At 38.8% G+C, this 72,089-nt stretch overlaps 2 protein-coding genes across 2 annotated transcripts; one reads left to right on the plus strand and one right to left on the minus strand.

Moving 5' to 3' along the window:
* Positions 1–24,466: 24,466 nt before the first annotated feature.
* Positions 24,467–29,225, plus strand: rag2 (recombination activating gene 2). Its single transcript, XM_020931128.2, has 2 exons — positions 24,467–24,849; positions 26,766–29,225. The coding sequence occupies exon 2, from the start codon at positions 26,780–26,782 to the stop codon at positions 28,394–28,396; it is 1,617 nt and encodes a 538-aa protein (XP_020786787.1). The 5' UTR covers positions 24,467–24,849; positions 26,766–26,779; the 3' UTR covers positions 28,397–29,225.
* Positions 29,226–29,617: 392 nt separating this feature from the next.
* rag1 (recombination activating 1) lies at positions 29,618–42,670 on the minus strand. The gene is given in 5 exon segments (XM_020931148.2): positions 29,618–34,434; positions 34,437–34,976; positions 36,106–37,226; positions 38,712–39,062; positions 42,531–42,670. Coding segments are annotated over 4 exon segments (3,195 nt in total). The 5' UTR covers positions 39,041–39,062; positions 42,531–42,670; the 3' UTR covers positions 29,618–33,229.
* Positions 42,671–72,089: the final 29,419 nt, after the last annotated feature.

The raw sequence follows: 72,089 nt of genomic DNA on the forward strand, positions 1-72,089 counted from the left end.
TTTTTGAGCAATAGAAACACTCATAACGACTAAGGGCCTGTTTACACGAGAATGCTTGGGGGTAAAAACGACAAAATATTTTATTGGACGTGCCTTTCGTTAAAGTGGAAAAGTTGAAGTTCGTTTCCGTCTACACTGCCCAAGACGCAAAACTCTGGCCAGATCTGCTCATGTCGCGTACGTGTTTACATCACATACATACAGTACACAGAAAACAAACATGTCGGATCATTTCCATGCGTCGGACCTTCAAGGTGTTCTGACCGCTCTAATAAACTTAGAGGAGGCATCCCAACAAATGTACAGAATATGCAGAGATACTATTAGTGAACAGAGAAGGATCTGCAATTACCTCTATCAAATTCTGGATGCACCAGTTCGTCGCAAGCGAGTCAGACGGATATGGACGAGGCCTGGGAGAACCAGTCAATGGTGGGACAACTTTGTAGAAGGAGTAACTGATGAAAATGTGTGGCATGAAAACGTTTGTTTGTCCACAGATGCCCTTGTTGCTTTAATTACAAGGAGGATACCCAATCGAATTCCACACACTTTTGCTTCACCGTATGCACGCAGATATCCTCCCGAAAACACTTGTCTAAACGCGGAATAAAAAATGAAGACGCAACGCCACTTTTGCGTCTTCTGTTCAGACCGTCATCATATAAAGGTAGCGTAAATGCTAGAGGGAAATGTTTAAAGTCATACCATGGAACTTTCCAGGCAAAGCAATAACATCTCCATGGAAGCAAGTAGGTAGCGGACCCTCCACCAAAAAAGTTGCACAGTGCATCTTTAAGGGATGCTATTTTCATGGTTACTAGAAGTCTAACTGTGTGTAGGTAAACACATGTATGTAATTACATGGTTATTTCTTCTGGAAATGAAGTACTGTATTGCATGATAGTATGATTGCTCCTCATCAGACAACTTTAAAGGTCATATATTATGCAAATTTGACTCTTGTGATCTTTAAACCTCCTCAAAAACATGCCTGTCTAAATCTCTAAAGCTTAAAATGTTTTGTTCCATGTTGTGATGTCATGAAGCGGTAGTTTTCAAGTTAACAACTAGATTTTACCATCAGTTCAGTAGAGACTGGCAATTCCAGTGCTGAAATCTTTTTTTTTTTTTTGTTTCCAGTAGATGATAAATATAAATATAAATGTAAGGTAGAGCTGGTTAATGACATTCTGTGACACATTTCAGGCAGAGCATTGAGTGCAGGTGACAAACCCCTCAAAAAGTTACATACTTCACCTTTAAAAAACATGTTTCTGAGTCTGTGTGTGTTGAGGAAATAAGTTTTTAGTTTCATTCACACATGTTTAACACACAAACCCTGCATATTAGGCTGAATTCTTCTCTCAAACTGAAAACAATTTGAAGCTTGTGATTCATGTGGTAATACAGAAAGTGCTCCAGTGTGTTTTTAAACTCTATACACCTTCACTAGAATCATTTGGGTGGTTTCAGCCCTGGAAAAGCCAATCTCTGCACATGAAAAGGTAAAAGGAAAACTACAGCTCCATGACATCACAAACTGGAACAGAACATTTTGTGCTTTGGAGATGTAGACCGACTAAAGATGCAGGATTACTCAGACATGTGTGAATGAAACAGATCACAACTCCAGACATGTTTTTGAGGAGGTAACATCATTTTAGCGCGGCTTAAAGGTGCACTGTGCAGCCTACTTGTCTCCATGGACATGTTAATGCTTTGAATGTTCCATGGTATGACTATTTTTGTGAATTGGGGCGACTCTCCACAGATCTGAACTGTAGTGTAGTGTAGTGCTGTAACCTGCTTGTCTCTCTCGTGATAGATTTAGGTTTAATCTATACTGTGGAAAATTCTATTCAAAGCAATAGCATCTCCATGGAGACAAGCAGGTAAACAACCCTCCGCAAGCAAAGTTACACAATGCACCTTTAAAGCTCACTGTAGTGGACCAAACAGAAAGGCAAAGACAAGGGATGAAAAAGCCAAAAAAGTAATTTAACAAAAACATGAACAAAAAAAGCCCGGCCCAACTGGGGTAACTCAAATCAAACTGAACAGAACAAAACTAAAATAATCCAACCAGACAAAGGAACAGGGGTGTTTAAATACTTAAGGACCAACTAAAACTGAACAAACAGGGGGGAATTACACTAAATAATTAACTAAAACTACTAATTTGATCAAAATAACAAGAAGGCAAATAAGTATAATACAGAAGTGATAATAAAATAACCTTAAACAAACTAGACAAGCAAACTTACTGACTAAATAGTGCTCCCCCTTTGTTGATTCATGAATGGTCTCTCCCGAGGGTCCTCCATCTGGCTCAAAACAAAAATGAAGTGTAAGTAAATAATTCAGACTTATATTAACTAAATTGTGTGCACCCAAATTAGAATATGAGTCTAAATAAAGGAATTAAATTATGTGTGATGTAATTAACTTGTAAATGTAAATGAAAATGAAGTAATACTGACACTGTGGAGCGTGGCAGAGGTATTCGCCACACTCACAAGAGTCAGTTTTGGACTTTTAAACACATTTCCTTCGATGTGTGTATTAGAGGAAGCTTCAATTATTCATAGATAAGGGTCCAGCAGCAGCAGCAGCAGCATCTGGTCAGACCTCAGTGGGTGTGAATGAAACCAAACACAACTCCAGGTATATTTTTGATTTGTTTAACATTTTTGGCATGTTTAAGTCAGAGAAGGCTTTTGATTCATAGATAAGGGTCCAGCAGCAGCAGCAGCAGCAGCATCTGGTCAGACCTCAGTGGGTGTGAATGAAACCAAACACAACTCCAGGTATATTTTTGATTTGTTTAACATTTTTGGCATGACTTAAAGCTCACAAGAGTCCATTTTGAGTAATATAGGACCTTCAGACACACTGCCTCTGATCTGTGCGTTGGAGTGATGTCATAGTTAAGGGTCCAGCAGCAGCAGCAGCACCTGGTCAGACCCCAGAGTGTGTGATCCATCCAGGCGGGCCTCCAGATGCTGCGCTGTCATCCATCTTGTGCTGCAGGTAATTACGGGCTGCTCCGTGTCACAGAGACATCACAACTTTCCTCCACATCTCTGTTGTGTCTGATTTACGCTTACCCCAGCACATTCATAATTACACGTGCTAATCAAGGAGCGGGTTCACACTACGCCGTTCCATTATGTCAGCAGCGGCAGCAGCAGCACCGAGGCAGCAGACAAATCACTACAGCGCTGCCTGGCTCTGACACAAAAAAACATCGACTGGATCAAAGAAAGGTAAAAGAAAAAAAAAACAGACATGAAAAATAAAGTTTAAAGGTCCTGGATTACACAATATTAACTCTTATGAGCTTCAAGATGTGTTATAATGCTGTTACTTTATCAAAAACTTACCTGGAGTTGTGTTTTGCTTCATTCACACGTTTGAGTAAGCCTTCACTGGAAAAAAAATATCTCGGTAAGTTAAAATGACTTAGTAGAGTAGAGTAGAGTCAACTTGAGAAGTAAAATTACTAAATTACTAACCCTACCAATGGAATAAGAGTGTTTTTCTTAATTCAAGCAACATTCGATTTTGTTTCTTATTTTAAGTGCAAAAAGTTGTCGTTTTTCTTATTGTTGTTGTTTTTCTTATTATATAGAAAGATGTATTTTCATATTTTAAGTACAAAAAAGTCTTATTCCACTATCAGATCATTTTAGACTGATTCCTCGCAGCATTAAAATCCCCTCAACGGTAGGCGGGTACTTTTTTTATTTAAGCAACCACTGCTATTTGGTCGTGATGTATGTAATGCACCAAATCCCGTAGGAAAAAGGGCAATAACGTCTTTCCCCTTAATAAAATTCACCAAACATTCTCTTTGTTCCGTCTTTAAATCCTCGATCTCTGAAATCGTTGCCAACACAGAATGTATGTCTTCGTCTACATCCATCTCGACCGCTTTGTTTACTGTTGTGCTGTACCACAAAAGGGACCCAGACAGGCGCTTGAGTTTGACGTCATGGCTTTATTTATTTATTTATTTGAGACAGGGACAGCGCACAATTTTTACATTAACCTTATTTACAGGAGATATGCATTGTACATCAGGTTGTAGCATCAGCGCTAATTTCCACCTGTCGTCCCTGGGCAGATTCACTGATTGATTCTATTTAACTGACCTTGACTATCAACTGTTCTTGGAGACCTGTGTAGCACGTTTTGGTTGGCTTCATAGCTTTTCACTGATTGGTCTACAACTTCCGAGGTTCTTGTAAACCGTCTAGTGTATTCCAATTCCTGACTTAGTCGCTGGAGAGAAATGAAATTGAGTGGAGGCACTAGGTAGATAATTTTACTCGTCAAGTGAAATTTACTTAAATCATGATAAAACATTTGTAATTCAGATCATCCTAACTTGACTAAATTTTGTTTTTTTGCAGAGTTGTTATTAGTCCGTCTGCAGCTCCAAAGCTCAAAATGCTCTATTCCACCTTGTGATGTCATGTAGTGGTAGTTTTCTGGACATAGGTCTCCGTGAACAGTTGATAGTCAAGGTCAGTTAAAAATACAATCAATTCAATCATTGTGTCCTTAGGCAAGACACTTCACCCACATTGCCTAGTATGAAAGTCGTGAAAGTCGTGCATCTGTGGCTACAATAGTATCTTACCATCACCAGGGTATAGAGCGAATGAATAATGCTGAATGAATAATGCTCTGTAAAGCATCTTTGGGGACAGAAAATGTCTGTGAAAGCACTATATAAATAAAGACTTACTTACTTACTTACTTACTTACTTCTCAAGTTAACATCTACCATTTACCTTTTGTTCAGTAGAGATTGGCAATTCCAGGTCTGAAATAGTCCAAGTAATTCTAATGAAGGTATATGGAGAACAGAGAGAGTTCAGAGTTCAGAGGAGAACTCAAGCTTAAATATGCTTGAGTTCAGAAGTTAAAGTGCATTGTTCACCTTTGTTCAATATGAAACAAAACACGACTCCAGGTCTGTTTGTGATGAGGAAACAAGATTAAAACAGAGCTCAGAAAATATTGCAATAAAGGGGACTTTCAAGTTCAAGTTCAAGACATGGCTAATTGGCTCGCTGGTTTTGAAAGGTTGACCCGGCAGCATTTACAGGCAGGTGGAAAAAGAACAAATATCTCCACAGGGCCAGTAAAGTCCACTTTAATGAAAAGTTACACAGTGCCCCTTTAACCTTTGAAGTATTAGAAGCAACACATTAAAGGAGGCTTCTCATGTTCAAACCTGCACAGACTTTGGCCTTTACATCTGCCATACAAAAGGACAGTCTGTGTAATGGGACCAGACCGGATAAGGCGGACTACAGTCAATGTTAACAGCAGGGCCACCGCACAATCTACATGTTGATTATACATAAAAATGGTAATGTTACTATTTAAAAGGAAATGACTCTCTTAATTACATGCATAATATTATCTATAGGGCAGTAAATTACTAGTGGACACATAAATGTCTCGCAGTGCCTCCACTTCCTCGGATTACTGAAATGTTTGACTTTTATAGACTTTTCCATTCTATTCTTTTTTGCACAAATTGTTCAAACTGGGTGAACGTAATTTACTGTCAGAGTCTCGATTAAAGGAATCATTCTCCGTGAAATAGCACTGCGGCCAACTCAAAGCCTCCTGTCAATACTGCGTGCAAAATTTCTACCTCTTTAATTTCAGCGTAATCGGGTAAAAATAAGAATAAACGACTATAAATGAAGATCCATATGAGCAATTAGCGGTCTCATTTTGTAATAACAAGAATGCCACTAATTTGTTTTCTGTTTACTGTGAAGCCGACTTTGAAGTAACAAGGTAATGGAGGATGCTGATGGTGAAAGCAGAAAAAAAACAAAAAAACATTACATACAAAGAGCACATGCAGCGTGTAAATACATCTGCATGATCTTATTTTGTATAGAACCATTATGGGCTTTTAAATGTATTATGGCATGACAAAAATAAGAGCCAAACAGAGAGGAGATGTGTTGTGGGCTTGTTGGTGCACATGAACATTGATAGAGATGAACTGATATCAATACTGGTATAAAAATATCAATGTCAGTACAAAAAATTTAGCTGGATCAGGTATCAGTTCCTTAATATTATAAGACAACATCCTGGTTGAACCTTTAATTGAATGTTATAAGACTATTTACAGACTGATTTTGTCCTAGAACGTCTTATAATGTTTGAACTTTTCTTCATATGAAGTTCTTTAGTTGTCATTTGAAGAATAAATAACAGTTGTGTGACACAATTGAAACTCTTGTGTAATAAATCATAAGTATAGGAAAGAGTTTTAAGGAAATAAGTGTAATTTTTCACCTCTTCACTAGTTAATATCGGGTATTGGCAGACACTTCAAGCCAAAGCATCAATATCAGTATCAGATCTGTAAAAGCTGGATCGGTTCATCTCTAAACATTGAACATTTTACACAAATTAACAACTTTTTAATGTAATTTTTCAGTGACACGACTTTTCTTTAGCCACATTCATCAGCCGGTTTCACTTTGTGGAAACAGTCTGACCTTGCAGCATTAGAATTTTTTCGCTCAACAGTAGGCGGGTACTTTTTTTTATTTAACCAATCGCTGCTATTTGGTTGTGTTGTATGTAATGTACCTCTAACGGGGCTAACTGATATATTAAGCTTTTCCCAAATCCCGTAGGAAGAAGGGCAATAATGTCTTTCCTCTTGATAAAATTCACCAAACATTCTCTTTGTTCCAGCTTTAAATCCTCGATCTCGGAAATCGCTGCCAACACAGAATATATGGTGCTTCATTGATTGGCTGGTGCCCGAACTCGCACTTCTGGGGTTCTTGCATATCATCTAGTGTATTCAGATTCTTGACCTAGTCGCTGGAGAGAAAGGAAATTGAGTGGAGGCTCTAGGTGGCACCAGCCTGGCTAACTTTTCTCTACTTTGCTATTGAAATTAAAAGTTTTATTTCCTTTTATATTCATAACCTTGGTTACGAATTTAACAAGTCAACGCCAACACGAAAGGCACCAGCTGTTCACCAAGAAACACCTTCCACTGCAAAGCGACCAAGACGTGATGTTGTTGTAAAGCCACGTGTACAAGAAAGTGCGAGCTCGGCCTGTTTGTCTTCTGTACCTTTCGCTTAACAAATGGTATCCCACTTTGATTTCACTCCACAATACAAAATGTTCGCTGCAAACTCAGAAGGATTTCTTAGGCATCCAAAGGATACCTTTTTTCATCCTTCCTCTGTATCAGTACTGCCCATCACCTTCGCCTTTCACTATTTTTCAATTTTGTAGGGAAAAGAAACAGTTTGAACGGAGGTTTCACATAGATTCACACAGATCTGATTCCCTTTTGCATTTATGGAGTTCGCAAACTTCCGAAGCCCATTTCTCAAGCAGTTTTCCAGTGTTAGGACATCCAACAACCACACAATTATGATGTCCGAATCCCATAACTAAAATCTGACAATATCAGAACCAGAAACAAAAGCGACATGGTTCAAAAGAATAGAAAAGACTGGCTTTGTCAAGAGACGCATCCCACTGGGGAAACAAACATGGCGGTTTGATGCTCACTTTTTCAGAAAATCCTTCCCAGTATGCATTGTGCAATGACCGGAAGTCCAAAATTCGTGATGCATCTATTGACTAGTATTTAATGTAATATAGTACTGAAGTTAGTTTTTCTCACTGTCATTCATTTGTGTTTGTCGCCAGACGTTTGCTCATATCTCAGTTTCCTGACTATATTAAATTATTTCTATTAAATCATCACAACTCAGTCTGTGTGTTCCTTTATAAAAAGCTACTGAAGCACTAAAACCAGCATCAGGTCTGAGAGAAGTGGCACTCTGAGCGGCGCTGAATAAATAAATAGAATATAATAGACGTAATCTCCGAGTGCCTGTCCACATTATATTACTGTGTTATTTGTACAGAATATCAGACCATTTTTAAGTGCTTGCGTATGATATCAAGTGGAGAATAGTAGTTTTGGAGGGTCCACTCATTATTCATTATCAAGGTTTCAACTCCTTTGGACGCATTAAGGCTGGTCTTTTTGTAGTATATAATAATACATTAGTTTTCCATGGCACTTTTCGGACAATCGATATTGATTCACAGTCCCAGGTTTTATTCATTCGCCCCATAGTGAGACGTGCCGAGCTACTTCTGTGGACAAAAGTGCTCTTCGGTTGATTGACAGATGAGGGCCTGACAATTTGCTGCTACGGACCCTATAATCACCAGCAGTCACTCACTCCTACACCGCATTTTACAGAGAAACGCCTTGCTCAAGGGCACAACTACAGGATGCACTGAACTGTGTAAAAAGTAGAGGAAGTTAGAAAATGTGGTGGTCAATGCTCAAGGGTATTCTGTGACTATATTTTGTGTTCCTTGTCTCTATGGAGATGTTATCGCTTTGTCTGAAATGTTCCGTGGTATGACTTTAAACATGTCCATCTAACATTTACTCATTACAGGTGTTTCTATTGCTTAAAAATACAACAATTCCTCCACAGATCTGAATTGTAATGAAGTGTAGTGCAGTAACTTCCCTTGTGATAGATGGGTTTAATTTATACTGTGGAACATTCTAGACAAAGCAATAACATTTCCATGGAGACATCAGGTAGGCCGTCCACAAGAAATATCACACAGTGCACCTATACTTTACCTGTACCTATACTTGATCTGTTTTTGTATGTGTAAGTACAAATATTGCAAATTAACTTAACCAGTGTTAAAGCTGCACTGTGTAACTTTCAAATGAAGGCTCTGCTACCTGCTTGCCATCATAAAAAATCACATAGTTTTGCTTTGGAATATTCCATGGTAGAGCATTAAACTAAACATCTTGCATTTATTCAATTACAGGTGATTTTATTTCTCAAAAAAATACCTGATCAGATCACCAGATCAGATTTTACCTGTAATTTAACTTGCTGGCACCACATGTTTGTCTCTATGGAGATAGATAAGCTAAATGTGGAACATTCCAGGCAAATAACATTTCCATTAAGGCAAGAAAGCGGTGGGCCTTCCACAAACAAAGTGGCACAGTGCACCTTTAAGTTTCAATGGGCTCTATTCACGCTTACGTTACAAACCAGGAAGACGTTTGGAAAGATGTGATTATGATTCCGGCAGGCTTTGTTCAGTAGTAGTAGTAGTAAGTCTGACAAACGTGTATATGTATATAGTATAGTGCTGTGCCCTGCCGTGCAATGCCCAGCCCAGCCCAACCCAGCCTGCATGGGCTTATAAGACACATAAAACAATAAGCAGACAAATCACACATCAAACATAAGAGTGTCCTCTTACAGAGGTCCCAGGCTTTCAACACAAACTGAGCCAGCTTGGAAATATTACATTTAAACAAATACTCCAGTCTCTCCTCATCAGACTTTGCAAACAAACAGTACATTGCTGGCAGTAAACATATATGTATGTATGTATGTATGTATGTATGTATGTATGTATGTATGTATGAAAAAAAAAGTAAGTCTGACAAAATCTAGGAAAACGTAGAAAATGGCCCAGTTTTCTTCACCTACATGTAATTATAGCGTTCCGTTATGTTCGGCTAATCAACAGTTACCCCATACCTCCGTTTTCATCATTCCAAACAGCACATACATATGCAGTCTTCATTTTACTGCTGATGACAAGCTGAAAACTTCTACAACAACAACTACAGGATGCAATAAACAATTACAACGATCAGTTTTATTCTATGAGTATATTGTGTTTGTTTTCATATGTGTAAGTAAAAACATTGCAAATTAACCAATCCAATGTTTAGTTTCAATAGGATAATAAGCACTAAATGTCAAGTATAGGTTTTGACAGCAGATTTTACGCTTTCTATACTACCTAAAGTGCTGAATTCAATCTACAGATACATGTCTTGCCCAAGGACACAACTACACGATGCAGTAAACTGTGTAAAAAGTACACACCTGGGATTCAAGGGTGTTCTATGAGTATATATTGCTTGTTTTTGTATGTGTAAGTATAAATATTGCAAATTAACCAAAACGATGTTAAGTTTCAATAGGGCAAGAACCACTAAATATCAAGTACTGCTGAGAGCATAGATGTCTTGCTCAAGGACACAGATCCAGGATGCACTAAATGAACATGGTCTGTGTTATTCTGTGAGTATATTTTGCTTGTTTTGTGCATGTGTAAGTATAAATATTGCAAATTAACCAAACCAATGTTAAGTTTCAATAGGATAAGAGGCACTAAATATCAAGTAGGTTTTGACTGCAGATGCGACGCTCTCTGTACCTCCTAAAATGCAAAATCAACTCTCCGAAATAGTTCCTTCTCCGAGAACATGTGCTCAGTCAAGTAGCGTCTCATTTTGGAACATAATCAGGGCTGTTGATTAATTAAAAAGTGCGTGCAGCTCCTGTGCGCTCCTGTTTCTTTCACGGGGCACTTCACTGATGTATGGCTTCGATTGCTGCAGAGAGGCCTCTAATCAGAATCATGGTCAAATCAATACCTGGCATCTCCGGTGGTCCAGTTCATGCTCCAGTGTTCACGTCTGAACTCAACTCAACTGTACTGAATGACCACGGCGCTTTCAATATAAAATCAAGCTCCCCCGTGACCCCCCGTGGACCAATCGCAGTCTCCGGGGCTAATGTGAGCAGGCTTATTGTGAGGTGTGATTGAAGCAAATGAAATGAAGGGAGAGTGCGTTGAAGTCAGAGCTGACTCGTTTGGAAAGCGGACAGGTCACATGTCTCGCACACGTTCGAGCAGAGCAGGTGTGATTGTGTGAATACTGGGATTTTTTTTTATGTTGGCTGTCACTAGTGGTGGAAAAAGTACTTGATTTGTTACTTAAAGGTGCATTGTGTAACTTGTCTGGTGCTTTTGTTGTTGTTGTTGTTAGGGAGATGTTATAGCATTAACATTTTATTTGGTCTTTGTTTCATTCGAAGTGATTTTATTGTTCAGAAATACTTTTATGAACATGTATCCTTGTGGGAGCAGGGCCGTCTCTCAACCAAACTGATCTTCCCTCACATACACATCTAAAATTAAAAATACTCATTCATTCATTCATTTTTCAAAATAAAACCATCACTTTTTTTTTCTTTTTTCAGTTTTTTCAGTTTTCAATGTTGTGTTTAAATGAATAATAACTTAAACTGCGATGTCGGACTTTTGCACCACATATGGACTGAACCAGGACTGAACCAGGACTACACCAGGACTGAGTGTTGGGACGGGCCTGCGTAGACCGTTGGGTGATCAGGACTGAGAACAGTACCAGACCGGGACTGAACCAAGACTGATCCCAGGACTAAAAGAGGACTACACAAGGACTAAACCAGGTCTAATCCAGAAATATACCAGGACTAAACTGGTCAGTCCTGATCTCAGTCCCAGTCTCAGTCCTGGTCCGGTCCTGGCCTCAGTCCTGATCATCCGACAGTCTACACAAGCTCACCTCTGGGCCCATCTCAGTCCTGGTTTAGTCCTGGTTCAGTCCATATGCGGTGCAAAAGTCCAGCATCGCAGTTTAACTCACCAGAAACAAGAAATGGCCATTATAAGGTTTTTTTTTTTTTTTTCATTATTCATTTAAACACAAAATCAAAAACTGAAAAAAACTAATCGTTATCCATTTTTTTCATTTTGGTTTTGGAGACAAATAATGAAGAAAATAGTTGCTTTTTTAAATTTTCTTATTTTTGGTTTTATTTTAAAAAACAAATGAACAAATAATACAAGGATTGTTTCAGTCCAGTTCAAAATTGTAGTGTAGTAGAAAGTACAGATGCTCTCAAATGTAGTGAAGCAGAAGTAAAAAGTATCCACTTTAAAATGTACTTAAGTAAAATACAGATACCTACAATGTTCAATTAGGTGCAGCAATGTATTACTTGTACATTCCACAGCACCTGTCATGATAATTACTACATCGACTTATCATTCAATATAAGAAAGCTGGAACTAGATTTTTTGGGGTCAGTATTTATTGTCTGTACTTTTTCTTTGCATTACTTGCATTACATGTTCAAAATTGAGCACCCATTTAGTAATAAAACTTCTTGCTTTGTTCCTAATATCATTCTGTCAATCAAATCCTGTTTTCTTATTACAACCTCTTGCATAGCTGAGAGATTTTTTATTTTTTTTTACTTGTGCATACTGTGTACATTTATATAAATATGCCTTATTTGACACCAGTCTCTTGTTATTGCTACTTATTTTGAATTTATTATTAGAAGCTATGCTTTTGTTTTTTGTTAATAAAATATATTGAGATTTTTGAGCTACCACGTTCAAGAACTTTCCTTCATGGATGAGTAAAGTTTGTCTAAGTTTAAGTAAAAGGTTGAATAAATAACTTCTATGACTCATTACAGATGCAAACTAAGTTATAAATGAGGAGTAATTACCTGGTCCCCGAAGGGTTGACCAGGTTTTGTATTCACCCCGTGTGTGTGTGTCTGTCCACCCACGATAATTCCACCATTTATGGACCGATTGTCACCAAATTTGGTACGTGGTTCAACCCCTGTGCCTGATGCTGCAAAAAAAGGTTTGGTGACGATCCAAGGTCATTTGAGGTCACACAGGTCAATTGAAAAGTCATGCCATTATAAAGGATAGATAATTTCTGCAAATTCTGAACCATCTGCAGGCTAAAATATTCACCCAATCATCACACAAGTTGGCACACACATAATCGGGGTACACTGGATGTTACAGGTTGAAACCGGTCAAGGTCACTTGAAGGTCAAGGTAACCAAGGTCAAATATGCGTTTTTGGTCTTAACTCTGCAAAGGATCAAGCTAGAGCAACAGGATGGTCTCAAAATCTCAGAAAAATTGTGATCTATTTATAATTCTATGCATTTGTATAGTAAAATATTAATAGTTTTTGAGATAATCACTAATTATAACAGTTCCTTCTCTTTCAGTGTAGCCATTAAAATTCTAATTGGAACAAAATCAATTTCCATTTCTTCTTTTTCTGGTGATACACAACACACTGATCTATAGTCACAGAACTAACATATATGGAACTCATGAAAAATTACATTTTCGTTACACACTAGTAAACACAGACATTCTCATGTGTGACCAAAATCACACAAATGTTCATGGGCCTGTACAGACACACACATTGCATTGTGGATATAACGATCATGTAATATGGGCTGGGCTCCTCATAAGCTGCTTCCGTGGTGATGACCTGCCCCCACTGATGCCTCATGGGGACCAGGTTGCTGTCTCTGATTGCAGTTGTTATTTTATTGCAACAGCATTGTACATTTAGAACAGTTTTTGTGTTGTAAATCTACTCTTGGGTTTTTCTATGAGTGACTTAAATTAGTTTCAATATTTTCATTAATTGTCTATATTTTCTTCAGCAATATGTCATGTTTCAAAATATGTGATTGTAACAGGCCCACTCATGAGCACTGTCCTATGGAAGACAAAGGAAAAGCAAGGCAAGTTTATTTGTATAGTATAATTCGTAACCAAAGCAATTCAAAGTGCTTTACAGAATAAGAAATACATTAAAATCACCATGCAAACAAATCAAAACTTAAATATTCATCATTAAATTAACATTAACCTACAGTGCGGTTTGTTTGATGAACACAACTCCACTTTTGATTTTGGGCTTGGGTCTGAGGACTGGCTGTACTTTGGGCCTGGGATAAGGACATACACCAGTTATCTGTTGCCTGGAATAAGACATTTGATAATGGTTCTCACACACTGTCCATCTCACACTGTTCCACTAAAAGTAGCCTCTTGCCAGTTTCTAGTAAGTCCCTCAGCCCCGCCATTGTATCTGCTTGGTCAGTCAAGATTACATGGAGCAGTTAAGCAATTTTCACAATTTTTCATCATTTTTCTCTCTTTTTTTTTTGTTTTTTTTGTTGTTGATTCATACAACTTTCTTCACTAGTGTGACCTCATTTGCAGTTGTGCCCTCTGCTGATGTTTTGCTTGACATATTTCATACTAAGTAAAACTAAAGCCCTTCGCAAACAAGCACGTTCAGATGGACTTCGGCTCAGATTTGAGTGTTAGATTATTTGTACACACCCACACCCACTTTTCCCACACAGAGTTGACTCTCAGCGGGCCCTGTAGTGCTGAGTGCAGGTGGGTCACCAAAACAGGAGCTTCTCTGGCCGTGGCCGTCTCTCGTGTCAATGCTTGCATTTATTTATTTATTTATTTATTTGATTGGGACAGAGCATGTAAATGGACAAACATGACACAACATGAATGTAAAGCTAATTTCCATCTGTTGTCCAAAAGGGCTGGGGTCACAGGCGGCCAAACAATAAAATATTGCACAGTTCCCATTATTGCACACCCCACTCATTGCACAGTTCCCATTACTGCACACCCTACTCCTTGCACAATTCCCATTATTGTGCAGTTCGAATTATTTCACAGTCCCCATTATTGCACATTTCCTACTATTGCACAGTTGCACACTTCCCATTATTGCACACCCTGCTTATTGCACAGTTCCCATTATTGCACACTCCACTTATTGCACAATTCCCATTATTTTGCAGTTAATTTGGCAACACATTCAATCCATTCAATCATGTGTCCATAGAAGATCAATTAAATTCACAATGCAGCTATACATGAGTGCATAAAGCTCTGCCACATGCTTTTGTTTCACTTTGACTTTAATATTTAAGGTGTGTGTTAGATTGAGGACGCGTGATGAAAATACCAGCGTGTTTAGTGCGATGAACTCTGCGTATTTCTCCCTTAGCTTTGAGCTGAGTTGCCATGCCGGTGCGTCATCATCCTCCTCTCCCCCTGCAGCACACAGACACGCTTCTCTTGTGTTCAAATACAAAATACAGAAGTGCTGTGGACTTTATTGACATGTACTGCACCGAGCAAGAGAGGAGCTGGGGACAACATTCTGAGATCACCCAGATGTGCTGTTTGTAAAGGGCTTAAAGGGCCCTTATTACACTGTTTTCTGATGTTATAATGTTGTTTCTTGAACACAAACAGACCTGGAGTGTTTTGTTTCATTCACACATTTTTAACACCCAACCCTGCATATTTGGGCTGAGTTCCTTTCTCCAACAGAAAACACTCTGTTCCACCTTGTGACATGCTGTGATACATTAAGTGCTCCACTGTGTTTTTAAACTCCAAGCAGGTTCACTATTGATAATTTCTCTATTTATAATTTCAAACCTGAAATTGCCTAGCCAGGTTGGCACCACCTAGTGCCTCTGCTCAATTTCATTTCTTTCCAGCGACTAAGTCAGGAATCAGAATACACTAGACGGTTTGCAAGAACCCTGGAAGTTCTCAGTGAAGAGCTGTGAAGTCATGACGTCAAACTTAAGCGCCTGTCTGGGTACCTTTTGTGGTACAGGATTTAAAGCTGGAACAAAGAGAATGTTTGGTTAATTTTATCAAGGGGAAAAACGTTATTGCCCTTCTTCCTGTGGGATTTGGTGCATTACGTACATCATGACCAAATAGCAGCAATTGGTTAAATAAAAAAAGTATCCACCTACCGTCCAGCAAACAAATCCAAATGCTGCAATGTCAGTTTCCCTGAAAGTGAAATTAGCCTAGAAATTGCTGAAATGAATCAGGCTAGAATCTCTATTTAACAAAAGATAAAAGGTAACTGATAACTTGACTACCAATACATGACATCACAAGGTGGAACAGAGCATTTTGGAGATGTAGATGTTTTTGGAGATGATAAAAGATTACTCAAACGTGTGTGAATGAAACAAAACAAAACTCCAGGTATGTTTTTGAGGAGGTAACAACCTTCTAACATGGCTTAAAGCACAAAAGAGTCAGTTTTGCATAATATTGGACCAGTATTTTAGGACCTTTCAGATTATAAACCAGTTTCATCCCGTTGTAGTGCAAACTCTTGATCCTATAACATCCAATCTCACTGGAAACCTGCCTCCACCGCCACACACCCCTATTTGAAAGACAAGGCAGAAAGACTACACGCAGCACTCACTTATTGGCTTACAACCAGTCTTTATATTGACATTACAACATAGCAGTGCATGAACTGTGACATTGACCGAAGCGAAGCGGGGTGACCTAAAATGGCCGCTGTGGAGACTTGCCCGAGGGACTCCGGGGCTTTTACATCTGCCGCAGAGCCAGAATATAAGAGCCAGGTCGCAACTCTGGCTCTGCTCCACTCCACCAAGCCCCCAAATCCTCAACTCACCTCCACAAAGCAATACAAGGATGACAAAGAACCAGCCCTTTAGTAGTGAACAATAGACCAAAGAGGAAGCTGGATTTTAAGCTGTAGCACTGAACATGATCCCTATTCTCCCACTTCTTTCATTCACTTCCAATTGCCTTTGTATTATTTATACTAGCTTCAGTTGGATTACAGTAAAATGTGTTCTGTTTTCTCCAAGTGTAAATTTCCAGCCAGAAGTCACAGGGAGAATACGCGAGGCAAATGAGTCTGGCAACAAAACAAATATTTGGCAACCCGTGTTCTATTTGTTTGGTGTAAGCTTCTGAGAGACCGAGGGCTGGGGAGGTGTGCAAAAGCCGAGGTAATGCACACTAGATTTATTACAACGTTTTAAGTGAAATCAGGAGCCTGCTGTGAGCGCAAATAAGGTTGAGGAGCTGCTTGAATCAGGGAGAAAAAAATACTGATTGTTTTAGTGCTGAGGTGTATTAAAGGGCCCATATTACATGATTTTCTGAGCTGTTGTAATGTTGTTTTCTCATTAAAAACACACAAACCCTGCATATTTAGGCTGAGTTCTTCTCTCAAACTGAAAACATTCTGTTGCACCTTGTGATGTCATGTGGTAATACAGGAAGTGCTCCATCGTGTTTTTAAACGCTAGACACCTTCACTAAAATCACTGGGATCATTTTAACCTTAAAACTGACAATCTCATTTGAACTAAAGGTAAAAGGTAGCTGTTAACTTCAAAACTACCACTACATGACATCACAAGGTGGAACAGAGCATTTTGAGCTCTGGAGATGTGGACAGACTAATAATAAAGGCTTACTCAAACGTGTGAATGAGGCCCCGTTTACACGTACATAGGTATTGTTTAAAAACGGAGACATTTCCCTTCATTTGTTCTGATCTTTTACACACAAATGGCAAATTTGCTTCTGAAAACGAATTTTTCTTAAAAACTCCAGGTACAGTGAAGATTCTGGAAAACTACAGTTTGGCGTTTGCGTGTAAAGTGAGATAAACAAAAATTTAGGCAGTTGACACGCCAAAAGTGCGACCAATGTTTACCTTTTGCTCTGATGATGATGATGGAAGCATTCAGAGCAGCAGTCAGATTTTTTTCCGGTGTGTTCACTTTTTATGTGTTTGCATTTGTACACACAGCTGATGGATCATATCCAGGACCAGAGTGTTTAAAATATCTGTGGAGAGGCAAGTCCGCTCAGTATTGCACGTTTTTCAAGGTATTTTTGAGTAATACTTACAACTGTAATGAAATAAATGCTGCAGGTTTGAATCTAACACAGGTCCCGCCTATAGACTTGATAGTTCTAACAGCGCTCGATTTCGTATTTATGCAGGTTGATGTAACCGAAAACTTTTTTGAAAACGACGCTGTGTGCACGATGTTATTTTGGAAAACGGAGGGAGGGAAATATTTGTTTCTCAACATACCCAGCTATGTGTAAAAGTAGCCTGAAACAAAACACAACTCCAGGTATGTTTTAAATGAGGAAACAACATAACATACATGAGAAAATAGTCTAACATGACTTAAAACTGCAGTATGCCACTTTTTGGTTGGGGGTCTGTCACCTTCTTGTTTCTATGGATATGTTATTGTGCTGCCTGGAATGTCCCACAGTATGACATTAAACAGCTTTACCTTACTTTTATTAAATTACAGATGGTGCTATATCTCAAAAAATAAATAAATAAATAAAAATAAAAAATAGGCATTCTGACTGTGAGCGGGGTTGCTTCTCCACAGATCTGACCTGTAACTTGATCTGACCATACTGTATCATTTGGACGATTTCAGCCATAGCTCACAAGAGTCAGTTTTGTGTCCTATAGTGTAGTTTAACCACTGGCTGATTTTGGTTTCACTTTAGAGTCCCCCAACAGCACAAATGCATTATGCATTTTTAGCATTCGTCTTAGAGTCTGGCATCTGCAGCAAATGTAGTTTATTTCCCAACTCAGAATTTATCGCTCGATATTTATATTTAATGCGCCTACTGTGCAGCCATTATTCATGAGGGCACAAAGCAGTGTTTCAGATCAAGTACAATGAGTCGCCCAGATTATGTGGACTGACTCTAACTCCTGCGGTGGCTGCAGGTGTCCACAGAGTCGACACTCACATTAGAAAAGACTCATCTGGATACAATTAAAACAGACCATAGGGATCTGATCATGAAGGTCTATGCTGTGCATTTTTAATAAGGTTTTAAGCATGGATCTATTAAAATAACTGGATAGGGTGTTGCTGCTTGTAGCTGCCTCCAGTTGGCGTAGTGGTCACTCACTGGTACTTCAGCTGAAAAAATCCCCTGAGCTGAGAACATAGACTGTAGAAAAAGTGGACTAAGAGAGTGTGACGTCACCCATAGCGTTCAGCACCACTCAAATGATGCTCGTGATGTTAACGATTACAGGAGCGACTCTGGAGCCAGGTTCTGTGCTATAAATAGAAATTTTTTGACAGACAAAATAGCAAAAAAAAAATTCAGGATCATGTAAAATGGTTTAATACAAACATTTTAAGACCAAAATGATGAGGCTCACTGCAGAAGTGTTACAGAGAGAGGGATGACAAGATCCTAATGTAAGTCATTTGGAGACAGTCAGAAGAAGCTCATAGATGTAATTAATGTATCACAAACTGCTCATGTAGCTGACAGGGCACCTACAATTTTCAAACATTTTGGATTTTGTGGAGATTTTTACCTATTCTTAGATCATAAACTTTTTCTCAGCTCAAAATCCTTCAGTTGTCTTAAACGCAGCATAATCATTAGCTGCGGACTCCGCTCTGCTCCGCTGTAGCTCCTCTCGCTCTGATTGGTCAAAACGATCACATGCACAAGATCGCATTATGTGCGTGCGCTCGTGCACTACTGCACATACTCAATCGCTCCACAGCCACCGGAAGTACCAAGCCAACTGACTTGAATCGGAGCGCATTTTGAAACCCCGGGGCTTAGTTTTAAGCAATAAAAACATTTGTAATTTAATAACTATAAGATGGATACGTTTAATGACATACTGTGGAACATTTCAGGCAAAACAAATAACATTTCCATGGAGACACAGTAGTACCTCACATCAGAAAAATACAATGAAACTTTTTATTTATATGGTACGCCACCTGTTTGTTTCCATGGAGATACTATTGCTTTGCCTAGAGAGTTCCACAGTCATTAGACACCCCACAAGAAAGTGGCAAAGTGCGACTTTAATTTGCTCACTTGAGTGGAGCTTATTTGGTTGGAATTCTAGTTATAACTTTGACACAATCCTGGCTTTTCTTCACAAAATAAATTGACTTGTGTATTTTCAGCCACTCAAACTCCTCACAGGAATTTCTTCTTGATTACCGCACGACTCGACACCGGCTTACTCCTCACACAATAAGAAGTGCTGCAATATTTAGCAGAAGTGTGTTAGAACTGGCCCACTGGCATTGTGTTACCAATTACCACAAGGGGAGCAATTAGTGCAGCATTAAATAGTGATGAAGTCTACTGCACAGCGATGATCCCCAACATCAGAGCTGTCACACCCTCATCCGTCAAACGCAGGCTTCGGGGCGCCAACAGTCAGGTAGTCATACATTATCGCCCATGGAAACAGGTGCTGCACTACATTCTAATGACTTTGTTCTATCAATTATGTAAAGACTCGGGGTCCACCACATCCCACCCCCACTCGCTGCTTTGCCCCAGCTGTTTCGAACGCCTAAAGCTGCCTCTAAAGGTTTCTAAAGAGGTGTTTTTTATATATTCGGTCCCGGAATTAATGTTATGCAGATTGTAGTGACATATGAAATCATGCGTGTTTTCCTTTGGCTCACAGGTGGTGGGTGGTAGAGGGCGGTGGGGGTAACGGTCTTCCAGGCGCTTGTGGTTTTTTTGCACAGAATCTCGGGCATGCTGAGCGAGACTGTAGACATCTGCTGCCAGTTCACGTGAGTTCTAGTGTTCAGACGAGCTCGTACGATGCAGGGGAAAGTACAAAACGTTGCCTGGTCCTGATTTCTAAAGGTGATTGCGAAGAACGTGAAAGGTGAACGTAAAGAAGCCGACAATTGTTCTAAAGTGTGATCATCATGTGTCTGTGAATGTACAGTATCTTTTCAAAAACTGCATCACAAGAACACAACAACTTGAAAGCAACTCTGCGGTCTCCTGACTATAGAAAACACATTTCAGATTATAAAAGCTTTAGACATTTAAGGTCCTATATTACACAAAACTGACTCTTGAGAGCTTTTAGTCATGTTATAAAGTTTCTACCTCCTCAAAAATACACCTAGAGTTATGTTTTGTTTCATTTACGCATGTATCTACATCTCAAAATCTCAAAATGCTCTGTCATGTAGTGGTAGTTTTCAAGTTAACAATTAGACTTAGACTTAGACTTAGACTTAGACAAACTTTTTTGATCCACAAGGGAAATTATTTGGACACTGTAGCTCACATATCACAATTTAATAAAATAACAAAGAACAAAAATATAAATGGTGATAATAAATTCTAAATAAGTAGCAAAAAGGATGGCAAGAGACAGGTGTCAAATAAGACATAATTATATAAATGTAAATGTTCAAAAATAGAATAATAAGTAAAATAGAAAGATAAGTAATAAAATATAAAATCACAGCTTTATACAAGACGTCATAGGAAGAACAGTGCAACAATGATATGATGACTGACAGGTTATCCATTATGTAAGGGTGAGTTGTTGCACAGTTGTAGGGAGTATTATCTGTTACATAAGGGTGAGTTGTTGTACAGTTGTAGGGAGTATTATTTGTTACATGAGGGTGAGTTGTTGTACAGTTGTAGGGAGTATTATCTGTTACATAAGGGTGAGTTGTTGTACAGTTGTAGGGAGTATTATTTGTTACATGAGGGTGAGTTGTTGTACAGTTGTAGGGAGTATTATCTCTTTTCATAAGGGTGAGTTGTTGTACAGTTGTAGGGAGTATTATCTGTTACATAAGGGTGAGTTGTTGTACAGTTGTAGGGAGTATTATCTGTTACATAAGGGTGAGTTGTTGTACAGTTGTAGGGAGTATTATCTGTTACATAAGGGTGAGTTGTTGTACAGTTGTAGGGAGTATTATCTGTTTCATAAGGGTGAGTTGTTGTACAGTTGTAGGGAGTATTATCTGTTACATAAGGGTGAGTTGTTGTACAGTTGTAGGGAGTATTATCTGTTACATGAGGGTGAGTTGTTGTACAGTTGTAGGGAGTATTATCCCTTTTCATAAGGGTGAGTTGTTGTACAGTTGTAGGGAGTATTATCTGTTACATAAGGGTGAGTTGTTGTACAGTTGTAGGGAGTATTATCCCTTTTCATAAGGGTGAGTTGTTGTACAGTTGTAGGGAGTATTATTTGTTACATGAGGGTGAGTTGTTGTACAGTTGTAGGGAGTATTATCTGTTACATAAGGGTGAGTTGTTGTACAGTTGTAGGGAGTATTATCTGTTACATGAGGGTGAGTTGTTGTACAGTTGTAGGGAGTATTATCCCTTTTCATAAGGGTGAGTTGTTGTACAGTTGTAGGGAGTATTATTTGTTACATGAGGGTGAGTTGTTGTACAGTTGTAGGAGTATTATTTGTTACATGAGGGTGAGTTTGTTGTACAGTTGTAGGGAGTATTATTTGTTACATGAGGGTGAGTTGTTGTACAGTTGTAGGGAGTATTATCTGTTACATAAGGGTGAGTTGTTGTACAGTTGTAGGGAGTATTATCTGTTACATGAGGGTGAGTTGTTGTACAGTTGTAGGGAGTATTATCTTTTACATAAGGGTGAGTTGTTGTACAGTTGTAGGGAGTATTATCTGTTACATGAGGGTGAGTTGTTGTACAGTTGTAGGGAGTATTATCCCTTTTCATAAGGGTGAGTTGTTGTACAGTTGTAGGGAGTATTATTTGTTACATGAGGGTGAGTTGTTGTACAGTTGTAGGGAGTATTATCTGTTACATAAGGGTGAGTTGTTGTACAGTTGTAGGGAGTATTATTTGTTACATGAGGGTGAGTTGTTGTACAGTTGTAGGGAGTATTATTTGTTACATGAGGGTGAGTTGTTGTACAGTTGTAGGGAGTATTATTTGTTACATGAGGGTGAGTTGTTGTACAGTTGTAGGGAGTATTATCTGTTACATAAGGGTGAGTTGTTGTACAGTTGTAGGGAGTATTATTTGTTACATGAGGGTGAGTTGTTGTACAGTTGTAGGGAGTATTATCTGTTACATGAGGGTGAGTTGTTGTACAGTTGTAGGGAGTATTATTTGTTACATGAGGGTGAGTTGTTGTACAGTTGTAGGGAGTATTATCTGTTACATAAGGGTGAGTTGTTGTACAGTTGTAGGGAGTATTATCTGTTACATGAGGGTGAGTTGTTGTACAGTTGTAGGGAGTATTATTTGTTACATGAGGGTGAGTTGTTGTACAGTTGTAGGGAGTATTATTTGTTACATGAGGGTGAGTTGTTGTACAGTTGTAGGGAGTATTATCTGTTACATAAGGGTGAGTTGTTGTACAGTTGTAGGAGTATTATCTGTTACATTGAGTTTTTGTTACATTTGTTACATGAGGGTGAGTTGTTGTACAGTTGTAGGGAGTATTATTTGTTACATGAGGGTGAGTTGTTGTACAGTTGTAGGGAGTATTATCTGTTACATAAGGGTGAGTTGTTGTACAGTTGTAGGAGTATTATTGTTACATGAGGGTGAGTTGTTGTTACAGTTGTAGGAGTATTATCTGTTACATGAGGGTGAGTTGTTGTACAGTTGTAGGGAGTATTATTTGTTACATGAGGGTGAGTATGGTATGAATGTATCCTCTATCTCACGATTTCTCTCACAATTATTTTTTTTTTTTTTTTAAATTATTTATTCAGATACAATGATTCTAGTGAAGGCATATGGAGTTTAAAAATATAGTAGAGCACTTTGCATATTACCACATGGCATCAAAAGTTTTAATAATAATAGTAATAATACATCAGTTTTACATAGAGCTTTTCTGGACACTCAAAGACTCTTTACAGAGTATTATTCAATCACTCCACACTCGGTGATGGTAAGACACTATTGCGTCTATTGCGGCTCCTCCAACCATCGTCATCACTCTCACACACACCACTTTTAGACTCGGCAATGTGGGTGAAGTGCCTTGCCTAAGGACACAACGACTGGTGCCCCACTGTTTTCAGTTTGAGAGAAGAATTTCTAGCCTAAGTGTAAACATGCAGGGTTAGTGTTAAACATGTGTGAATGAAACAAAACACAACTCTATTTATGTTTGTGATGAGGAAACAACATTATAACATAGATCAGAAAGTAGAACAGGGGTCTCCAACCTTTTTTGACCTGTGAGCTACTTTCTGTTAAAAGAAAATGCCAGAGAGCTACTACCCCCCAGACAGGGTATAATTAGAGACCTATAAAAAATAAACAATTTTCCAATTATCAAAGTTACACATCAAAATACAATATGATACAATTACAATGGAAATAGGCATTTAATCAATCAAATTTTTGTTATTCAGCGCAATACATAAACAATTATCCAATTATCAAAGCTAGGCATCAAAATAATACATTTAAATGATACATTCACAATGAAAACAGGCATTTAAGCATTTAATAATCACATTTTTGTTATTAAGCGCAATACATATAATTAAAAATCCCTTGGCAAGCTACTTGGAAGGGGGTGGAAACCTATTGATAATTCCTAAACTACAGATTGGAGACCCCTGAAATAGAATAATATGTGTCTTTTTCTGGTGGAACCTCCATGACTTACTTTTCTCAATGAAGATATTACTGCTTTGCCTGAAATGGCAGAATGTTATTCGACATATTCAATCTGGTGTATTTTATTGTTCAGTACTTAGAAAAAACATTCTTGGTAGTATCACTTGCTCCCTTCACCTACATGCTGCTGTTTTAAGTTTATGTAAGTAAGTGCAGTATCACTAAAACATGAAGGGTGCATCTCTCAACTTCAGCTGTAGATTTTGTGGGAGGGTCTAAGGACTTTCTCTACTTTGTACCCGAGTTGGGACATACCATCATTTGTTACCAGGAGCTAAAAAACAAAACACAGGACTGAAAAACAATGAATTTACTAAAGATGACCAATGAGCTCATTCTTTTTACTGAAATAAACAAACCTGATTGCACTGCTTTATCTTGAGTTTTTCCTTTCAGACACAGGTTAAGAAGTTGTGACCAGACTGCAAATCCTACACAGAGAATTTCAGTTTGTATTAATCAGGCAACAGTTTTATAGAGAAATCCCGCCGTCTTTATGTGTATATGAATAGTTGAACTCTCACTTTGGCCCAGTATCTCCTGTTAGAAACGATTGTGGCTGATCTCATTGATGTGACTCTGAGGCACTGAGGCGGCACCTGCCACTAAGCTGCAGTCACAGACAGTTAACCTCAAAGTCTGGAAGTGTTTGTGGAGCACCCAAGCTTTACAAATTCTCCCACTGTCTCCCTTTGTTAGAGTGAAGCAACATAACAGTCACTGCAAAACCAACCGAGCTCACTCTCTGGCCTGAAGGTAAGCAAACAGAACATTTCAAACATCCATTTTAATGTTTTGTGTAGATGAAACGGTGTCAGTGGCGTCAAATGTAGATTGTATTGGACTCAGAAGCTTATGAGGCTGTAACTGTCAGTGCTATAGTAGTTTTGAACACAGCGGTGGGTAGAATAATAATGATAAAACAAATGTAAAAGGATATGGAATGCAAATACTAATCCAGTCAAATTGCATTAAATCATAGTTTTTGCTTTTTTAATGTTTAGTAGCGAAGAAACTGAGTGACATATATGTTATTTGCCATTTTTTCACTGGTGTAGGTTTGCATTTTTGCCTTCTTATCTATAAAGATGTTACTGCTTTGCCTGTAAAGTTCCACAGTATGGCATTCATCGTTTTTAAATTGCCTCAGTTGTATTATGGATGTTATATCTGCGCAAAAGTACCTTGAAAAACACACACTTTTATTGTGAGTGTGGTTTCCTCTTCTCATCATCAGTTTGACAGGTTTAATGACATATTGTGGAACATTCCCGGCAAAGCAATAATATCTCCCCAGAGACAAAGCAGATGGTGGACCCTCTTTCAGAAAAGCTGCACTCTTTTTAAACAGGTTTTCACTGTACACTGTATTTTAGAGGAGTTTATGGAGTAACATACATGCTAAAGCTGTTAGAAAGTTTTTTTGTTTTTTTTATTTGTCATTACATTCCTGTATATTAAGCAGTCCGAGTTTGTGCACTATTTACTGCCAGCTTGATAAAACTCTACACCAGGTGTCTCCAACCTTCTTCTTTCTTTGAGCTACTTTTTGAAAAATAAAAATGCCAGAGAGCTACTAACTTTAGTGGTCGCCAGAAATGTAGTAAATATAAGAGCCATGGTGCGCCGAAGATGAGGTACATTTAGATTTCTATAAAACATAACCCATTATCCAATTCTCAGAACACAAAATTATACATTTACAAAGGAAATAGGCATTTAATCAAATTTTAGTTATTCAATGCAATATGTATAATCCCAAAATCCCTTGGCATGCTATTTGGAAGGGGGTGGAGAGCTACTGGTTACTCCTGAGACCCCAGCTCTAGACAAATATATTAAAATAAAAGTAAATCAAATATTTATTGGGGTTAATTTAAGTTTTGCTTATATTACTCTATAAACACCATTAACTGTCTGTGCAAAATGAGATATAGTTTATTAGATTATAGACAATGTAATGAGGTATTAGGCAAATTTTAAAAGTAGAAAGAGAGATAGAGAGATGATAAATACATAGTCATACATACATCAGAGCTCCCCACCCTGTAGCTCGGGAGTTACCAGCGGCTCTCCACCCCTTTCCATGTAGCTCACCAAGGGATTTCGGAATTATACTGTACATATTGCATTGAATAACTAAAATTTGATTTATTAAATGCCTATTTTCTTTGTAAATGTATAATTATGATGCCTAATTTTGGGCACTGATAATTGGATAATGGGTTATGTTTTATAGAAATCTAACTGTACCTCATCTTAGGCGCACCGTGCCTCTTATATTTACTAAATTTCTGGCAACTGCTAAAATTAGTAGCTCTCTGGCATTTTCATTTTACAAAAAGTAGCTCACAGGATGAAAACGTTGACCCCTGACATATATACATGCTTACATAGTTACATAGATGCATAGATACGCAGATATTTTATTTGTCACATACAAAGTTAAAAATACAGTACAGTCTAAGTGTCTTGGTCCTCCCTTGGGACCCACCCCCCTTTGTGGTAGATTTTTGCTCTGTTCTGAAACCGCCACGATGCCAAGAGGCAAACTCCAGCTTCACATTATGTCGAATGTTTTTCTTTTGCTGTGATCATAACAGGAAGTCAACATTTTAAAGGTCCTCTTGAAAACAATTGACAGCTGACTGACAAGTGTTGTTTTGTTGCAGGCACCTGGCGTACTATGACTCTGCAACCATTAACTCCAGTCAACTGTGCAGGCTTATTACAACCGGGATGCTCTCTGCTCCAGCTGGATGGAGAAGTGCTTCTGTTTGGCCAAAAAGGCTGGCCCAAACGCTCATGTCCTACGGGAATATTCAGCGTACGGTGTAAAAAAGAACAGATGAAGTTAAGACCAATTGCGTTCTCAAACGATTCTTGCTATCTACCTCCGTTACGCTGCCCAGCTGTCTGCCGCCTTGACCCTTACGACGGTTTACCTGAAAGTTACCTCATCCACGGCGGTCGTACCCCGAACAATGAGATCTCTTCGAGTTTGTACGTGCTGACCATAGATAGTCGTGGGTGCAATCGTAAACTGACGTTGAAATGCAAGGAAAAGGAACTGGTGGGGGAAGTTCCAAGCGCGAGGTACGGACATAGTCTTAATGTAGTTCAAAGTCGGGGAAAAACTGCTTATGTCGTTTTCGGAGGAAGGTCGTATATGTCCGGAGCTGAACGCACCACGGAAAACTGGAACAGCGTTGTCGACTGTCCACCCCAAGTTTTCCTATTTGAGCTGGAATTTGGTTGCGTTACTGCTCACACCGTCCCAGAATTCCACGATGGCCAGTCCTTCCATGTGTCCGTTGCGAGAGAAGACTGCGTTTACTTCATCGGCGGTCACTCCATAACTTCTGATTCGAGACCTGCTAGACTTTTTAAACTGCGTGTCGAGCTCTTGCAAGGAAGTCCGCTGATTACCGGGCAATCATTTGACACGGGAATGTCCATTTCTAGTGCAATCATCACGCGAACAGGCTCAATGCATAAGTACATTATCATCGGCGGGTACAAGTTTGATTCTCAAAAGAGCATGGAATGTACTGAAGTGTGTTTAGATGAGAAAGGAATCCATTTTGAGACTTTAGAAGCACCAAAGTGGACCCCTGATGTTACCCACAGCCGTACTTGGTTCGGTGGTAGCGCTGGGGAGGGTAAAGTTTTACTAGCTGTACCGATCGAAGGAAGAGTTAACCAAAGCGAGTCTCACTGCCTTTATAAAGTTAGTTTCGAATCGCAAGAAGAAGCGGAGGAGGGCGGACAAGACGGGACTCAAGGTTGCAGCCAAGAGTCCACAGATTTCGATGATTCTCCTCCGCTTGAAGATTCCGAGGAGCTTTATTTCGGACGAGAACCGCACGAACTGGAAGACAGCAGCGATGATGACGACGATAAGTACAATGAGGACGACGAAGAGGACGAATCTCAAACAGGATACTGGGTCAAATGCTGTCTGGGTTGTCAGATTGATCTCAACACGTGGGAGCCGTACTACTCCACCGAGCTGCATCGTCCAGCTATGATCTTCTGTTCCAGAGGAGAGGAGGGCCACTGGGTTCACGCTCAGTGTATGGAGCTGTCGGAGAGCTTGCTATTAAAGTTGTCGGAAGGTAGTAAGAAGTATTTTTGCCAGGATCACGGAGGGCTGCCGTACCAGGAAGTGACCCCTCCGCGACCCCAGAACCAGCCGTCCATCAAAAGGACCCCCATGAAAGTGAAGCTGAGGAGAACTCCGCTGACCATAAACATGTCTCCAGCCACAAAGAGCTTCTGCAAAAGACTCTTCCATGATTAATTTGATTTAATTTGAAGTAAAATTTTTAATATCAGAGTGTTTTTATTAATACCACATTTATTACGCATTTGATTGTACATCGATACTTCTACATGTATGTGTATGGTGCAATGTTTATAAGTTACCATGGTGACACAATGAATGAATTAGCAATCACAGCCAAAAAAAGGTTTAAGATTGTCTGAATAAAACATAAAAAGTGGATTTAAACAACATTTTCAAAAGCCTGTGATCAATATGAATATGAATATGGTCCTGTTTTGGTGTTTTTCTTTCAACAAAAAAGATGAGAGTGACAAACTGAAAAGCTGTTGGCTAATGCTTATAAAAAATAATAAATATAAAAAAATAAATAAAATAAAATATGATAAAATATAATAAAATAAATAAATAAATAAATAAATAATAAATATAAATTAAATTAAATTAAATTAAACAAAATTAAACAAAACAACATTTCAGGAGCCTGTGAACAATACCAGTGTTCATGGTCATGTTTTGGTGTTTTACTTTCAACAAAAAAGATGACAAACTGAAAAGTTTTTGACTAATGCTTATAGCTTGTGACTGTAATTTGTGAAATGTTAAGATTGTGACTGTGGTTGAGTTTTACAAATATTAAAAATCAGTAAGTTTTATTGTATATTTTTCACAGTGTGTTTACATATAAATAAAGTTTTCTTGAAGACAGTATTGTGGAGTTTTCATATTTTGGTGCAGGTTTCCAGTAATGCCAATCAAATAAATAAATATGTGTAAAAATAAGCGTTTTACAAAAGAATAAAGCTTTCTTGAAGATAATAACTGCTTTGGATACTGATTTTTGCCATCATACACAGCAAAAACCTCAAAAGTTTAGATGCACATTCTCATTCATAGCTTTTCAGATATTCACAGAAGTTATCAAATATATGATACAAGATGTTTAGAATTATGTAGCAAATGAAAAATAATATAATTCAGCTTTTTTATATGTTTTATATCAAATCCACTTTTTGTTTTGTTGACAGTGCTGCAAAACCTTGACCTTTTGTTTTTGACTTGCCCTGTATGTTGCTGTTACTATTCTTTACACATTTTTATAAAGTTAGAAAGTCTGATCATTTATTCCTTATCTTTTAGTCAAAGATAATAAATACAGACAACATTATCAAAGTGTTTATCCTTTATTTCCTTTATTTGTATTCGATATGATATCACATAAGAACACACACTGCATAATCACATCAGATGAAACACAAATTAAATCAACAGCACTGTTATTTACCGACGAGACATCTCCCGCATCACTTCCACTTTGTCATCTTTAATTCAACAAAAACGCTTTTAATGTAACACGTTTTAGAAATTGCACTTGTACCGTGCGGGGGGAAATAAATGATAGAAAACTGTGAAAAGTCTCGGTCTATCATTGTGAAAATAAAATGTTTTTTCCTCCACAAAACAAAACTGCTATTAAGTGTGATGTGGCAACACAAAATGAAGCAATAGACGATAGAAAGTGAACAAGTGAGTCATCCATCAATATTCAACAGCTAAATACAAAAGTTGCTGCAATACCAAACATGCAGTTATTATGGGGAGGGATTTCACACAAAAAATATACTTCTCTGCTGTCATGTGTGTTAAATTATGACAGTACCATAAAATAAACATTCCATCAAATACTGAATGCAAAATTGCCTGTCACCATTGGAAATAGCGAGGGCAGAAGCAAAGACAATGCAATCAATCAATCAATTCAGTTGAAATCAAGTCTTTGGAGCTTCTGCCCATCCCTTTTCCTGTCAGGCATCCCAAGAAAGAAATCAAACAAGCCAGGTTAGCAGGAGCCATAGTCACTGCGTGCATTTACATGCGCATGAGTATTCCAGTTATGAGTCTTATTCCGGTGATGACAGTCTTTTGAAAATGGCGTTTACACTGAAAAACTCAAATCTAGCCAAGTTAAGATGACTTGAATTAAAGGTCCTATATTACACAACATTGACTAATTGACTCTTGTGAGCTTTAATCCATGTGATAATGTTATCTCATCAAAAACAAACCTGGAGTTGTGTTTAGTTTCATTCACATTTTTGAGTAATCCTGCATTATTAGGGCCTGTTGCGGATAAAAAGGACTAAATATTTTATCGGAAGTGCCTTTCGTTTAGACAAAGTGGGGTGAAACTCAAATTCAAAGAGGCCCAAAATTAAAAACTGGGAGTCATGGGCCAAACTAAATATAGAAATATTTCAACGACTTCTGCAGATTTTCTCTTTTTTCAAGATATGCAATGTTAAACCGTTTCTTAATAAAATAAATGTTTAATAATAGTTTTTCTTAAACACTGAATCCAGAACAAGCAGAATATAATAATAACAAAATTTAGTAACACTTGAGTTTAGGAACCACATATTAATAGCTAACTAAGTGGTAATCAGTTTGCAAATTAGCTCTTACTTAGTTAATATTAATCAAACACTTATGAATGTTTATTAAGATTTCAGTGTATGCACAAAAACATCTACTGTAATCTCCACTACTTTAATGGGAAGAAAATAGTAAATGGGTTAGTATTCGCAAAATACAGCCTTAGTAAAAAATGCATTAAAAGTACTTTGTAAATACTAACAAAGATGTAATTAAGCACTTATTATGCATTTTACTGTTAACTAGCTATTAATATGTGGTCCCTAATCTAAAGTGTTACCCAAAATTTTAAATATTATTTCTATATTTCAGTAGTCCAACATTTAAAAAGCTCTCTTCCGCTTTGTGATGTCTTGTCGTGTAGTTTTCAAGTTAACAGCTACCTCTTATTGGCAATTCCTGGTCTGAAATGATCCAATTATTATTGTAGTGAAGGTGTTTGGAGTTTAAAAACACAGTGGAGCACTTCCTGTATTACCACATGGCATCACAAGGTGGAACAGAGTGTTTTCCGCTTGAGAGAAGAACTAAATATGCAGGGTTTGTGTGTTAAACTTGTGTGAATGAAACAAAACACAACTCCAGGTACGATTGCGATGAGGGGGAAACATTAAAACATAGATCAGACAGTAGCGTTATATGTGCCCTTTAAAAAGTCTTGGTAGTATTTTGTTTGCACGTGCTCACTAAGGCACCAGTGTTGAGAAATCAGGATGCTGCATTTACATGGACATTCACAAAACCTGATCATAGCCCAGAAACTCAAGCGCATAAGCACTGTAGCTATAAACTCACTCACTTTAGTTTATCACATCAACAAAAAGGTCAGTAGATGTATTGTCATTATAGAGAATAGAAATAATCCATCTTCCACAGTGCAGAACCCAAAATGAGATAAAAATTGGTTCAAAGTTACCTAACATCGCCCCTCAGGGATTCTCCGATAAAGCACTAAAGTAATCTTCTTTTGAGGGCACTCCCAAAACAAAGAACATCCAAGTCTCCGTGATTGCATTTCGTCTTGGGCTAAAATGATATATTAATACAGTGGCCGCAAATGTGCTGTGTTAAATGCAATTTCCCCTCTATGACTTACAGCGCTTTCATAAATATCCTCCTCCCATATAAATTCATAAATGTGTCAAATTGTTGCAATACAATAACCCGTGTCATATTTCACCAAAAACTCTTTTCTGCAGCTGAGAGGCGAGGAGGGAAGGATCTGAGCTGCTGAGGTCACATTATCTCAGCGAAGGACTGAGTAAAAGTGATGTATATGAGGTATGGAAATGTGTAGAGTTTATTCAATATCAATTAAGAAACTGTAAAATGCAGAGAGTTCATTTGCAAAAACAGACGAGTGGCCAACTGAAGAAAAAAAAAAAGTAAAAAGTAAGTAAGTAAAAGTAAAAAAGTAAGTAAAAGTTCAATATTTTTGTCTAGCAGTGTTTTCAAAAGTCAATAAAAATATGATTCCATTCCCTTTTGAGAAAATCCTCACACATACTGTTGTTGTTATTAATAATTTGTGTAAAACAAGGGTCTCCAACCTGTAGCTCTGGAACTATCAGTAGCTCTGCACTCCAGTCCAAGTCCAAAAGTTAAACATTGAATAATTAAAATTGGATCAATCACATCTGTTATCATAGTAAATGTCTAATATTGTGCACTAATATATTGATTTATGGTTTATGTTTTATAGTAGGGATGTAACAATAACCAAAATTTTGTATATATCGTATCATCTAAGGTCCCACAATAGTATCGTGGACCATCACAATATATCGAATTACAAGACTCTTAAATGCTTAAATTAATAGTTTTGGTGCAGCAGGTCCTTTGCTCCATTTCAGTGCAGACTACATGAAGAAATAACTTTTATAAGCCCTTTTTAAATCTTAGTGCTTTGGATTAAGTCTTGTCAAAGCATTTTAAGAGGAAAAAGTAACATATTAACAGTTTTGTTTTTGCCTCCACAAAATATCACAATAAATATCGTATCGTGAGATGCATATCGTGAAGATATTGTACCAAGAGATTACATCGTTACATCCCTAGTTTGTAGGCATCGAAATACTCTCCATCTAAAGGTAGTTATATCAGCTCTATTTCATGCAACACATAAAAGAAAAGTGAAAGGTTGGAGACCCCTGATGTAAAAGATAAAATAAAAACTGCATTTTTGTGATTTTTTTTTTTTTTTTAAACACAGATATTTGTTTTTGGAAATGAACTCTTCTAGTAACACTACTTATTTTACAGATAGCTACAATATGCTATAAAAACTTGACCTTCAAATAAAAGAAAAGTACTGTTAGTTTCGATAACAGTAAAAAAAAATGTGTTCACCTTCACATTTATTGATCTTGACATATTTAAATGTTCAAAATAAAGTAACTTTAACTAACTAACAATTAATTAAAAGTCTGTAAAATCCAGAGTCAGCTCTTCATCATCTCTAACCTCTTCTGGGTCAAAAACTGCCTGCAGAGCTTTCGCTGAGTCCTTATGTGCTTCCATGAACTTCTGTAAATACTTGGATGTGTAGAGCCAATGATGCTTCAACACATCCTCTAACTCAAACACTTTGGACTGACGCGCGTTCATTTTCCTAAACCTCCTGAACAGTTTGTTTGCAGACTCATTCCCCTCGCTGGCCCAGGCCCCTATGGACCCATCTCTCTCGATGATCTCCGGGACGTGGGCCAGGGTCTTGTGCAGGTAATTGGTTATTTTGCCGTTGTACCTATATTTGAAGGTGGAGGAGAGGAGGTCGGCGAATCTCTGGGAGTTGAAGCTGTATCGGCACAGCTGGTCGGGGCACTCCTTTGCGGGGCAGGTGGCTCTCCAGACGGGCTTCATCTGGAGATACAGCCTCATGAGCTCCCTCAAGGCCTCCCTCCGCTCCTCTGTGGGCACCAGCTCGCACACCGCCTCCACCGCTTCCTGGGTCATAAGCTTGCGGGCATAGTTCCCATTCATCCTCATTACTGGTTTGAGCCTGAGCTTCTTCCTCAGCTGTTTATCCAGGGCCGTTCTCCAGCTGCGCCGCTCCTCCCTGCTGGGGTTAACCTTCGTGTACACCTCCCCGATCTCATCCTGGAAGATTTTGTAGAACTCCGTTGCGTTTCCGATGTCACAATGCAAAGCGTCGAGAGTCGGTTGGGTCTCCATGAACGGCTTAGCGGAAACTCCTTTGACCCTGTCTCGAAGCTCATCTACAGACTCAGAGTAAGGATTTTTGCGCCACATTTCGTAGCGCTCCAGGTTTTCATCATGGCTCCGTGTGACGGAGTGCAGAACCATGTTGTGAGAAGCTTCAGATCGGGTGGAGTCACAAAGCGTGCAGACGTAAGTAGACCCAGACGCCTCCAGCCCCTCCATCTCTCTGACCATCTTCTCGTCGTAACCGGTCCCTCTGAAGTGAAAGCGGAATGACCGAGCCAGCCCGCCGATGGATAAGATGAGCCTGCTTTCTTTCATGGCGTTGCGTTCAGCCACTATAGGCCCCAAGACCGCCGTGAGAGTCTCGTGGTCAGATTCATCTACAAACATGAGGCAGAGCGGCTTGCAGGAGAGCTCAGAGTTCGGTTTGGGTTCAGTGAAGATGGTCACCTCCCCCCCTTGTCAGCTTTCACCAAAGTCACTGACATAATAGTGAAGGAGAACCGAACTGCTTTCTCCGGAACGGCAGGCCCTCCTCCGTGCTTTTCGCTGACATCGCCCATCCCGTCACACGACTCCTTGATCATAACACTGAAGCCCGAGGTGCACACGCTGTCATCCAGTCCACTGTCTCTCAACCCCTCCATAATGTCCTCCTCGAGATCTTTGAGCGCGGACACCAACGCCACATCATACCGAAAACGCCGTGTGATGGTGTCAGCCGGGGCATCATCCAGAGAAGACATCCACCCGGAGAGACCGTTAATAATCCCGACGTTGCAGCTCGGGGAGACGTTTTTGAGAGCTGGCTGCCACTCAAAGTCGTGGAAGCCGGGCAGGAGCTCTTTCTCTGCCGCTCGGAGGGAGTGCAGGGGCTGGAAGATCTGGCGCCCGCTTGTGGCTTTGACGGTGCGGTACATTTTGTGGTACTGGCTGCAGCTGAGGAAAGTGTTCACGCGGATGGCCAAGCACACGGCGGGATGCAGACTGAAGCCTCGGCCTGTGAAGAAAGAAATGAAAAAGTTAGACATGAATATATTAAAGCTGCACTGTGTAGCTTTTCTGGTGGACGGGTCTGCCAGCTGCTTGTCTCCATGGAGATGATATTGCATTGTCTGGAAAGTGCCAGCATGACATTAAACTTATCTATCTTCCATTTACTAAATAACATGGGTTTTTAATCGACCTAAAACCTGTGAGTGGGCTTGCTTCTCCACAAATCTGACATGTAACTTGTCCCTGTGGCGTCACCTGCTGTCTCCATAGAGATAAATAAGTGTAATGTCATACTGTGTAACATTCCAGGCAACATATCCGCGGAAAGAAGCAGCTGACAGACCCTCCACCGGAAAAGTTATACAGTGCACCTTTAAGAATCTAAATTAAATACCAAAAGAAATCGTTGAAGAGACATTTGGAGAATTATTCAACACACTTGTGCTTTGAAAAAATTCAAGGCATCCTCAATTTCTTTTTTTTAAATCACACATCTGGAGTCATTTACTTTTGAGGAAGAGGAATTTTCAGATTTTTGCCCCCTGGTGTGAATATATTATCGGAATTCTCTGATTACAAAATCCAATATTTCCTAATTTCACAATGTTATAAGGGGATAGGGGGGTGAAACGGTGATGCTGGCAAAAGTGATGTATTGGCTAGAGATGAAAACAGACAGCAGCTGGCTTCTATTCCCCAGAGAGGGCCATGCCGCTGTCTGTGTAATTTGCAGATACAAGCACGGCTGATGTTGTTTTGATTCTAACAGGCCCTTCACTAGAGTTGTTATTGTGCATTAAAGGGAGTGTGAGAAAGGGAGAGTGACAGACAGGCAGCAAGACAGCCACACTGGGTAGAAAGAGGAGGGAGGGAGGAGACGGGAGGCAGAGGGAGGGAGGAGGGGGAAGCCAGTGGCACTTCAAAAGACAAGCATGGACAACAATGAAACTCTTTTCAATCCAAAATCTTAGAAAACTTTCTCATCCCCTTGAAGAACTTTTTCAGCTCTTTGTTATTTATGAGTCAAGCAGATTCCATTTAAAATAACTAGCAAATAATATTCATGTTTTCTTGTGAATGTGTCAGACATCTTGGCAGAGTCATTAAACAAAGGGCTGGTAATATCGCCTTACCTTGCATCAAGGCCTCCAGCTCGTCAGCCTGTCTGTGCTCATTTCCAGAACGCAGAGCCAGCAGGAACAGAGTCAGACACACAGCCTTCACATCTCCTCCTTCCTCTTTCTCCGCGAATGCCTTTACTTGGTTCTTCAGCTCCTTCAGCCGGTGCTTCTGTGCGCGTCGTGTTAGTGATAGCAGGTGTTGACGAGGTCTTCCCCCCTTATTGATTAGCAGGTAGTCCACTTCTGAGAGCTTCTCCTTCTGCTCTCCCAGATCGTGACCCAGACAATGTGTTTTAAATGAGTCCAGCCTCACATGCTCGCTGCAGCCTCGCGGGCACAGCAGAGGAAGAGAATGTAGAGCTGATAAGAAGTAGTTGGCAGGCGGGGAGAGGTCATCTGAGGTACAGGATGAGTTGCAGGCCGGGCAGCGGGATCCCAGCGCGTGAGTGTATTTGGTGATACAGCTGCGACAGAAGAGGTGCCCGCAGGGAGACTGGACCGGGTCAGAGAGCAGGTGGTCACACACAGAGCAGGTGAAAGCAAAAAGGAAGTCGACTGGAAGGCCCCCAGAGACCAGCTGGGCGCTCAGGTGCTCCTTCTGACATTGGGTGATATTCTGCACCCACTGCTCCCTCTGGACACTGGCTTTTTTACAGTCCCGAGGCGCTGAGCTGTGGTTACTTTGGCCAAACGGTTTCAGAAGTCGCCTCTCACCAATTACAATGCTGTCACTGTACTCCCACCTGGTCCGTTTGGGCAAGCTGTGAGCCCGGGGGAGCGCTGTCCTCCTCTTCCTTCCAGTCCGTTGGAACGAAGGCTTCCTAGGGGAACAGAGGCTGCAGTGGGAGGAGTGAGGCTTCCACTCTGGGACTCTGGTCCGGGAAAAGCTGCAAAAACCTCCTCCTCGCATCACTACCATCCAGCAGCGGTGGCAGAAAGACAGAGGATGCACCGATTCAATGTCCTCTGTCACGTCCACTTTAAAGACTTTGTGAATGACCTCTGGCCAGGTGGTGAACCGGCAGCCCATTTTACGGAGCGTAGTTTTGCTCACATTATCCAGATCACCGTGAACATCATGTTCTGGCCCTTTGACTTTCCTCAGACCTGTCCCACAAAGACGACACAGGCATCTACAAAATAAAAAATAAACAAAAAACACTAACGTAAGATTTAATATTACTATCATCCGCCACAATTCCACTTAACGTTTCTTGATTTTGTTAACCACACTTTATCTTTGCAAAATCCAATTTAAAGTCTATTCATAAATGCATTGAAACTTATTGGTATTTTGACAGCAGTTAAAATCTTGAAATTGTTATATTTATGGGAGGAAAATACACTCGAGGCCAATTACCCATTACCCAACTATAACATTACAGCTAATAAGTGTTAATTATGGAAATCACATATTTGACTTGCTAAATTATTGCTCCTCCTTTCCACTTCTCGAATTGACACTGGGGAATGTATTTAATAGACTTTAATACTTATTCCAACAAAACAAATGAATTGCCATGCTTAAAATCTCATTCAGTTTCATTTCATTTGTGTGATTTAAGTCACTTTATAATTGGCACTGTGTAACTGTTTGGTTGGGGGTCGCTCACCTTCTGTTGTTTCTATGGATATGTCATTTCTCTTCTTAAAATTTTTATTCTTTCCAAGCTCCTAAAGATTTCTGACCGTAAAATATTATACACTGGTCGTTTTATTTAGAACATTCAACAATTTACTACCAAGTAATCTACAAAGTTGTTCAAAATGATAGAGAGAACTTATAATTTTAGAAGATATGGAAATTTCAAATTGCCCAATGTTCGAAGTACCCGTATAAGTTTCTGTGTGTCTATATGTGGTGTAAAACTTTGGAACAGCCTGGATACACATCTCAAGCAATGCCAAAATATCCATAAATTCAAGTTGTTATAGAAACATATGGTCTGGTGGAGAGTGGGTCTTAATATTAGAATAATACTGCCTTCTGTAGCGCTAGTTTTACGCTTGAAGTTTCCTTAACATTGCTGGTATGTGCTGTCCGTTACCATTGTTGGTGTCTTTAATTTACCTAAGCATTGTTAGTATCCTTATGTATTATTGCAATACAGTTATGTTACCAAACTATAACAGTGACTTTTTGTCTGCACTTGGAAATAGTTCATATTGCTTAATGTGAAATGTCAGAAAAATGCGAAAGAAAGCTCTTTGTGTTTGATTAGAAGAAGGGGGTGGTATTAAACATGTTTTCTTCTTCCCACTCCTTTTTGAGCCTTTTTTTAAATTATTTTTTGTTGTTGTTATTTCTGCTATGATTTCATTAATGTTATATATTCTATTGTAAAAGAATGTACATTTCTTACTTACCCAAAATAAATACATACATACATTAAAAATGTTCTGGCCTTAAACAGCTTTACTTTACACTTATGAAATTACAGATGGTTTTATTGGTTAAAAATACCAGTACTCCAGTAAAGCCATACTATGAAATTCCACAAAAAGCAATAATATCTCCGTGAAGATAAGCATTTGATGGACCCTCAGTCAGCAAAGTTACACAATGCACCTTTAAATTGTCCCTGATAACAGTGTTTTGCATTGAGCACTATGATTACCTGAGGTGGTCCATGTGGATGTCCATCTCCTGCAGTTTCCGATCCACCCTCTGGCCAGGCCCCTCCACATTCTCCTTACTCTTCCCCCCGAGGCACAGTCTCATAACACTCCCCGGGCTCAAACCATTGTCTAAATTTGGAGTTACACTCAAAGAGCCCCCTGATGCCTCCTCTTTATCAGTCTGCGTCTCCACGGGCAGCGGGGCTTTCTCCATGGACCTCACCCTAAACAGTTTGAGCTTCCACTGAGAATACTTGGACTGGGGATGGGACAGCTCATCCGGCACGGAGGATCTGGGACCACCTGTCTCGTATTCCCAGTCCGCCATCTTGGAGACCGAGTATTTGCTCCTGTAATAGAGAGAAAGAGAAGATTTAAGGCAAAAATAATCTCCGCTCCCTCAAGGCTATTTGAGATTTCAACTCTTTAGTGCGTCCCCTGTGCGTTCTTACAGCTAAGCCCATGATACTGTTTGATTTCCAATGACTTTACACACGCTTCGAGGATGAGAGTGATTCAGGAGGAAAAGAAGCTTTCAGTTGGATGGCTGGTGGTTCGATGCCAGATACAATTAGGGCAGACATGTGTTATTGGGCAAAACAATTCATCCATGTTTATCTATGTGGACTAGAACTAGCAATCAAAGTAATGTGGGGAGTGAACTGAGGTGGATAGTATTTAGTTACAGTTTCTTGAGCAACTTTTTAAATAAATTTGCACTTCTCGTAGTAGTTTCCTATTGTGTTTAAAGTCAAGTAAAAGTTTTGGTTACTCTCCTCTGTGTGCACTGTGTAACTTTTCTGGTAGAGGGTCCACCACCTGCTTAACTTCATGTAGATGTTATTGGTTTTTTCATCAAAGTAAGGCCCGCGGGCTGACTCCGGCCCTCCAAGCCCCTTTGACCGACCCCCCAGCCCCTCTGCCCCCCACCACTGGAACTGGCCCCATGAGGCAATCCTCAAAAGTTGTCATGGCCTACTTTTTTAAGTTAGTTTTTGGCAAATAATAACACGTCTGCATCTTATATTTTGTTGATTTTTTTCAATTAAAAATGATATTTATGTGAAGTATTTATATTTAAATAATTATATGACGCATTTACATTTGCCACCGAATTTTCAGCACCTGACAAGCTCAAGGTCAAACAGTGACAGTCAATGCACGCACAGAGTACTATAGTGCAGTTAAGCACAGCAAAATGGTGAATGTTAAAGTACAAAAAGTTGACAGAGAGTGTAGAGTTTTCAAAGAACAGTGGAAGACCGATTATTTTTTTGTTCAGTTTCAGGACCGTGTCTGATATGTAAAGAAAGTGCGGCGGTTTTCAAAAAATATAATCTGCTTCGTTACAATTCTGTTTTACGGCCGACCTGACCCTGGCCTCCATCATGGTCAGGAGCGATAATGTGGCCACCAGAGAAAAAAGTTTGGTAACCTCTGCTCTACAGTATGGCATTTAGTTTAACTATCTCCATTGAGACAAGCAGACACGTCACCAGGCCAAGTTACAGCTCAGATCTGTGGAGAAGTGTGCATGCTCGTAGTAATATAATGCATGTTTTTCTAGTTGTTTTTTGGAGAAATAAACGCCTCTAATTGAATAAATATAGATATATATTTGTAATGCCATACACCAAAAAAGTTACACAATGCATTATTGAGTACAGTTTTTGGCTCCTCTACCCACACCTGTTAGTGAATGTATATATAGTGATGTAAACCACTTTGAGTATCCTGAAAGGTTTACAAATCTGAATGCATTAGTGTTCTTTTCTCAAAAATCAAACAGGCATTGCACAAAAATCTCCAGTTTTCTCATCACTCAGAGAACCACTGAGACTTTCGTGCTGCTCTGGGTTTGCTAAATAAGACCCCTATCCCTGTAAAGCTGTCAGTCATTTATATTAGTCATTTTCTTGGCGCCGGTGAGAATTGGAGCCCAGAGAATGAAGACATACAAGAATTTCATAATGCCTCTGTATTGACCCAAAGAAAACATCGCAGCGAGTAAGAGTCACTGTGAATTATTTTAAACTCCAACCGATTTTTATTTAGGAGTCATTTTTCAACCAACAAGTACCCTGACGTGGAGGGCTGAGATCAATGATAGCGTCAAGGCAGAACTTTTTCATCTCCTCCATCTAACTTCCATTATCTGCTCAGACAGTAAAGCACGGTACATTATAACAAAGATCGCTGTTATATCTTTTGTCAAGGATTTTTATTGTAAACCAGCAGAGAAAAATGTGAAATCCTACACTGTACATGAAGTCGGTTCAATGAGTACAACAATTAATGGTGTTAAGAAAGCTGCCAAGTTTTTCACAAAGGTACATCACTTAATATTATAGAGGAGAACCACAAATATATTAGTTTAATTCTCATGTCAGTCCTTGAAAATTACTTTAAAGGGTCCATAATAGGCTAAATTTTGATGTTGTAATGTCGTTTCCTCATCACAAACATACCTGGAGTTGTGTTTTGTTTCATCCACATATTTAACACATAAATCCCACATCTTTTTTCGTCTCCGAAACTGAAAACACTTTGTCCCACCTTGTGATGATAATACAGGAAGTGCTCTTTACACCTTCACTAGAATAATTTTGGTACTTTTAGCCCCGGAATTGCCAATTTCTACTTAACAAAAAGTAAAAGGTAGCCATTAACTTGAAACTGCTTCATGACATGACAAGGTGGAGATATAGACAGACTAAAAAATAAAAGATGACTCAAACATGTGTGAATGAAACAAAACACAACTCCAGGTTTGTTTGTGCGAAGGTAACAACATTCTAACATGGCTTCAAGCACACAAGAGTCAATTTTGGATCATATAGGACCTTTTAAGATGCACCGTGTAACTTTTCTCACAGAGAATCGACAACCACGGTTATTTAGTCTACGTTTATATAATAATGGTTTAAAAAGAAGAGGCATAAGTGGCATAGCGTCTTCACTTTTTATTCCACGTTTAGACGAGTGTTTTCAGGAGGAAATCTGCATGCATACGGTGCCGCAAAAGTGTGTGGAATTGCCAGGTTTCTGTGTACTGTATGTATGTGAGGTAAACCTTTACGTGACGTGAGCAGATCTGACCATAGTTTTGCGTCACGGGCAGTATAGACAGAAACACTACGGCGGAGAGTATTCAGCTTTTCCACTCTGGAGGGTGGTTTCAGATTTTTGCGTTTTTAAGCCCCAAAACTCTGTTACCGTCTAAACGAAAGGCACTTCTGATAAAATATTTTGTCATTTTAACTGTACTATCACCATGAAGACAAGCATGTGACACCACCAGCCCAAGTTACAGGTTAGATCTATGGAGAGGCAGGCCCACTCACACTTAAAAAAAAGTCAGTCAATCACATCATAGGTTTCAAGGTATTTTTAGCAACAAATACTGATGATTTAATACTTGAATTTGTTATGTGTGGATAAATGCACATAGACAACCTAGAGGAAGTGTTTTGCCGATGGACACAATGGCAGTATTGCTGATAAGAGTGATGCGACCACCAAAATTTTCATTAGTTAACATCTGTTTCAACCACTGAACCACTCCTGCTTTCTTTGTATGTATTTATCTTTCACTAAATTAGACAACGAAGCACATACATAAATTATAAGTATAATTCTTGTCAAATCTTACCAAGGCACAAACACTCCCACCGAAGCTCCCGTCTCTCCATCTTTCTTACTCTAAAACGTCAAAAATCCGAGTCGTCTACATTTCCTCGCAGCGTCTTTACCCCTGAAGTTCCCTTTAAAACTAACAGCTGAGCCAGAATGCGTGCGTGTCATCTGTTTTTTCTTACCTTGTTTTTGTATCTCAGCTGGCTTCACCTCCCCCGGGGACCTCTCTCTGCATGGGAGCACAAGGGAAGCCCAAGAGCCAGAAAGGGCCCCACATGCACCGGCATAGAAGCTAGACAAACGGGAGCAGGCACAGTTGCGGTGTTGGCTGTGGAGATGTTGATCCATAACTGTAGGATCGTCTGTATTTATACCCTACCGCCAATGGGATCAACAGTCAACCCCAGCCACCTGATGGAGGCAGCTGATTTGCAGGGAAAACAAGGTCAAACCATAACAGTTGTAGACACTTGTGTATGTATCCAAGCCATTACATAGAAAAAAACAAAACAAAACAGTGAACAACAGAACTCCTCAGCTGGAGACTCTTTTATCTCTCCTCTCTCAGATCCATCTGCAGGCCGACCTCATCCAGGTGGCTCACCCGGCTCAAGTGCAGTTAGAAATACTGACGAGACTGCAATACAAACTCTGCTCAAAGTACTGTTTCTAATGCAATGCTGCAAAACTAAACATTCAGGGTAATTTTTTTGAGTATCAGAAGAGGATAATATGAATTACACTTATTTTTTATTATGTTAGTTTGGTCCTCTAATCTTCCTGAACATGTTAGATAGGCCTCTGCTTTGACTCTGTTTAGCTGCATATGACTGAAAGGTTTTTTTATTTTTCATTCTGCACTCTTCTCTCAAATTTAATGTCTCTCTCTCTCTCTTTACTCTCTTTAATTTTATGATGATTATTTATTTTTTATTCATTTTTATTGTGATTTTAATGTTTTTTTTAATTCTGTAAAGCACTTTGAATTACTTTGTACATGAATTATGCTATACAAATAAACTTGCCTTGCCTTTTTTTTTTTTTTTGTTATTTATAGTATTTTTATTTATTTATTTTTAATTTTATTTTTTTATTATTTATGTATTTAATTTATTATTTTATTTTATTAATTTTTTTCACTGGTTTTAGTGTTTTGGGACTGGCAAAATTAAAACTGAGCATTTATACTTTTTCTGTTTTGTTTTGGTTTGTTTATTTGTTTGTTTGTTTTTCAGCACTTTGGCTACTGCCTTGTTCATGAAATGCACTGTATAAATAAAGTGGATTTAGATTTTCTGATGAACTTGCCAGCACTTTGGTCTTTTGTACCTGATGAATATTATTTTGGAGTAACAGTAGTTTTTGAAACACTCTATACCCTTTAGGAGCAACTCATAAAACATTTAAATTAATTAAATTTGTATTTATATTAATACACTATCTGTCTCGTAATTATATTTTTTGTCACTTTGTTATTTTTTTAACTATTGATACTTGGCAGCTGATTTCATAAACATTCTCTGGAGGTGTGACGCTAATTAGAGGCTCTGCTCTGTCTAAGACTTTGATTTGAGCTTTATTTCAGTGCAATCTAACAAGAAAGCACCAATCTGTAGCTGGAAGTACATCAGGTGAGATGATATGTGCTCTTCAAAAAAGTCTCTCATGCATAAAATTACAGTCACAAGCTATTTCAGTTTTTCAGTTGGTCCCTTTCTCCTTTTTATTGAAAATTAAACACCTAAACATGTCCATGAACACTCGTACTGATCACAAGCTCTTAAAACATCTTAAAACATTTTTGACTGTGTTTGCTAATGTATGCATTTTGTCTCTATGGTAACTTCTGAACATCCCACCATAGAGATACACGTACAACACCCCCAGCATGACGTCCACTCCACATGCAGCTATATGGTGCACGCTCCATATGATCCCATGTGTGTCTATTTCTGTGTCAGACAATCAGACAGTTGCTCCATTAATTGTTAGATAATTACACTGGATTTATTTTGAGTCATGCCGTGGCTTTTTCTAGTCTGATATGTGTCATGTGATCAGTGTTAACAGTGACATGTATCCCTCGGTGACATGTTTTACTCATGCACTAAGACTAAGTAAATATTACTGCTAACTAACCAGTCTAAACAACCTGTATCACCAGTTAGTGAGCACAATACACAATATTTATAGGTATTATATGACGCAGAATTGAGCTTTTAGCCACTGTATAATGTTGTTACCTCATCAGAAACAGAGCACTGCGTTTGTCTCTGCATCAACAAAGCTCAAAATGCTCTGTTCCACCTTGTGATGTTATGAAGACATCAAAGACTTCACGTTTACAGCTCCCGTTTACTTTTCGTTCAGTAGAGACTGGCAATTGACTGGACTGAAACTATCCAGCTGATTTTAATGAAGGTGAATGATGTGTAATCTCTCTCTCTTTTTTAATTGTTTTATGATGATTATTTATGTTTTGATTTGTTAGTATTGTGATTTTAATGTATTTATTTTTTCTGCAAAGCACTTTGAATTACTTTGTGTACGAATCGTGCTATACAAATAAACTTTCAAGGGACAGTCCAACATTTTGGACACAGGACCTTATTTCCTAGTGAGCCAGAGTGTTGGAGACGTGTGGAGACACTTTTTAAAATATTCCATCCAGTTCTTGTATTTGCAGAGGTCGCTGGTGCTAAGCTAGTGCATGTCAATGGCCATAGTTAGCCTGCCACTAAAAACAGTCTTACCCACTCCACAAAACACCTGAAGCAAATCTATTATTATGTCAGATTATCGATGTGAATGTCTCTATTGACAGAATAATGTTTGAAATAAAACTGACCTTGCATCGCATGAATCGTCACATGTTGAGGGACTATTTTCTCATATATCAGTCCGCCACTGCCAAGCTTTCTATCAGGAAGTACAACTCGCTGCTGCTCTGACATAAATCTTTCAAATGTAAGGTAGGTTGAACTTCTAAAATTATTCTATCAACACAGACATTCACATCAACAGTTTGGCGTAATAATAGATTTGCTTTGAGTGTTTTGTGGAGTGGGTAAGTCTGTTTTTAGTGGCAGGAAAACTATGGCCATTGACATGCACTAGCCTAGCACCAGCGACCTCTGCAAATACAAGGACTGGATGGAATATTTTAAAAAGTGTCTCCACACGTCTCCAACACTCTCACTAGGAAATGAGGTCCTATGTCCAAAACTCCGAACTGTCCCTTTAAGTTTTAAGCATTAAGCAAGCCTAAATAGATAGATCAGAAAATAGTATAATATGGATCCTTTAGCACTGCTTATTTTCTGTTAAGACCCAAACAAACCTGTAATTAAAATTGTATCTCAAATTATTTACCATCCGTCATGAAGAGAAGTAATGCTTTGTGTCACCATTGTTGACATTTCAGACCTGTTGCACTGGATACAAAGCTACATGTTTCTCTACAGCTTCAGAGCGACTTTTAATTAGACTCTGGTATTTCGCTGTGAATTCTCAGTAGGTATGCCGAATATTTGCCCAAGCGCCTTCTTGTTTGTAATTATCCAAGGGAATAATCTTGTGTATTCACCACAGGAAACTGCGAGCTGTTGTGCTGGATTCGCCACCCAAGTCATTATGCACACAGACAGCAGCACCACACAACAGCAGGGACCTCCCACTCATTTCGATACACACAGAAAGCACAGGAAAAGGTTCAGAAGTTTATATTTGGTTTGTGTTATGTGTTTTTGTGCTGGTAGGTGTGTGGGTGTGAGAACTTACTTTGCAGTTTCAGTCGAGTGCATATTGTTCTCGAGGAAAACAGAATCAGCCATATGTTTTTGTCGTCTTTTAGGATCAGCTGTGAGATTTGGGGCATTGCTTAAAGGAGATACGTATGCGAAATCAACTTAAATGAGCTTTTAATCATGTTCTGACAGTGTTCCTTCATCATTTTATTTTCACTTGTACATAAACATGCCAGTCTTTGCTACTTATGTTGAATTTATTGTTACCGCTTATATCCTTGCTCTTTGTTATTACTGTATTTTTCGGACTATAAGCTGCACCGAATTATAAGGAGCATTAAGCAAATAAAATGGACGACACTTGAGACTGATCCCTTAGCCCAGGCCTCCACGATCCATTGGCAGATCGTGGCGTAATTCACCCGGCGTTGTCTCACTGTCTTTATGAATGTGAACATTGGTGGATAATTTAAGTTTGTGTTTTTATTTTCTACGAGGAGGATTCAAATATACATTGAGTAATAATGTGTTTAATGCAGCTTTATGCACATTTGTTTATGTTTTACAGAAACAAAACTTAAAACCATGTGGCTAATTTGCATAAACTATAAGCGCTGAAAAAACAGCATACTTCTTGTGCGTTGATGCGGTCAGCTTCTGTCGGATTAAAGGACACAGCTCAGTGGAATATGTGTGTGGCAACGGTGGCAGTGTGCGTTGAATCAGTGCAGAACCATACTTCAGCCTTTACTCCACGAGGTTCCTGACTAAAGTAAGCCATAATGCTCCGACAATCATCGCTTACCAAAGTCGTACGAAAACATTTTGACAGATTTTTGAGCGGCGTGTACCACATAAAATCGGTCCGAGGTCACTAAGCACAACCCGAATTAATACATAAGGCGCACTGGATTATAAGGCACACTGTCGCTTTTTGAGAAAATTAAAGGATTTTAAGTGCGCCTTATAGTCCAAAAAATACGGTATATTATATTGTGACGTGTGAGCTACTGTGTCCAAATCTTTCCTCTGTGAAACAATAAAGTTTGCCTATGTATCATTAGTTTTCTCAATGTTGTGTAAAGTTGTGTTTGATGAATGCATGTTTCATGATCATTTCCTGTTGTCACATACCCCCTATCCCGGCCCACAACTGTGTACTTGGTTGTAAAGTATAATTGTGTTATAATGTTAGTTATTGGCATTATTGTGATGGAAAAACTAAACTATGACCACTGAAAGTTGAGAAAAGCACTAATAAACTCAACATTGTGAATAATTAGAATGAGATAAATGTGTCAGGAAAGTGTGAAATAATTTTGGACAGCTGCACTGCAAAAAAATAAATCTAGCCAAGTTAAGTTCACTTGAATTAAGAAAGTTTTATCATGATTTGAGTACATTTCATTTGACAAGTAAAATTATCTGCCAATGGAACAGGACTTTTTGCATTTAAAATATGAAAATACATCTTGCTACACTTAAAATAAGAAATGAAATAGAATGTTGCTTGTTACTTATTCCACAGTTAGAATCTACTCAAATAAAATCAAATGTTCTTAATTTAAGTCATTTTAACAAACCTAGATATTACTTTTTGCAGAGTGCAAACCATTTAAAATGAACAAGTTCTGCGTTTTACATTTTTAAGACATATATTCATATTGTTGTTGGCGCAGCCATCGAGGTAAGAGAAAGAGTATAGCCGGATAAATTCGGAGGGAAAAACGAGGCAATGACATGGAGTTAGTTTGGCCTGCACGCACTCACTCAATGGAAGTGAGCTGCTGCCATTTATTGAGATTGCACACCGGTGCGTAACCACACCCACACCCCAAAAGTGAGTCACAGAGTCAGTTAAGGACACCCAAGTATTTAACACATATCCTATTTTCTGATGTATGTTATAATGTTGTTTCCTCATCAAAAACACACCTGAATTTGTGTTTTGTTTCATTCACATGTTTAACACACAAACCCTGCATATACAGGTCGTGTTCTTCCACCTTGTGATGTCACATGGTAATACAGGAAGTGCTCCACTGTATTTTTAAACTCCATAACGTTCACTCAAATCATTTGTAAGACTTCAGCTCTGGAATTGCCAATCACTCCTGAACTAAAGGTCACTAAAGGTAACTGTTAACTTGAAAACTACCACTTCATGACATTACAAGATCATCACAGAACAGAGTATTTTGAGCTTTGGAGATGTAGAAAGGCTTATAATAAAAGGTTACTCAAACATGTGTGAGAAACAAAACACAACCCCAGGTCTGATTTTGAGGAGGTAACAACATTATAACATGACTCACAAGAATTTTGAGTAATATGGGACCTTTAATGATATCCATACAGTTCTTGGCAACAAACATCGACTCTCCCAAACCAGGTAGCATCAGACAGGGACTTAACGTACACCAGACTCTCCCATACGGCCCCAGCCTGCACTGTATCCGTCCCAGTCTAATGATGCACACAACTCACTCTGGAGCTAACTGAAGCAGGGACGCCACAGATGTCTGCATGACAAACAAGCACTGACCCCCAGAGACCGGCAGCTCTCCACGCCTGCTAATTGACTTGTTATTGATCAACTCAAAGACAGTGTGATTTATGGGAGAGGCGAGCGGCGCAGACAGCCACCTGGCACAGAGCGGTGTGTTATGAATGAGAGGAGAGGGTCTCGGGGGACAGAGCTGCAGTTTAGGAGGAGGAGGACGAGGAGTTTGGGATGCAGTAGTGGACAGATAGAAGTCGGAAGTACAGGAGAGAGAGAGTGTCCGGACAGAAACAGAGAGGTGAATGGGCGACAGGAGAAGAAGCTGATAGAAGGATACAAGTGTGTACAGGGATCGTGGCTTTAAAGGTGCACTGTGTAACTTTTCCGCCATCTGCTTGTCTCCTTGGATATGCTGTTGCTTTGTCTGGAATGTCCCGGTATGGCATTAGCAGTGTTGGGGAGTAACAGATTACATGTACCGGCGTTACGTAATCAGAGTACAAATTATGAGTAATTGTATTCGGTTACAGTTACTGTTTCAGTGAGTGGTAGTTGGATTACAGTTACTTTGTTGAAATAAATGGATTACATGGCGGTATTTTCCTGTTTTCACATTTTGGGCTAAACCGGGACTAAACCAGGTCTAAACCAGGTCTAAACCAGGACTAAACCAGGACTAAACCAGGTCCAAACCAGGTCTAAACCAGGATTAAACCAGGACTAAACCAGGTCAGAACCAGGTCTAAACCAGGACTAAACCAGATCTAAACCAGGACTAAACCAGGATTAAACCAGGTCTAAACCTGGTCTAAACCTGGTCTAAACCAGGTCTAAACCAGGACTAAACCAAGACTAAACCAGGTCTAAACCAGGACTAAACCACGACTAAACCAGGTCTAAACCCAGTCTAAACCAGGTCTAAACCAGGACTAAACCAGGTCTAAACCCGGTCTAAACCAGGACTAAACCCGGTCTAAACCAGGTCAAAACCAGGACTAAACCAGATCTAAACCAGGACTAAACCAGGATTAAACCAGGACTAAACCAGGACTAAACCAGGTCTAAACCAGGACTAAACCAAGACTAAACCAGGTCTAAACCAGGACTAAACCAGGACTAAACCAGATCTAAACCAGGACTAAACCAGGATTAAACCAGGACTAAACCAGGACTAAACCAGGTCTAAACCAGGACTAAACCAAGACTAAACCAGGTCTTAACCAGGACTAAACCAGGACTAAACCAGGTCTAAACCAGGACTAAACCACGACTAAACCAGGTCTAAACCCAGTCTAAACCAGGTCTAAACCAGGACTAAACCAAGTCTAAACCCGGTCTAAACCAGGACTAAACCCGGTCTAAACCAGGTCAAAACCAGGACTAAACCAGATCTAAACCAGGACTAAACCAGGATTAAACCAGGTCTAAACCAGGACTAAACCAGGTCTAAACCAGGACTAAACCAAGACTAAACCAGGTCTTAACCAGGACTAAACCAGGACTAAACCAGGACTAAACCAGGTCTAAACCCGGTCTAAACCAGGTCTAAACCAGGATTTAGCAGGACTAAACCATGTTGTGCGGACCTTGTCTCCTCCTCTTATATCAATAATATTTTTAATTTGGTTGAGTAAAGTCTGGGCTTTTTATTTTCTTTTATCATCTTATGTTACAATATCCGCGTCTTTGCTTCTTTACAGCAAATCAAGTAATCCAAAGTATTCAGATTACATTATTCACTTTAATAAATTTAATGGATTACATTACAAACTACATTTTGGGGTAAGTAATCTGTAATCTGTAGGGGAATACATTTTAAAAGTAACCTTCCCAACACTGGGCATTAAACGTATCCATCTTGCATTAACACAGTAGCGTGTGCTTTTATTGACTTGCATTCTTACTGTGAGTGGGCTCTCATCTCCACAGATTTGACATGTAACTTGGCTCTATGCTGTCGCCTGCTGTCTCCGTAGAGATAAATAACTGTAAAGCCATAGTGTGGAACATTCAAAGCAACATCTTCATGTAGAGAAGCTGGTGACGGACCCACTACCAAAAGTTACACAGCTTTAAAACTCAACTCAACTCAATTTATTTTTGTAAAGCAAAAAAACACAGCAGCAGTCGCCTCTTAAAGTTTAAAAAGATGATTGATTTAACCAACAGAAAGTTAGAAAATACAACAGTGAAACAGACACTGGTCAATAACAGACAGACAGATTTATCAACATTCATAGAAAACAAGAAAATGGAGAAGAGTCTGCAGATGTGTCCAGGACTAACATGCATCTATTTGTAGATAAAGTTCAAATATGTATTGGCATAATTCACCATCTGGTCTCCCTAAAATATCAGAGTGATGACTTGCTTAATTTCGTAACAGGAGACGCTGCACCTTAGACATTCACCTGACAACAACAAGGTCTTGGGTTTGACTCCTGTGAATCTTACACATTTTTTAGGCTCTGGGTGTTCCAACAGAATGATAATGCATTTTTTATGTATAATGACAAATAAAGTTTTCTACGTTTTACACTATTTTCTGCTCTATGTTATAATGTTGCTTCTTTGTCAAGCACTACCTGGAGTTATGTTTTGTTTGTTTCATTCACACATGGTTAACACACAAATCTTTCATATTTAGACTTTAGACTTTAGAGTCTCACAAAGAAAACACTCCACCTTGTGATGTCATGTGGTAATACAGAAAGTGCCCCACTGTATTTTTAAACTCCATACACCTTCACTGGAATCATTCGGATGATTTCAGCCCTGGAATTGCCAATCTCTATCGAAGTAAAGGTAAAAGGTAACTTGAAAACTACCTCTTCGTGACATCACAAGGGGGAACAGAGCATTTTGAGATTTGGAGATGCAGACAGACTGATAATAAAGGATTTCTCAAACATGTGTGAATGAAACAAAACACAACTCCAAGTATGTATTTCATGAGGTACAAAAATATAACTTGGCTTAAAAGCTCACAAGAGTCAGTTTTGCCGTATATATATAACCTTTAAGTAGTTTTGTAATTAAGACCGCACTAATCGAGACCAAGACCTGTCAGAGACCACAGGGTCCCGAGAACAGGACAAGACCAAGACCTCTGAGGGTCAGGACTGAGAAAAGAACGAGACTTTTAAAGGCCTAGACCGAGACAAGACCAAGACCACGGCCCATCAAGACCAAATCGAGACAATTTTTCAAATTTTCAACATTTATTTGTAATTTACAGTTATGTTGGCACATATATATCAATGTTTTTATAAATCTATCTCCATTTTATCACTCGTCAACTGTCAGACATCAAGACCGAGACAAGACCAAGTCCAAGTGACTTCAAGACCTAGACAAGACTGAGTCCAAGTGACTTCAAGACTGAGGCAAGACCGAGTCCAAGCGCCTTCAAGACCAAGACAAGACCAAATCCAAGCGCCTTCAAGACCAAGACAAGACCAAATCCAAGCGCCTTCAAGACCGAGACAAAGCTGAGTCCAAGCGCCTTCAAAACCTAGTCAAGACCGAGTCCAAGTGACTTCAAGACCAAGACGAGACCGAGTCCAAGCGCCTTCAAGACCGAGACTAGACCGAGTCCAAGCACCTTCAAGACCGAGACTAGACTGAGTCCAAGCACCTTCAAGACCGAGACTAGACTGAGTCCAAGCACCTTCAAGACCGAGACCAGACCGAGTCCAAGTGACTTCAAGACCGAGACTAGACCAAGTCCAAGCACCTTCAAGACCGAGACTAGACCGAGTCCAAGCACCTTCAAGACCGAGACTAGACTGAGTCCAAGCACCTTCAAGACCGAGACTAGACCAAGTCCAAGTGACTTCAAGACCAAGACAAGACCAAGTCCAAATACAGTCGAGGCCGAGACGTGACCAAGACTGCAACACTACATTTAAGCACAAAAGAACAAAATGTAAAGTGTCTCTGGAAGCGCTTTTTAAAAGAAGTACGTTATTATTGAGAAGAGGAGCGCTCGGTGGATGTGGGTTAGGTTAAGTGCGCTACCACGTCCTCTTCAGCACCGCGACCAAAATAGCGATTAATGAAAAGAGAGCTATCCGTAACAGGTCAAGTCTTAGCTTTAGATTTACTACAAAAACAGCACCTTATTGTTTGTAAAGTTGAGTTGATTTTTGGGTTTGAGCTGAGAGAAGCGGAGAGAGTGTGGAGGTGCAGAGGTGGAGATGGGGCTCTCCTGTGTACGGTAGTGTCTCTGGATAACAGGCTTAACGCGCACCGAGAAACACAAAAGGGCTTAGGGCTGATGGCAAACTGTGACAAGGAAAGAAGGAAAGAGATCAACGCTGCCAGCCACAACTATGTAAGCAAAAGGTCTAGGCTAACACAGAGCAGCTACTGTTCAATACTCATAAGAGCTTAAAGGTGTATTGTGTAACTTTTTTGGTGGAAAGTCCATGAAATGCTTTTCTCGATGGAGATGTTATTGCTTTGTCTGGAAAGTTTCAAAGTATGGTATTAACGTGATACGGCTCAATGGAATGGCAAGGCTTGTTTTGTTTTTTCATTATTGATGTGTTATTTTTGCATGTTTTCATTTGCTGTGGAGATTTTATTAAATGTTTTTAAGCCTTACGTGAGCGCTAGCCTATAATCCCCAATGCAGGTGACACTTTACGAGGGGACAGAGCAACAACAGGGGCCGATCAACTAAAGCAGGGGTCACCAACATTGTGCCCGCAGGCCGGTTCTAAAAATAGTGCAACTCATTAATCTACAATTTAATTTTATTCTGTTTGCAGTTCTTTTTTTAATCATCCCTACATTTATATAGATTTAAAAATGACAATATCTTATAAATATGTTCATTATACATACATATTATACATTGTAAGTTTAGATAAGCGATTTAGAAGAGCGATCAGCGCAGTTTATGCAAATTATCCATGTGGTTTTAAGTTTATTTTCTGTAAAACGTTAAAAAAAAATGTGGCAAAGCTGCATTAAACACATTAGAATCTCAAACAGGCTGATGTGGCTCTATAGTTATGGTTCATATGTTGTAAAGTTGAGTTTATTTATGCAGAAGATTTGAATTAAGAATTTGCTGCAGTGTAGAACTTGTACAATAGTGTTTGGAAACGTGGATCTGTGCAGTGGTTAGGAACCTCCTGAGCGTCCTATGCTAAAGGAGCTCATGGCAGGACAAGTTACAGGTCAGATCTGTGGAGAGGTGATCCCACTCACAGTCAGAATGCATGTTTTTCTTGGAATTTTTGAGCTATAAAACTATAAATATAAGGTCAAGTTATTTAATGTCATACTGTGGAACATTCTAAGCAGAGCAATGACATGTCTATAGAAACAAGCAGGTGATGGACCTCACCAGAAAAGTTACACAATGCACCTTTGAGGAGAGTGTTATAGGCCAAGAAAAATGGACAATAAAAGAATTCACTACATCAAATGATGAACGTTATACAAGCAAAATGTCAGCAATGTCTGCGTTTGAATAAAGCAGCCAGACAAGAATGAAAAGACTGAGGAATGGTATTTTATTGAATCTACGTAGAGATTATCAGCAAGTTAAAAGAAGCTGTGTAGAAAACAGTTGTCATTGTTACATGATGAAGAGGAATAATGCACAGACAGTGTCACGGCTGTAGGATCTATCTTGAAATTATATTTCCCTTTAAAGTTGCAGTATGTAACTTTTTTGGTGGTGCCTGTTGTCTCCATGGAGATGTTATCATTTTGCCTGGAATGTTCCACAGTATGGCACCATCAGCAAAATCACAGGTCAGATCGACAGAGAGGAGACCCAGCTCATAACATCGCTGCATGTTTATGAAGATGTTTTTCAGTAATAAAATACTAGTTGCAAAACACAACATTCCAGGCAAAGCATTTCCATGGAGATAAGAAAGGCAAGGCAAGTTTATTTGTATTGGACAACTCTTACAAAGTAAATCGAAGTAAGTTTACAGAGTAAAAAAGACTAAAATCACAATAATAATCCACAATAACAAACAGTGGATTCTCCAAAAAGTAAACTCTTACTGAGCTAAAAATATCAATGCTTGATGTTGATGACACAACAGCACATATTAACACTGTGTTCCTCATGCCACGAAAGTGAATCACTGCAGACATTGGACTCTAAACTATTTTAAAATGTCTGACTGCACCAATAGCCCTAGAGACGAGACATACTGTTCTGTATTGTACAGAACATTAGAAATGGTGGAGTGAGACGTCCAGGACTCTGTCAGAGCAGGAACTCAGTCTTATTTTGGACATTAGTTTGTCTGACAAATATTGTTAAAATAACCATAATTATAATTATGCAATAATAATAATAATAATAATAATAATAATAATAATAATATATTATTATTATTATTATTATTATTATTATTATTATTAATTATTATCAAGAGAAACACTGCTCTTTATCTGAAACTCTGTATCTGTAGCCTGTTGTTTGCAGTCTGTATTATTCTCTGTTTGAAATACCTGTTTCTGAGTTTATCCTCCGTTAGCCCATTTCCTAATTAGAGAATTTTCCAGTTTTGGGGGATATTTTAGTTCACATAATAAATCATATATTCCTTTGTTGTTTGTCAGCCTGATTTGTCACATTAAGCTTTACCTTTTTATTGAAGGACATTTTCTGTTTTTCTGAACTAAACTTTGCATTTGGCTGTGTCCTTTGTGTTGCATTTGAGTCCAAGTTGCCTGCGTGAAAACTTCACAGTTAAGTAAAGAAAGAGAGGTCTTAATATTAGAACAATACTTTCTTCTGTAGAGCTTTTTAATGCTTGTTGTTTCCTTAAAGTTGCTGATATGTGCCATCCATTACCATTGGTATTTTAAATTTTCCTTATCATTGTCTGCACTTGTAAATAGTTCATATAGTTTAATGTAAAATGTCTGAAAAAAAAATTGAAAGAAAGCTCATTGTGTTAGATTAGAAGAGAGGGGTGGGATTAAATACATTTTCTTCTTCCCACTCCTTTTTGGGTCTTTTATTTATTTATTTTTATTTTTTTTGTTATTTCTGCTATGATTTAATTAATGTTATATGTTCTATTGTAAAAGAATGTAAATTTCTTACTTGCCCAAAATAAAAAACATAAATCAATCAATCAACTTCTTCATCAAAACAGAGTTGTGTTTTTCTTCACACATGTTTAACACACAAACCCTGCATATTTAGACTGAGATCTTCTCTCAAAAAGAAAACACTCTGTTCCTTCTTGTGATTTGGTAATACAGGAAGTCCTCCAAAACACCTTCACTAGAATCATTTGGATAATTTCAGACCTGGAATTGTCAAACTCTATTGAACTAAAGGTAAAATGTACTGTAGCTGTTATCTTCAAAACTACTGCTTTGTGACATCACAAGGTGGAACAGAGCATTTTGAGCTTTAGAGATGTAGACACACTAATAATAAACTGCATGTTTTGGAGAAAATAACAAGATTATGACTGTCTTAAAGCTCAGAAGAGTCAGTTTTGCATTTACCATTGTGTTACAGGTTAATTGCCACGGGAAAGGTCTGGATTGTCCTGTTTTATTTTTATTCATGAGTAACTCCAATTTTACCGTGTCTAAGTCTCCAAAAGTGTCATTAGAGTTATTGTATTCCATCAGTGTTTACCCAAAGGCATGTTCCGTTATCCAACCCTGTTTCTGTGCACTTTTTCGCTGTCACCTCTTCCATCCCTCATCTTGGATTTGCCAGATTAATACTCAAGTCTCATTTCGGGGCTATTTGTCAAACCCAGCTGCCAGTGCACAAGCTTTCCCCCACTTTTCATACGGCGCACATTTGTCTCTGCCCGCCTGTCACCCTAAAACTCCTGTCCCCCTGCCCCTGTCTCTCGCAGCTCGGCTTGGGCTAATAATCAATTATGTGATTATTCCGATGAGTTGATTAATTACTGCTCCCTCTGGCTGTCGTGGTGCAGGTTAACGTGTTTATAATGGCGGCGGTGAGTGTGCAGCGGTGAGTGTGCGGCGGTGAGTGTGCGGCGGTGAGTGTGCGGCGGTGGCGGTGGCCTGCTTTGACCTGAGTTTGTTGTCATCTGGTTCTGACTGATGGGGACTTAACGGAGGTTTTATTATTATGTCTGTGGCACAATCTGCAGACAGGCTCAGACTAAGAGAAGTGCCATGTACAGAGCTGTGGCAGTGGAGCGCCTGTCATGGTAATTTTAAAAAACTTTCAGTGAAGTGACGCAGATGTATATGTTGTATGGATATATTTATTACATTTATAAAAGGTAAAAAAAAAAAAAAAGTAGGTTATTAACAGTGTTACTAATAATGTATAAATAAGTGGACTAAGTGAGTGCGACGTCACCCATAGCGTTCTGCCCCAGTCAAATGAAGCTCATTGATGCCTGCAGTGATTAGGGTGAATTTGGAGCTAGTTCCATATAAGGAAAAGGAATTGATTTACGGCAAATAGAAAAATAAAATTATCAGGATCATGTAGAATGGGTTAATACTAGTGTTGCAGTCAAGATCGCACTAATTAAGACCAAGACCAGTCTGAGACCACAGAGTCCCGAGACCAGAACAAGACCAAGACCTCTGATGTAAACGTTTGCGCGAGATAGACTTTTCAGTCCTGCTCCCGTCCGTGCCCACAAAGAATTGTAAGTTTCATTCCCGCCTCCTCCCACATCTTTTTCTATTTTGTCCTGTTCCTGCCCACAAATCCTGCAAGATGGGGATGTTCGCTCTATCAAACACAGAGATGCGGAAAGGAATTGTCAAAAATGTTCACGAGATTAGACCAGATGCGCAAGTTTAGGCTGCTTTAAATGTTTTTTATTAAAGCCAAATAAAATATCCAGCACAAATTATGTATGATAGGCATATATTAATCATTTTAATATTTTACTTTGCACTCATATTTAGTTTGCGGGACTACAGTTTATCATCCCACCCACCTGCTCTCACATTGTACAGTCCTGCTCCTGCGCCCACAATGAGCTTTCAAAATGTGTCCTGCACTGCACTGTTTTGCATCGGAGCCCGCAGGTCCCAACAGAGTGTAGAGTAGTGCAGGGCTCTACTCTGACTCCAAATGTTAAAGGCCAAGACAAGACTGAGACCACGTCCCATCGAGACCAAATCAATACCATATTTGTAATTTTCTACATTTATTTGTATTTTACAGCTATTTTTATTTTGTTTTTATAAATTTATCTCCATTTGATCTGATTAATGTTCCATTTAGGCTTAAAATAAGCCAAGCAAACTGTACTGCACTGAAACACTCTGCACCCCTCTTTTGGACCCTGAACCACAGTTTGAGAACCCTTTCTTTAATCACACTTTCACAGGCACTTCATGGAAAACAACTTCAAAGTGAATCAAGTTGTTGTTTTTTTTCCCCAAGTTCATAACATTTATAGTTTCATTATCTTTTTTGCGATGATTTTTAGCAGCCTCTGCACATTTACCGGCCATAATGAAATATGATCGCACTCGTCGAGTGTCAGACCTAAAGTCAGAGACAAGACCGAGACCAAGTGCCTTCAAGACCGAGACAAGACCGAGACCAAGCACCTTCAAGACCGAGACAAGACCAAGACCATACACCATCAACACCAAGACAAGAATGAGACCAAAAGCTTTCAAAACTGAGACATGACCGAGACCAATCGCCTTCTAGACTGAGAAAAGTCTGAGACCAAGCTCCATCAAGACCAAGACAAGCTTGAGACCAAGCACCATTAAGACTGAGACAAGACCGAGACCAAACTCCATCGAGACCGAGACGAGTCTGAAACCAAGCACCATCAAGACCAAGACAAGATTGACACCAATCTCCTTCGAGACCGAGACAAGACTGAGACCGTGCGCCTTCAAGATCGAGAAAAGACCGAGACCAAGCGACATCAAGACCAAGACAAGACCGATTCCAAATGCACTCAAGTCTGAGACGACATCAAGACCATAAAAAGGTGGTCTTAAAACTGGTCTCGAGTACTACGACACTAGTTAATATGAATATTTTAAGACCAAAATGAGGAGTCTGACAGCAGCAGTTACAGAGAGAGGGGCAACGTTTTTTCAATACAAAGTGCCAAAGTCAATGGAGTTGGAAGTACGTCCATGCTCACTTCCTACTTGGAACATAACGGCTCGCAGGTTTTTATTTTTATATTCAGTCTATGGTTGTATTCCATCAGCCACGCTCACGCTGTAAAACACAGGCAGAGGGTAATTAATTAGCAAGTCTTGGCTGGCAAAATGGATAACTTTGGACTAATACAAATTGTAAAACTTATCGATGGTGACGGGCGGCTTGGAGCAGTGTGGCAGGCGTCTTCCGGGTCGTGTCTGCTAGTGATGCGACTTACTTTTGAATGGTTCCTAAAAAATGAATGGTCGGATCCGGATCTCATTTCTCAAAAGAACCAAATCTTTTTCTTCCCAATTTGTCTGCATTTGTACACTGATTAATGCTGAATCAACACAAGAATCAGCAGAAGCAAAGCAGCCAACATGAATATAATAATACATGAATATAATAAGTGAATATTTATTACTGTAGAGAAGTTTTGTTTTTGTTTCTTTTTTTTTTTTTTTTTCATAATTTCAATACACACTCCCACTCTCAGTTTGAACCATTTTAAACAAAGCCTTGGGCATTTCTTTCTGAGATTAGTTTGTAGTTAAATGAGTTGTCACATTGGCTTTTGTCAAATAATTCAATATAAAAATAGTCAGTCTTTTGAACGGCTTTTTGACATGAACTGATCTAAAAATTTTGAATCCCAAAAAGGAGCCAAAAGTTCCATCACTTGTGTCTGCCAAAAATGCTCAGACAGACTTCACTCTGTTTATGTTGGTTTCGAGTGGAAAATTTGAGAGTGGAAGTTTCTTGGGAGTTTACAAAAATCGATATGCTGTGGAAAATGGCAGGTTGGATGTTTGTGTTTTTATGGATAATTATGTGTACATATGAATATTTAATCTAATGTCAGGTAATGTCAGGTTTTTGTCATATTGTAGGAGGAGGACTAATTGGTTGCCTGAGTAATCGGTAGTGGCCAATGGGATGTTGTGTTTTGTCCAGTGAAGTGGTTTGTTCAAAGTGTTGGAATAAAGCTGTCATGTAAAGAAATCATTCTGATCTGTGTTTTTTTACACTGATGCCCCCAAGACCTCGACCACCCACACACACCACAGAGTATGGACGAGTAAAGTCTTTGTTGTGTTTTGATTGGGAATTGGAAATGCTGAGCTACAGCAGTCACTTGAAATGCACTATTCATTTCATTTCAAGTTTTTTTTTTTTATTTATTACTTTTTTATTATAACACCTAATTTTATGCATACCTTTTTATTATCATAGTTTATATTTACTCTTATTATGTTTATGTCACACAATAATGAAAGAAAAAAACTTTGAGAAGTTTGTGAATTTTGTTCACTGAATACAAATTTTGACTAATTCTGATTTCTTGTCACACTAACATTTAATAGTATTGGTAATTTTACTTTTAGCACCTTGCTGAATATAACCCATCACTTTCAGAGGAACTGAACAAAGACACTGTAATCAGGGACTGAAGTTTGATTCTGTGTTAGAACAGTTGTCTCGACTCGCTCCTCCTGCTCTGCACACAGTGCATATATTGCATATAAATTACATATAATATAAATACGTCTTATGTAATAATCTGTGTGAATATGTGTGCACAGTGCACGTTTCAGTGGGTTTCTCAGTTATGCAGAACTTGACTGTTGAAACATTTTAATGAGCAAAACTTTTATACACTACATTAAAGGTGCACTATGTAACTTTGTGGTGGAGAGAGTTCTCTACCTGCTTGTATCCATGGAGATGTTACCACTTTGCCTGAATGTTTCACAGAATAGCATTAAATTTGTGTTGATTTATTCAGTCGCAGGTATGAAAATGTACCTTGAAAAAGGCATGAAATGCATGTTTCTCCACAGATCTGACCTGTAACTTGTCTAGTTGAGACATCTGTTTGTGTTATCTCATAATGTGGAATATTCCAGGCTAAAGAATTACATCTCCATGGAAACAAGCTAGTGGCGAACCCTCCACTAGAAAAGTGACATAATGCGGTTTTAAACTGGAACCACAGATTTTAGGTTCATATTTAAGTATGACTCATCTTGTTATTCACATAAAGTTTTCAGCTTATCTCTGTGCGGTCTCTGTAGATATACTTACAAGTTATTTCAATAAAATATCTTATAGAAATGCATTTTGAATGTCCTTGTGCAAAGTCTTGATTTTGTGAGTAATCGAAACTGGAAGACTTGTAAAATCTTTAGTGCACTTGAGGCATGAGCAGCCCTCTAAAAATCAAACCCCAGTTCTGTGCAGACAGACAGCCAGATGGATGTGGATCCACTTGTGCTGAAGCTAATGAAATGAAGGCCTAATCCGGATCCAGGGGCACTAGAGTGAAGTGGAGACTCACCACAGTGTCTTTAATCACAACAACAATGCTTGTTAATGCTGCCATAATTAAATGTAGACTTCCCTGATTGAGGGGCAGTCCCTTGCCATAAGAACTCCCGTCACGTAAACATCCTCCTAATGTGTTTAACTGCATATGTGCACAACGACCAGTCTCGCCCATGCTCTTAAAATAGATTATCCTGCTTCTACATTCTATACTCTACAGCACGGGTCTCCAACCTTTTCCCCTGGAGAGTTTTAGCTTTACAAAACAAAAATGCTGAAGAGCTACTGATTTTAGCATTCGCAAGAATTTTTGTACATAACAGCCATGGCAAGAATAAACCATTATCTATTTATTACTGCATAAAGTTAGGCATCAAAATTATGTTTTTACAATGGTAACTTATCAATTTTTGTTATTCAGAACAATGCAGGACCCCCATGAAAAAGAGATGATGCATCTCAAGGGGCAAGCCTTAATAAAATATTAAATATGTACAATTCAGAAATCCCTTGGCGAGTTACTTGGAGCGGGGTGGAGAGTGACTGGCAGATCCTGAGCTACAGGTTGGAGACCCCTGCTCTAGTGAGCAATGTAAAATCAATGCTTCTCTGTATAACCTCAGTTATTTACAGTGCGTTGCTCTAGCTGTATGTTTCTGTGCATGTTTTGACTTCAGCATCAGATATCTGACCAAAAAGGAGCCATGCGCAAACATTGCTCTATGTAGAAAACATATACCTCCAGTATCTGTGGTACTAACTGTATATAGTATTTCTCTATACAGAAAACAGGTCTTATCCCACTGTCAGGTGGATGTTAGGATTTTTTGTCAGTGGTTTAAAAAAAATATGGATATTTTAGCCTAGAAGAAGAATCATTTGTATTCTGAAAGCCAGTCCATCAAAGTCAATTCCATCAAAGTAATTCAGAAACATAAAAACATCAAAAACACTCATGGTCAATTTGACAACAGAATAAAGCTAAAAACTGTGGGGACAGCTCAGCTTGTATTTAAAACCAGTATAAAAATGTATGAATTAAGAGTGTGCGCCTGAGCGATGACAAGAGGCAAGTTGTCCCACGGTGTGAGGGCAGCAGCAGAAAAAGTGCTGTCTCTTCTAATTTCTAACTGTGTCCTGGCCGATCTAGGAGGAGTAGGTCGGTGGATTGCTCTGGAGGGGACATGCACTGACAACAAAAGAGAGATTTTATTGATCTCAAAGGGAAATTCAAGTTTTGCTGCAGCAACATTTCCACTGCCCCTCTCAGTTGCTTTTGTGTCTCAGTCAAAGGTCTCAGTGCAGTTTAACAGGAGGAGGTCAGGTCAGGGAGGGTCAGCAGATCTGTGTCAGGGCAGTTGGAGGAGAGGAAGAGTCAAAAGTGCCTCCTCTGTGTCCTGCAGCATCACAGCAGAGTCCAGGGGGAACAGGTGAACACAACATAAAGGTTTCATTCTTACTCCACCCTTTTGTTGGAGTCAGTGGTGAAATGAAACATTTCCTCAAAGTATTTACTTTGGAATTTCTTGACACATTTGCTGCCACATATGGTGTGAAAAGCCTGTAGAATCTCAAATGTGCATATGTCTATTGCACAATGGACACAGGAAAAAAACAAACAGCCAATTTAACTTCATCTTAGATTAAATACATTGGGGCAAATCCACGAAGCCTAATAACATACAAACAGTGGCTTTAAGTTAAGAATGTTTTACTTTATTTACTTTATTTGAGTTGATTCAACTCGAAAAGTAAAATTATCTACCAATGGACTGTGTGTGTTTTTCTTAATTCAAGCAACATTAGATTTTGATTCTTATCTTAAGTGCAAAAAGTGGTTGTTTTTATTATTTTAAGTATAGTGAGATGTATCTTCATATTTTAAGTACAAAAAGTCTTGTTCCATTTTACTTGTCAAGTGAAAATGACTCAAATCATGATAAAACTTTCTTAATTTAAGTCATTTCAACTTGGATAGACTTTGTTTTTTGGGGAACCTTTTGTTTTCCCCCTGTTTTTAATTGTCTATATTTTTGTTGTCTTTTTTCCCTAGTTTTGTTTTTGTAAGTAAGTTATAAAATAAAAAATAAAATAAAAAAAACATCTCTAATCCTTAACTTGGTTTTCGTGTCCTTCTTAAGTATGTTGGGACTCATTTCTTTGGGTCGTAACATATTTATGGGGGCTCGTCAAAACTGGTAAAACCCTTTTAACTGAGTCATTTTTTGTGCTCTTAGTTTCCTTTTCTGTGTTGTAGTTTCAGTAACTTTAGGTTGTGCCACTTTGTGTTTCATGACATAATTGGGCAATTTGTTATGACTTTAGTTTTTTTTTGTTTGGACATGTTTTGTGCAGGTGGAGCAGCTTTTAGAGTAGGTGGATATTTTGTGCGTGGGTTATTTGCGCTTTGTAGGCTGCAGGATTTTAGGTATGGAGTTCTTAAGTATGTTGGGACCACTGTTGGGCAAGTTACTTTAAAACTGTAATACGTTATTTATGACTTGTTACTGTCATTTCAACCTAATTCGTTACATTACAATAATACTGTGTTTAAAATGTAAGGCATTATGTTACTATTGCAGCACTTTTAAGTTACTCTCACCAAAATAACTGTGAAGATGCTGAACTTTTGAGCCATATATGGACTGAACCAGGACTAAACCAGGTCTAAACCAGAACTGACCCAGGTCTAAACCAAGGAACTAAACCAGGACTAAACCAGGAACTACCAGGACTAAACCAGGTCTAAACAGGAACTAAACCAGGAGGACTAAACCAGGACTAAACCAGGTCTAAAAACTAAAAGGCTTAAACCAGGACTAAACCAGGACTAAACCAGGTCTAAACAAGGACTAAACCAGGACTAAACCAGGTCTAAACAAGGACTAAACCAGGACTAAACCAGGACTAAACCAGGTCTAAACAAGGCTTAAACCAGGACTAAACCAGGACTAAACCAGGTCTAAACTAAACCAGGACTTAAACCAGGACTAAACCAGGACTAAACCAGGTCTATACCACGAATAAACCAGGACCAAACCAGGACTAATCTTGGACTAGAACTTGGAATCTAGGACCGCGCTAGAGAGAACCCCGAGCCCATGGAACAGGGTGACTGCAAGGTGCGATCGGGCATCAGCTGCGGTTCGCCCCCGTGTAGCGTGGAGTTCTCCTTTCGCTATCGGTCACCCGACGGTCTACGTGGGCATATCTCCGACGTTTCACCACTGCTGATATCACGGTAATTTGTAGAAGTATGTATGTATGTATGTATGTATGTATGTATGTATGTATGTATTTGTATGAAGAAAAGCCCACCACTTCATCCAGGCTAAAAGAGCATTATAACACGCATTACTGACATTTGTACCGAGTAAAATATATATTTGTTTTTCCCCTGTAATGCCTTATATTCCTGCGTTACAGCATAAAAAAAATGCATTACAGTAATTTGTTACTTTCATAATGCGCTACACTTTTATAACACTGGTTGGGACTCATTTTTTTGGGTCGTAACAGTACAGGAGAAAAGTGTTATAGTTTAAAATATTACAAAGCGCTCAATCTGTCACAATTCCTCACGTGAGACAATATTCGGGAAGCAACTTTTGCGAAGTTGTTAAACACTTTTCACTGTAGAGCTCCATCAAAAATCCTCTGAAAAGAATGCCTACCTCCTCGCACTATTTATCTGCTAAACGGTCACTTTTCCTCTCTCCTATCCTCTCATCCCTTTTTCCCCAGTCACCCTCCATCAATGTAATGAGCAAATCACGGCCACCAGGGAGAGATGTAGGGAGAAATTGGTCCTATTATGTGTCAGCCCGTGTGAAAAGAGCAGCAGTGTTGTCTGTCAACTCTTAACCGCCAACTGTCCCTGGCTTTAACCTCCCGCCAAACACAAAGGGGACCCTAGATCTGCTTATTATTTCGCTGTCTTTTAACTAAAAAGTCCATTATAGGAAATGCCAGGACAGCCGTGGCCTTTTCCGCAGCCAGCCAAAACTCAGACACGAGAACAATGGACCAAGTCAAATGCTGATTTCCTCTAACTGCATTCAAAGGGGGCTTATCAAGTACAGTAATTATAGGAGGTGACTGGTACCATCGGCAGGGGGGATACGGCGGACGGGTGTTTGTTGTGTGGAGTTTGGCAGCTGGCCGGTCTGCGCAGAGAGAAAGAGAAAGAGAGAGAGGGTGAGCAAAGTAAGTGCTGGCATGGAAGAGGTGTATTTATCAACTATCATCGCAGTGATTCACAGTGTCCAACAGGGGGCCGTTAGCGCAGCACTACGCGGGTTGTTCAAAGTGAAAAGAGAACAGTGGGAGGAAGTGATAAGTGGAGTTTTACAGTCACAGAAATAGATATTTAAAGTAACATGAGGGAGGATTGATGGTAACTGTTTTTCTCACGGGCCACTGTGGGTAATCCTTCGCAAATGTTAAAGCGAATCCAACAAAACGGTGCGTGGTTGACGTGTTTTGGTTGGTCTTTAGCAGAGAAGTCGTGAATTGGACTCGAGTCATACTTGAGTCATTATTTTTAGGACTTGCACTGGAAAAGAACAGTATCTAGTTAAGTTAAAATGAATTAAATTTTACTTTATTTGAGTAGATTCAACTTGACAAGTAAAATTATCTACCAATAGAATAAGTGTTTTTTTCCTTAAATTCAAGCATTTTTAGATTTTGTTTCTTATTTTAAGTACAAAAAGTTGTTGTTTTTCTTATTTTAAGTGTAGCAAGATCTATTTTCATATTTTAAATCAAGTGAAATTTTGTCAAATCATGACAAAACCTTTTTAATTCAAGACATCTTAACTTGGCTAGATTTTGTTTTGTTTTGCAGTGTGAGACTTGATTTGATAAAATGGACAAAGACTTGGAACTTGAGCCCTGTGACTTGAGAAGACTTGATGCTTCTCCTAAAAATAAATACCTGTCAAAAGTTTTAGAACACCATACTTTTTCAATTTTTTTAACTTTACTGTTGACCAAAATGTATTCTTAACTTTTGATTCATGAAAGTGTCCACCTTTGGCAGATATGACAACTGAACACACTTGTGGCTCGTTCTTTTCACAATAAAAATCAAATATTCTTCAGAATGTTCTTCCTGAGTCTGTTGCAGAAGTTCCCATAAATGTGTGGCACTTGTAAGTTGGTTGGCTTTCACTCTTCTGTCCAGTTCATCCCAAACCAGCTCGATGGGGTTTAAGTCTGGAGACTGTGCTGGACACTTTTTCATATTTTCAAGCTTTACCATCTTGTTCTTTTTTTCCTGAAGTAGTTTTGGCAGAGCTTGGATTTTTATTTACCTCTGGCTGTTCAGTTCTTACCTTTGTACCACTTCAAGCTCTTCATTGGACTTACACAACTTGAACTGCAATAAATAACTGTAAAAATGAAGGTGTTCTAAAACTTTTGACAGGTAGTGTATGTTTTTAGAAAATATTTTTTCTCTTTACAGTTGATACAAGCAGTGATGAATTTTACAGGAACAAACTGGAACATGTCCGTTCCATTTCTGTTTGTTACTTTGGATGTAAATGAAGTACTGTGATGTGGTATCCTCAAATGTACTACAGTAATATACAGTACAATACAGTAAGACAGAGGGAACAACATAGAACACGATCTTCCCATTTCAGTGCAGACTACATGACAACATAACTGCTGTTAATCACTTTTAAATCTGAATTATTTCTATTCTGACCATAATGATTTGCACTTCTAAAATTTGCATTTCTACAGCTCATATAAATACACCGTGACTTTTTAAGTACAATTAAGTTTAAAATTCATATAAGTATCAAAAATCAAAGGTATATTTGATACTTTTTTAAGACTTGAAATGACTTGAAGCTCAAAACAGATGACTTGGACTTGGCTTGGACTTATGGGTCAGTGACTCAAAACTCGATTTGGACTTCCCTGTCTTTGATTTGGGACTTACTTGAGTCTTGCAAACAACGACTTGGTCCCACCTCTGGTCTTTTAGTTGATGGCCTGGCTTGTACAGTTGTCAAAAGTATCAATACCCAAATACTAATTGATAAGATTGGGACAACATTTCATGCCACAATATTGTGCATACATAGAAAAATGATCTTGTAAAAAAATATATATTATTTTTATTTTTATTTTACAAAATGTTTAATATTTATTATTATTATTATTATTATTATTATTATTATTATTATTATTATTATTATTATTATTATTATTATTAGTATATATTTTTGTATGCGTGTTAGTTTTATATTTAGTTATGTCTGTCTTGTTGTTGATGTGCTGGGTATCCAATCCCTCAAACTTGACAAATTATAAATAAAAAAATAAATGATCTTGTGAGATTTTTTCCCTTGTGTTTTTATGGTTGGACTGAAAAAATAAGTACTGATGAGTTACATTTTTTGAGAATGCATAGTCCCAAAAAACAGAGCTACAATGACAGCAGAACTATTAAGTAAATAAAAAATTATGAGACTAAAACTGGGAATTGAAATGCGCAAAGCATTTATTATAGCTTAAATAATGTCAAAATCTCGCCTTGTCTCATTCTCGTGTCTCGTCTCTTCTTTAGGAAATTGTATCTTGTCCCACCCCTACTAAATGACACTAAAATGTATTTAAAAAAATGAAAAAAAAAATGTGTTCACTGATCTGAAGGTTTGTGGTTCGAATCCTGCTCTCGACATAAAACATAATTGTTAGAGCGTTCAGACTGACTGACTAACAGACTGACAAGTGGTGTGATTTGAGCTCCCATAGATGAATACTGTCGTTGTGTCCTTAGGCAAGACACCACCTTGCCCCCAGTGTCTGTGTACACTGGTGGATGAATGAGCAAGTGGTTCCTTGACGTAAAGCGCTTTGAGTGCCTTGAAGGTGTAAAGTGCCAATATAAAAATGTTTTGATGAGAAAACAACATTACATTAGATCAGAAAATAGTGTCGTGCGGGCTGTTTAAATTATGCCAATTGGACAAATTAGTGCAAATCAAAGTGAAATCTGAAATAATCTAGAAGGTTTTGTGTAGCTGATATGAAACACTGGGCATTAACTATAAACTAAATGAGTGTAATACTTAAAAAGAATGCTGTTGGCAGTGGTTAGAGGCCTCGTAGTTGTTATCCAATACAGAAAGTTAACTGGTGCAGATTTTAGGAACATTTTCTAAATTACAGCTGGAAAATGTTACTGGAAAAACTCTCTAGAGGTGAGTTAGCTTACACAGCGAAACATAAACAACAGTCGTTAAAAAGACAGTAAAGAGAAAAGAATTTACAGCTTTATAGCAAATCAGATCCACTGTTATGAGTCTATTTATTCTGTATCATTGCTCCCCGTTTCAGCTTCACTTAACGTCATGATAATCTTCATACAGTTGATACTTTGCAGCTGATCATCGACATTCTCTGGGGGTGTGACGCTAACTGTAGGCACTGCTCTGTCTGAGGCTTGTTAGACTCCAACGTATTGATCAAACGCTCTTAAAAATGTCTTGTTTAAACCCATTTTGTATTTTGTCTTGAGTTTTCAGACTATTTTTAAAACATTTTTGACAGTGTGTGTTAATGTGTGCATTGCAACATTCCTTTAAATACAGATAGATGTAACTGCAAAGTATCAATACATTTATCGTATTTTATGGGCTATTAGGCGCTCTGGATTATAAGACGCACTGTCATTAAATGGTCTATTTTCGAACTTTTTCACAAATAAACCGTATCGGACTTTAAACGAAACAGAAGAGTTCGATGGCTCTGTCGGACTTTGTTTGTCGCGTTCACAGTGACTCTGGGCTTGGTTCAGTTGTGGCGTGTAGGGAGGGTGCTGTCTGGGACCGCTGGATTGTCGGCGTGTTCGCAGTGACTCGGTTGTTCAGTTGTGGCTCAGAAAGGCACATCGCACTCGCTTTTTCGGTTCGTTCCTCCGTTCCATTCCTCGTCCGCGTGGAGTGATGAGTGTGTCTGCGGGTGTTTGTTGCTGCGCGGTCGCTGTCTGCTCCATGTGTGTTTGCGTGCGCTATCTGGTGGTGCGGCTTTGTAGTTTACTGAAGTCGTGCTGGGACACCCAAGTGGATTCATGTATAGGGCGCTCTGGATTGCGGGGCGTGCAGACGTTTTTTGATGGGGTTAGAGGCTTAAGAGCGCATCTAATAGCCCGGAAAATACAGTACTTTTTTGTATATTATAGTATGTTCCAGTCTATAAGTTGTTCTGGAGTATAAGTTGCACCTGCCAAAAAATGCACAAAAAACATGTAAGTCTTAGTTTGGGGGGAAATTTATTTTATAAAATCACAGACCAGGAACTAACATTTCATCTTGACAGGTAAATTATAGTAAAAACAATAGAACAGAGAACAACAGACTGTTAACGTCACATATGAATTCAAATAACTATAGCATAAACAACACAAGTTTATTAAACTCTCCATCTCACTCCAAATCACTAAATCCATTCAATTCTTCATCCTCGTTGTCACTTCTGAGCAACTCCATGACCTCCAGAGGTAAACGAAGCTCTTCTTCCTCTTCTGTGTAGCTGTCGTCAGACTCAGCATCAATTCCAGTTAGAATTATTCTGGCCTTTCTGAATCCTGACAGGATGGTTTCAGTTGTCGTTGAAGTTCAGGCTTTATCGATCCTTCCAATGACTTCCAGGAAAGTTGCATATTGCACCCTCCTGGTTGTCACAAGTTTCTCGTTCACTCCAAACTTTCTTTCTGCTGCTCAATTACCGTTTTAAGATGCATATTTCGCTACTTGCAGCTTGTAATCTGCAAAATATGGTTTCTTTTTGGGGGCATTTGTGTTCAGTCTTCTCAGTTGTCTTTATAAGTTTGCTTAAATTGGTACAGAAGTAATGGTGTGATTGACTGACATGATACAGACTGGACAGCTGCTCTTTCTGCAGGAGACATGCACAGTAGATCAAACAGAGTGGTTACGGGTGATAGGAGTAGCAGATACTGACACACAAGCCTAGACCACCCTCTCTCTGTCAGTGTGAAAATTTTAATAATATATAAGTCGCACCGGAGTATAAGTCGCAGGACCACCCAAACCATGAAAAAAATGTCTGAAAAATACAGTATTCGTCTGCTTTCTTGTAAGTTTATAATAATTTGTATGTATATGCAATAAATTAACTGGAAAAAAAGTGAGAAAAAAAAAATATATATATATATATCTGTTCAAGCTGTTGCTAAGATTCCAGTGCTTCAGCAGCTGTGTTGTGCTTACTTTTGGTAATAGCTGAGAAAATGTATTTACGATGCGTCCTTTGCTGGAAATGGAAATAGAAATAGATTGAGTTTTAACCTGTTTACAATATACAAGCTTAGAAAAAGTACTACCAAAACATCATTACTTCAACATTCGGAGAGCTCAGCGTAGCTTCAAGTAAGAAATCATTCAAGGCCTAAAACCCATGTTGTGAGTTGTAGAGTGTCCCAAATATCAACAAATTCTCCAGTCCACATGTTGTTATATTGGTAGCCCCTGCAGGTATACAGGGAGTATGAATACACGCCGACCACTAAGCACCTGCTCACATCTGCCTCTGTGGAGACCCAAAAACATTGAGAGGATTTCACTTTGACTGGCCTGTCTGAGTAAATAAACTCTCCAGAAGCAACCGGAATATGGGAAAAGTCCAGGGAGGTCCACGATTCAGTTCATGTGCTTGTGATTAACTTTTTCACTTGCAAAGCACGTCATTTTCAAAGGTGCACTGTGAAACTTTTTTGGTGAAGGGTCCGCTACCTACTCGTCTCCATAGATTTTATTGCTTTGCTCGGCACCGGGGAAGTCAAATGAAAATGGAAATCGCACGTCAAAGTTCTTGTAGAGGTGCAAATGCATGGAACAGTCAAATAAAAGTGAAAAAAATACATAGCACACTTAGATGACTGATGCTTTTTTTTAATTCTTAAATAACATTTTGGCAAAAAAGCCTTCTTTTTTTTTGCTTTGGACCACAGGGACAGGGGAAGTAACAAAAGAACCAAGATGTAAAATGGTACAACTAAAGTTACAATTTATTTAAAAGAAATGTTGAGGTAAAACTAACAAAAAGAGGAGACCATTTACAAGAGAGGTAAGAAAAGAGGCTCTAAACAGTGTAGTTAAACATATAACCAAAAGTAAGCTGACAAAACTAAAGTATATAAATTAGAATAACTGAAAAACAAACTAGTGTCAGAACTAATTCACACAGAACTTGTTTCAAAGTGTAATGATTCAGGCTTAGTAACTACTTAATTACTACCTGAATTAGCACTTAACTTGCACTTAATTCACCTGTGCTGTAAATAGTAACTCAGTACTTCTTATTTACTCATGAACTAACCATTTGCATGTTTACAAATGCATATTTAAGTACACATTTGAGCATTTATTAATGATTAGTAAGCTATGAGAGAATGATTTACTAATAATGCAATGCAATGATAATTCAGGCAGAATCAGAATCATTATTAATTAAGTCTGTTTTCATGTTTTATTAAGGCTAAATAAGGTGTAGTTATTATAAAGTGTTACCATATACAACATTGTACATACAACATATACAAAACTATACATGAGACAATGCAAATGTGGCATATTATCCCATGCGTTCGATTTTCTTCTGACTCTCACTTGGACCTCGGATTTGACGTCACCTTCGAGCTTGAAGTGTATCATTATGTTTCATGTGTCTCCTTAGCAACCTTAGGGACGTTAATGCTGTTAAATCAAGCATTTGTTCAATATTGGCTTCACCACAACAATGACTACCAAACCCATACGCATTGATACAGACATGGTAAGGTATCGCAGTAATATGAGTGACTGAAATTGTCATTTAAACCACCAAAGCGTCCAAACACAATGAAAACACTTCATATTTTGGGTTACGGTTAGTGGACACATCCATCTTAGATTCTGACTTGGAATCTATACTTTTTCCGCTACTGAAAAGGGGTGTGTCATGTGTGTCATGTGTGTCACATGTGTCGCTGGGCAGCTTCCTGGGAAAACCAATTCAGAAG

This window comes from Boleophthalmus pectinirostris, unplaced genomic scaffold (genome assembly GCF_026225935.1).
Source record: "Boleophthalmus pectinirostris isolate CB_2022bp ecotype Guang Dong unplaced genomic scaffold, ASM2622593v1 HiC_scaffold_2, whole genome shotgun sequence".
NCBI classification, from domain to species: Eukaryota; Metazoa; Chordata; class Actinopteri; order Gobiiformes; family Gobiidae; genus Boleophthalmus; species Boleophthalmus pectinirostris.

Coding starts and splice junctions, on each gene's coding strand:
- rag2 (XM_020931128.2), top strand. CDS start 26,780: ATGACTCTGCAACCATTAACTCCAGTCAACTGTGCAGGCTTATTACAA.